The sequence below is a fragment of the Hyla sarda genome, chromosome 3 (genome assembly GCF_029499605.1).
Source record: "Hyla sarda isolate aHylSar1 chromosome 3, aHylSar1.hap1, whole genome shotgun sequence".
Classification (NCBI taxonomy): domain Eukaryota; kingdom Metazoa; phylum Chordata; class Amphibia; order Anura; family Hylidae; genus Hyla; species Hyla sarda.
In genome coordinates, this window is record NC_079191.1 from 44,072,393 (window position 1) to 44,144,481 (window position 72,089).

At 42.2% G+C, this 72,089-nt stretch overlaps 1 long non-coding RNA gene and 1 pseudogene across 1 annotated transcript; both read left to right on the forward strand.

Annotated features, from left to right (window-relative positions):
• Positions 1 to 17,607: 17,607 nt before the first annotated feature.
• Positions 17,608 to 17,716, forward strand: LOC130363481 (U2 spliceosomal RNA; annotated as a pseudogene).
• Positions 17,717 to 26,631: 8,915 nt separating this feature from the next.
• Positions 26,632 to 30,643, forward strand: LOC130360546 (uncharacterized). The gene is made up of 3 exons (XR_008890700.1): positions 26,632 to 26,673; positions 27,133 to 27,203; positions 30,041 to 30,643. It is a non-coding gene; the product is annotated as an uncharacterized LOC130360546 (long non-coding RNA).
• The last annotated feature ends 41,446 nt before the right edge of the window (positions 30,644 to 72,089 follow it).

Genomic DNA, 72,089 nt, shown 5'->3' on the forward strand with positions numbered 1-72,089 from the left:
GAGATTTATCTAAACCTGTCCAGAAGAAAAGTTGCTGAGTTGCCCATAGCAACCAATCAGATCACTTCTTTCATTTTCAAGAGGCCTTTTCAAAAATGAAAGAAGCGATCTGATTGGTTGCTATGGGCAACTTTTCCTCTGGACAGGTTTTGATTAATCTCCCCCATTGTCCCGTCAAGAGAAAAACCCCACAAACTAAAGAGACCATGATTCAGCTGCTGAAATCAAATCATACCGTCAGGGAAGGTGTAGACGGCCACCACTATATACGGATGTGGTGGCCCAGTACAGGAGTTGCACCCCTGTACCCTTGCTGTCCTGTCAGGCAGCCTCCATAAAGTCTCCCCTGGGCCCCCTTGTACCTGTTCCCCTTGTTTCTGTATTTCTATGCCTATATTATGCTGTGTATTGTATATAAAATGTGTTATAGCTTTGAGAACAGTTGTCATGTGATTAACCTGTTGTCATGTGATTGTAACCCAGTGAGGTATCAGTGACCATGTGCCCTAAGGGTGACCTATGGAACCCCTCCTAGTCTCCCCCATATAAGCCCTGGGAGGAGCTAGCTCTTTCTCTTACTCTCTTAGGGGGGTATTTATCAAAGGATTTATGTTTTTTATTTTTCATGTAACTTTGCCGCAGTGTCTTTTTGCGCCAAAGTTTGGCGCATCTTCTCCACTGTAATTTTTACAACTTTCTCAAAATCACACGGTCCTGTGTGTGATTTTAACTTTAGTTAGTAATCCATCATTTGCGCCAATCGATCTTTGGCGCAATTTTGGCACAAATCCATTTTTTTGGGGCGCAAATCCCCGCCAAGAAATTTTGCACATGAAAAACACACTATCCTGCGAAATAGTTGTCTCTGAGGGACCTTCACCCTCCGTTGAGCCAGCATTGGACATGGCCACACAGGTTCAGGAAAGGTAAGCACTAAAGCAGTGGTCTCCAACCTGCGGACCTCCAGATGTTGCAAAACTACAACTCCCAGCATGCCCGGACAGCCAACAGCTGTCCGGGCATGCTGGAAATTGTAGTTTTGCAACATCTGGAGGTCCGCAGGTTGAAGACCACTGCACTAAAGTAACCAATAAATAAAAAAGAAACAGCTGATTTCAACATTTGAGCCAAAATTACTAACGACTTGCACCAAATGATAAATTTGGTGCATATCCACGAAAACTAAAGTGAAAAAAAAGAAAAGGGTAAAAAGAAACTGTCAACAGGCAAAATTGATGACTATCCCCCTTAGTCTTTGCTGAGGAACAGTGAGGTCTAGTCCTAGGTTTGTGTCTGGAGTCCAGAGGAGGCCTAAAGTCAGTCAAGCAGCCACGGATTCTCAAGTCCATTGCCCCACAGGTCAAGTCAAAGCCTGGTAAGCTACAGAAGGGGTGAAGTCAGTCATAGTCTGTCATAGTCAAGTCAGTCCAAGTCATCTTGTCTCAAGTCAGCATGACCTGCAGCCAAATTGTCCAAGTCCACTATAAGTCCCAGCAAGTCTTAAGGTCTCTGAAGTCACTGGTCACCTCTGGAGGCCTAGCCAAGCTGTGTAGACTGTTACACCTGTCTGACTAAGTAAATCTGCCGTTGTTCCGTAACTTGGCGTTGAAGTCATTATTTGCCCTTGTGCCTAGCCCAGGATCTATCGGTATTCCTTCGGGTGGTGTAGAGGATAAATCACGCCCTGGAATCACCAGTACACGGGGTTAATGCTATCTGCCCCTAGGGTAATTCCAACTGCCCTCATCACACCCTCCCAACACTGAATTTCATGGTGCCAGGGTCAAAGCCTAGGAAAAAGTGTAAGAACAAGATTTCCACTCAAAGGCTGGTCCTGCACGACTCCTGCTATTGGGAACAGCTGGGGGCATTTGTCATTGTCTTTAGAGCTGTTTTGTGTGTAGTTTTGTCTCTATCTGCACCGCAGCCTTTTTTTTCGACATTTTGGTTTACACCTTTTTTATTTTTATTTTTTTAAATAAGAGCGTACAGACAAGCTGTTATGGGTTAGTTTTGTGCAGTGGTAATGAGTTTAACAACTGCAACATTCGCAAAAAAGTTGCAAAAACCATCAAAAAGTCGCAATTGTACACCAGCCCAGACTTAGCGTAGCTTTTTGATGTATGTGAAGAGTGAAATTTCAGAAAATGTGACCTGCACAAAATTTAGACGCAAAAAAAAAAAAAAAATATCTAAAAAAATTAACTAAATCACACACATCTTAGTATGCCCCCCAATGTTCCTGCTGTGGAAAAAGAGCCGGAGCTCCGTTCTCATGCATTCCTGCAAGATTTGCGGCCTGTTGGCGCCCAAGCAAATTAATTGGGGATCATGTATGACTTAGTGTTGCCAAGTCCTCCAGAGTCTGAACCACTTTTTGAAGTCCTCCGCTACAGCCTTTCTAGCATGGTGGTCCCAAGCTGGCACAAATACAGTGACCCCCCCGACCTACGATGGCTCCGACATACGATAATTTCAACATGCGATGGCCATCAGAGGCCATCAGAGGCCATCGCATGTTGAAGGTAGAATCAACATACGATGCTTTTGTATGTCGGGCCATCGCATAAACGGCTATCCGGCAGCGCAGACTGCTTCAGCTGCCACCGGATAGCTCTTTACGGTGCCCCGTGTGGTCCGCTGACGATCACTTACCTGTCCTCTGGGCTCCGGCGCGTCCTCTTCGGGATCCTCTGCATCGTCGGCGCTCTCCATCGTCGTCATCACGTCGCTGCGCACGCCGTCCCATCATCCAATAGGAGCGGCGTGCGTAGCGACGTGATGGCGGCGACGGAGAGCGTGGATGCTGGGGAAGCAGAGGCCTTGCCGGAGCGTCGGGGACACCCCGTGGACGCGGCAACAGCGATGGACGGCGACATCCCGGGCAGCGGTGACGGTCCGGAGCGGCGGGGACAGGTGAGTACAACTTCCTCTAACAGTGGTCTACAACCTGCGGACCTCCAGATGTTGCAAAACTAGAACACCCAGCATGCCCGGACAGCCAACGGCTGTCCGGGCATGCTGGGTGTTGTAGTTTTGCAACATCTGGAGGTCCGCAGGTTGTAGACCACTGTCCTATACTTTACATTGCACGGATCCCTCAACATGAAATGGTTTCAACAAACGATGGTCCGTTTGGAACGGATTGCCATCGTATGTTGAGGGACCACTGTATATAAATATATATATATATATATATATATATATATATATTTATTAATGGATGAACTAAAGCTAAAGGCGGCATAGGGGAAGATAACGTCATAAAACATGGCATGTTGTATGTGAAATAAACGTCACAAAATAGTTTGGCACGGAACTTAGACATAAAAGGCCCAACTGCAGGTGGTATATTGTTGTATCCACATGACAACACTGCCTGTTCTTTAGTTTTTTTCAGCTTTCCAATAAGCACATTGGGGGGGGGGGGGGGGGGGGGTATGCATGAAAAGTGGAGGAGGTGAACATCTTTTTACTCCATTAATTCTCGCGTTGGAAACTGTGTACCTGCACCAAATGTATTACATGGCGCTGGGCCTGTGATAAATCTGGTGCTGATCACATTTCTCTGCAACTTTTTGTGCGACTTTTTCTAAGCCAACTGAGGACTGATGTAGAATTGCGCCTAAATAAGCGAGAAACTGAAAAGTCGCAAATCATAAATTCCACCACTGAATTCACGACTTCCAATGTCACTTTGTAAAAAAAATGTTCTATATGGTTTGGCGCAAAATATTGTTGCAAAAAGCAACTGCACCAACAAATTGAGACAAACTACAGCCAAAATAATGGAGTAAAAGGTTTTATACATACCCCCCATTATGTGGATCCACGAATCATTGAGCAGCTGTTTGGTGTCCACATTGCACAGTGAATAGGGCCAGAAGCAATTATGGGGGCACCAAATTACTGCAACTCAACTCCCATTCAATTGAACAGGAGCTGAGCTGCAGTAACCAGGCCTGGCCACTATGCAGTGAATGGAGCCAACTGCTAATGACCCCATTCACTGTGTAGCCCATTGTCTTTAGAGCTACACAGTTGCTTGTGTCAGATGGAGTTTGCTAATAGGCCCTCAATCATATTGGCCTAAAAAAGAACAAAAAAAAAGCAATAGAGGTGTAACTTGATGCTTGAAGCCCAAATGGAAGGTTTTAAAACTGTTCTTAGGAAACCTACCTGCATTTCCGGTAGTTCTCTTTTAACTCCAGAAAACCTGGAGTTGTCCTTTCAGGATATACGTTTTGTCTTAGTCTACATTCTGTCGACTGCAAAAAATAAACCAGGAACATCCAGAAGGTCAAAACCCCATGCAATATCCCAGAATGTGGTTTTAATTTGGATGCAAACTGTACACTTTTATGACTCTCTACGTTTTATCCCATTTTATTAAATCCTGTCGCTTGGGGACTTTCATTTACAACCAGTATGTAGCCTATAGATAGAAAATACCACTATCTAGTGGTAAAAGTTAGAACTGTTTAGTCTACAGAAAGTATATTGGCCATAGGCTATAATGTAGAACCTACTGGAAAGTTCTAGAAAAGGGGTGGAGCTATATGTTACAGCTCCCAATACATGTACCCCTCTCTAGATAAAGATTACCTGTCATTTTAATATATTGTTCCTTCTGTAATTATAAGACACTTTGCTATTTACTTGCTGTTAAAATTCTCAACCTCTATATGTTTTTAATGTGATAGAAAAAACGGCCACTAGGTGGCTCTGTTCTGTTCCCTGCTCAAGTCAAACAGTTAGTTTGGTCTCCATCCAGACTTGCGGAAGTCCAATCTCAGGAAGTGCGTGTGGGGTATGGCCAACAGCTCTCACAGGCTTCAGTGTTGTCGACTCTGCTGGGGAACGCCCATTTTCTCCTGCCGGGAGCTCACACAAAGGGAGCAAAGGGAACGGTATGGTACACAGCTTTTTAGAGCTTGTAATTTTTTTTTAGGGCAGGAGAGGTGTTAGGAGTCATTAGTGAATATAATCTGAGTTAGTTTAGAAAATATGGTTTGATGACGGGTACTCTTTAAACTATCTGAGTTTCAGAGGAGCTTATCCTGATTGTCAGTAGTTGAGGCCTAATAAATCAGTGGAGACAACAACCATCTGGCTGGACATAAATATAAAACATAACCCAAGGATTGGAGAACCTCTCTGATGCCAGCTGGTCCCCCACAGTGAGGAATTTAGACAGGGTAGTGCAGCTTGGCAGTGATAATTCTAAAACTTGGGTAATCCATTACTTTCCCTCTGAATAGAGACTTTCTGTTAAAGGAGTACTCCGGTGCACACTTTTTTCATGTTATCCCGTCCGGGCTGCAAAATAAAAGAAAACACACTTTATCTTACCTGCCAACGAGCCCCCGGAGCTCCGGTGCAGGTGTTCAGTACCCGGGCTGTATTCTTCTTACTTCTGGTTAGCCCGGCATATCACACGGAGCTTCAGCCTATCACTGGCCGAGGCGGGACATCGCTGTGGCCAATGATAGGCTGAAGCTCCGTGTGACGTGCTGGGCTAACCGGAAGTAAGAAGAATACAGCCCGGGGACCGAACACCTGTACCGGAGCTCCGGGGGCTCGTTGGCAGGTAAGATAAAGTGTGTTTTCTTTTATTTTGCAGCCCGGACGGGATAACATGAAAAAAGTGTGCACCGGAGTACTCCTTTAAAGACTCTTCACCTTCATCTTGTTTGGAAGGTCTATTTGTTAAGTAGACTGTTCAATGTTGCAGCAGCTCCTTGGCTCCCAGTGTTTATCTCTCCCCACCCACATACTATCACGCCATCCCAAATATCACCAGACAGGCACTGTAAGTGTGCCCCATGGGCTATAGTAGTATCTATTTGGGGACCTAACTACTATATTGGGCTGTATGGGGCCATAATAATATATGGAGCCCATCTACTGTAAAGAGCAGCATGATGGCCTAATAATATATCGAGGCTTAATCACTATATAGGGCAGTAGGGGGGGGGGGGCTAAATATGGGAGCAGTATGGGGACCTAATACTATATGGAAGCAGTGTGAGGGCCCGATAGTATATGAGAGTTGTATGGGGACCTAATACTATATGGAAGCAGTATGAGGGCCCGATAGTATATGAGAGTAGTATGGGGGCATAATACTATATAGAGGCCTACTACTAAATGGGGGCAGTGTGAACCCTAATAGTATATGGTGGCAGTGTGAGCGACTTACTAATATATGGGGGCACAAAGTGGGCACCTTCACTGTGTGAGACAATACATATGGAGTGTTTGTAAAGAGGTGGGGTTTGGGCTGGAGAAAGTCTAAAACTTTTGTCCGGAAGATTCTACAAAGACAAATCTTGACCAGGAGAAGTATTCATGGCTGTGTGGGCCAGATGAAGAAGAAAGGGAAGAGTGAATAACTCTGATCAGAGAAGATGTCACCTGTTGTAATGGATGTTACTGCATGGTATCTTTACTACTGGTGTTCCACTCGGTCCTTCACTTGACAACAGACCCAGGTAAGTAGACCTTTTCTGAAAGTAGTTGAGAACTCCTGCCCTACACTGAAGGTACCAGACTTGGTGCCACAGGACTTGAGTAGAGATGCTTTGCTGCTGATGCTGTTTCGTTGGCCAGCCGAGTCTATTACGCAGTGTGCACCACACATGACTGATAGCTCCGGTGTTGCCTCCTCCACAGTCGGCACAGATGGGGGGCCCAATTAAATTTTTTTCTATGTGACCCTACAATTCGACAGTATGTATGCCCCTGTCCACTATGACTACTGTGACATATGACTCCTTTGAGAAATTACAAGTGGTCAGCTAGGCCTGTTCCTCAACATCAGGGCTTCTCTGCTGGGGGAAATTTTGTGTGCAAACTGTTCCTATACATTTTACTCCTAATGCTACAGGCTACATGAGCAGACATGATAGAGTTAACTACCAACCACATGCACTTTTTATTTTTTCAGGTTGGGGTTGGTTAAGTACAACTGTCAGGACTTACACCATAAAACTCCCAGCAGATGCAAAAAAATAAACCATATTGCTGAATTCTTTCTATCAACAGCAGATCAGATTTGTTCATTGTTATTTTCCTGGCCCGCGGCCCGAATGCCTTATACTTAAGGTTACAAATGTGAAATATCTTGTCTTTCTTAACCTAAGCTCAAGGAGTGCACGGGCGAATGAAAATTGATGTCAGATGTTCGAGAACACGGTTAAATCTTGCACAGTCATTGAAGGCTCTCTGAATCAGTTGAGTGCTATTGAAAAGACGCCTTTTATTGCAACAGGAGATTGGCAGAATAGGCAATGAGTGGCTGCACATTGGGAATTGTTTTCCAGCAGCTGCCTACTAGGTAAGGACTTGTTTGGATTCAAATGGTCGCTGTTTGCAGAAGTGGTTACTGACCCATGACCCCCAACGTGCTCTGCGAGGATAGGATTAAGTAGACAATTAAACTTTCCAATCCCCATTCACAAAGCCCCCAACAGATTCGGCAAAGACAAGTAATTTAGGGGGACGTCAATTATGTCAATTATGTGATACAATAAACAGAATGACCAGACTCGGGTGTAATTACTATAAAATGTATACAAAATCCAACCGTAAATGAAGCTTAAATGCTGGATATTATACAAAGATGTTGTGTTAAAAATAAGGAACGAGGACTGGCATGACGAAGACACGAAAGAGGCTGTGCGGCATCTGGACTTTATGCTATTAAAAATACTACTGTATATCAGAGCATTTCGTCTCTAATTTGTCTGGAGTATTAATTGTCCATTTTCCTCCACCTTAGGCTACGTTCAAACGTCCGGTACGTCCGCACGGAAAATCTCAGTGCTGACATTCCGGAGAGTGCTGGCGCTAGGACCGCGCAGGAATGCACCGTCTCATCGACGGCAATGCATTCCGTGCGGAGTCCGCAGAAAGAATGGACAGGTTCATTCTCTCTGCAGACACGGAAGTCGGAAACATCCGGCGCGGAAATTCCACCATGTGCACAGCGCAGAAGAATCCCGTTGAATTCAGCGGGACTCTACTACTGCGGAATCCGGGGCGGAAATTGTGACGTGTGGTCTTACCACTTCTAGAAGAAGGCCAGTGAAGTGCATTAGAGCAGTGGTCTTAAATTTTGGCACTTCTGATGTTGCAAAACTTCAACTCCCAGCATGCCCGGACAGCCGTTGGCTGTCCAGGCATGCTGGGAGTTGAAGTTTTGCAACATCTGGAGGGCCACAGTTTGAGACCACTGTGTTAGAGGGTGCGGTTGTCCTATCTTTATACCCTGGGCTAGTAGCAATACATCTACAGGGGTCAACTATATAGGGGTCTGCATAGGTGTATGTATCATATTATTTGACCCTTATCATTTCATCGCAACCCTATTTTCCCTTGGCCGCAGCATTTACCATATATATATATATATATATATATATATATATATATATATATGTATACATATACACGTTCAAGGCTCTCCCATTATCTTCGGCTGCAGCATCTTTATTTAAAGTTTTAAAGTATATAATTGAATTTGAGTTGCACATGAAATATATCTGCTATTATGATATATATATATATATATATATATATATATATATATATATATTCTGTATGTATTTATGCACATGAATTATACATTTATTCGGTGCATTATGAATTTATGTTTTTTTTGTTGTTGTTTTGAATTTATGGAGTATACACTCATGAAGTGCTGTCAGTTGTCCTCCTTGAGAAAGCCACATAGTGGCGAAACATGTCGGGGTGTGAAAATATCACTTTTTAATGTGCAACCCCTAAGTGTCCTATATAATGCACAATTGATGGGCTGAAAGAACACTGGTATTTGACCTGCGATGCACAGCAGGCGAATGGCATAAAATCTATAGCCCATATGAGAGCACTATATAGGGAAGGCATAAAATGTCTCCAAAACCTGATCCATTGGTGTATATATATAAACACCTAACAAGTGCTCTCAGACTACATTGAGGCTACCAGTGACTACTCTAAATCCTGTAATTCTTACAGACACATAGGGGGTTGTGTTTTTAAATGTGTGTTTCTCACCGTTTACTAAATTTGATTTAAATAAAGATAAGTTTTAGTTTGGACACATAGTATATAGAGGTCTTGTTAACCCCGGTGGGGTTAAAATTGTTGTTATACGCTCATGAAGTGACATCTGGAAATTGGTATTCAGCTCAATATGCTGGTATTGTAATCATATTTATTCACAGTGTGTTCTGTGTTTATGTATTTGTATGGGGTAATTCAGGACATAAATACATTTTTATATTTCATAAATGATTTTGACTTTGTGTTAACCCCTTAAGGACGCAGCCCTTTTTCACCTTAAGGACTGAGCCCTTTTTCGCAATTCTGACCACCGTCACTTTACGAATTAATAACGCGAAAACGCTTTTACCGAATATTCTGATTCTGAGATTGTTTTTTCGTGACATATTCTACTTTATTTTGGTGGTAAATTTTCGGCGTTAATTGCATCCTTTTTTGGTGAAAAATCCCAAAATTTCATGAAAATTTTGAAAATTTTGCATTTTTCTAACTTTGAAGCTCTCTTATTGTAAGGAAAATGGATATTCCCAATATATTTTATTTTTCTTCACAAACACAATATGTCCACTTTATGTTGGCATCATAAAATGGACATACTTTTGCTTTTTGAAAAAATTAGAGGGCTTCAAAGTAGAGCAGCAATGTTCAAAAATGTCATGAAAATTGCTAAATCTGAAGGGACAGATGTTACAGAACTACAACTCCCAGCATGTCTGGGCAGTCGAGGCATGTTGAGAGTTGTAGTTTGGCAACATCTGGAGGGCTACTATTTGGGCACCACTGTAACAGTGGTCTCCAAACTGTGACCCTCCAGATGTTGCAAAACTACAACTCCCAGCATGCCCAGACAGCCTTTGGCTCTCTGGGCATGCTGGGAGTTGCAGTTTGGCCCCCCTAGTGGTTGCCACAGTAAAGATCGATTTACTTTCACTTTCAATCCCCCCCCCCCCCCCCCCCACTGTCGATTCCCTACCTGATCAGGATCCTGCAGGCTCCAGTGAAGATCCCAGGTCCCCAGGCATCTTCTCCTGCAGGTACAGCCTCCATCTTCTTCCCAGAGCCCCTCGACATCCAGGGGCGGGCAGAACGGGGGGTTGCCATGGCAACCCCCTGTCCTGCGCTGCCATTGGTCAGAACTCCGTTCTGAGTAATGGCAGGGGATAGGAGTAGATCGCAGCTTTGCGACCTCACTCCTATCCTTTAGGCTGATCGGGGCTGTTGCTGACAACTCCGATCAGCCCTATTTTCCGGGTGATCGGGTCACCAGAGACCCGATCAGCCCGGAATTGGAGAAAATTGCATGTCTGAATTGACATGTGATTTTCTCCGATCGCCGACATGGGGGGGTCTCAGGACCCCCCTGGGCGATGTGCCAGGGTGCCTGCTGAATGATTTCAGCAGGCATCCGGCTCCGGTCCCCAACCGGCTAGCGGTGGGGACCGGATTTCCCACGGGCGTATGGATACGCCCTCGGTCCTTAAGGACTCGGAATGCAGGGCGTATCCATACGCCATGTGTCGTGAAGAGGTTAAAGGGGTACTCCACTTGAAAACTTTTTTTTTTTTATCAACTGGTGCCGGAAAGTTAAACAGATTTGTAAATCTTAATCCTTCTAGTACTTATCAGCTGCTGTATGATTTATAGGAAGTTCTTTTCTTTTTGAATTTCCTTTCTGTCTGACCACAGTGCTCTCTGGTGACACCTCTGTCCATGTCAGGAACTGTCCAGAGTAGGAGAAAATTCCCATAGCAAACCTCTGCTGCTCTGGACAGTTCCTGACATGGACAGAGGTGTCAGCAGAGAGCACTGTGGTCAGACAGAAAGGAAATTCAAAAAGAAAAGAACTTCCTGTGGATCATACAGAAGGTGATAAGTACTAGAAGGGTTAAACATTTTAAACAGAAGTCATTTACAAATCTGTTTAACTTTCTGGCACCAGTTGATTAAAAAAAAAATGTGTTCCAGTGGAGTACCCCTTTAACCCCTTAAGGACCTAGGGCGTATGGATACGCCCTGGCTTTCGAGTACTTAAGGACCCAGGACGTATCCATACGCCCGTGGGAATTTCTGTCCCCGCCGCGCGCCGGGCAGAACCGGACCGGGGTGCCTGCTGATATCAATCAGCAGGCACCCCGCGCAAATGCCCAGGGGGGGTCATCAGACCCCCCCATGTCGGCGATCGGCGCAAATCGCAAGTGAATTCACACTTGCGATTTGCGCCGATTCGATCCCGCTGAAGTGATAGGAGTGAGGTTGCAGGGGTGCCGCCCCTCCTATCCCTGCTATTGGTCATCAAGACGCGATGACCAATAGCAGATCGGGGGCGGGGGCTTTACTTTCGGTTTCCCCATCCTGCCCACCCACAATAGACGGGGCAGAACGGGGAAACGACACAGGACTGGCGCCGAAGATCCACTCACCCATCGGCGACGGCAGCGGGCGACGATCGGCGGCGGCAGCGGGCGACGATCGACGGAAAAAGAGGACGGCGACGCAGCTCCGTGGATCCTACGGAAGCCGGTGAGTTGCTTAGCAACATCTGGAGGGCTACAGTCTGAGACAACTATAGAGTGGTCTCTAAACTGTAGCTCTCCAGATGTTGAAAAACTACAACTCCCAACATGCCCAGAGAGCTGGTTAGGCATTCTGGGATTTATAGTTTTGCAACAGCTGGAGAGCTACAGTTTGAGACCACTGCACAATGATCTCTATACTGTTGCTCTCCAGATCTCCAACTCCCAGCATGGCAACATTGCAGTTTGCTGTCTGAGCATGCTGGGATTTGTAGTTTTGCAACATCTGGAGGTCCACAGTTTGGAGATCACTGTGCAGTGGTCTCTAAACTATAGCTCTCCAAATGTTGCAAAACTGCAAATCCCAGCATGCTCAGACAGCAAACTGCTATGTGGGCATGCTGGGAGTTGTAGTTGTGTTCCTCCATCTATTGCATAACTACATCTCCCAGCATGCCCTTCGGCGATCCGTACATGCTGGGAGTTGTAGTTTTGCAAAAGCTGGAGGCACACTGGTTGGAAAATACTGAGTTAGGCAACTGAAGGTTTTCCAACCAGTGTGCCTCCAGCTGTTGCAAAAGTACAGCTCCCAGCATGCACGGTCTGTCAGTACATGCTGGGAATTGTAGTTTTGAAACAGCTGGAGGTTTGTCCCCCCATGTGAATGTACAGGGTACATTCACAGGCAGGTTTACAGTTAGTTTTCTGCTTCAAGTTTGGGCTGCGGCTAATTTTTTGCCGCAGCACAAACTCCTAGCGGTAAACTCACTGTAAACGTCCGCCAGTGTGAATGTACCCTAAAAACACTACACTACACTAACACATAATAAAGGGTAAAACACTACATATACACCGCCTTACACTGTCCCCCCCAATAAAAATGAAAAACGTATTGTATAACAGTGTTTCCAAAACGGAGCCTCCAGCTGTTGCAAATCACCAACTCCCAGCATTTCTGCACAGCCACTGACTGTCCAGGCATGCTGGGAGTTTAGCAACAGCTGGAGGCACCCCGTTTGGGAATCACTGGCGTAGAATACCCCTATGTCCACCCCTATGCAATCCCTAATTTAGTCCTCAAATGCGAATGGTGCTCTCTCACTTCAGAGCCCTGTCGAATTTCAAGGAAACAGTTTAGGGTCACATATGGGGTATCGCCGTACTCGGGAGAAATTGCACTACAAATTTGGGGGGCTTTTTTTCCTTTTACCCCTTATGAAAAGGAAAAGTTGGGGTCTACACCAGCCTGTTAGTGTAACATTTTTTTTTTTTTTTTTAAACTAACATGCTGGTGTTACCCCATACTTTTTATTTTCACAAGCGGTAAAAGCAAAAAAAGACCCCCAAAATTTGTAACGCAATTTCTCCTGAGTACGGAAATACCCCAGATGTGGACGTAAAATGTTCTGCGGACGCACAACAAGGCTCAGGACTGAGAGCGCACTGTGTACATTTGAGGCCTAAACACAAAAAAATAAATACCCACATGTGACAAGGGGTATAGTGCACCTTAACACCCCACAGGTGTTTGACAAAATAGTTGGATGGGAAAATGAGAAAAACATTTTTTTTCGCTAAAATGCTGGTGTTACCCTACATTTTTCATTTTCACAAGGGAAAATAGGAAAAAAGCCCCCCAAAATTTGTAACCCCATTTCTTCTGAGTAAGAACATATCCCATGTGTGCATGTAAAGTGCTCTACGGGCAAACTACAATGCTCAGAAGAGAGGGAGCGCCACTGGGATTTTGAAGAGAAAATTTGTCCGGAATTGAAGACCACGTGTGTTTACAAAGCCCCCATAGTGCCAGAACAATGGACCCCCCCACATGTGACCCCATTTTGGAAACTACATCCCTCACGTAATGTTATAAGGGGTACAGTGAGCATTTACACCCCACAGGTGTCTGACAGATTTGTGGAACAGTGATCCGTGAAAATGAAAAATTAAATTTTTCATTTGCGCAGCCCACTGTTCCAAAGATCTGTCAAACGACAGCGGGGTGTAAATACTCATTGCACCACTTATTAAATTCTGTGAGGGGTGTAGTTTCCAAAACGGGGTCACATGTGCGGGGGTCGACTGTTCTGGCACCACGGGGGGCTTTGTAAACGCACATGCCCCCCGACTTCCATTCCAAACAAATTCTCTTTCAAAAAGCTCAATGGCGCTCCTCCTCTTCTGAGCATTGTATTGTGCCAGCAGAGCACTTGACGTCCAAACATGGGGTATTTCCATACTCAGAAGAAATGGGTTTAGAAATTTTGGTGGTCGTTTTCTCCTATTACCCCTTGAAAAAATGTAAAATTTGGGGAAAACACAGCATTTTAGTGAAAAAATTATATTTTTTCATTCACACATCCAACTTTCACAAAAAGTCGTGAAATACCTGTGAGGTGTTAAGGCTCACTGTACCCCTTGTTACGTTCCTTGAGGGGTGTAGTTTCCAAAAGGGTATGCCATGTTTTTTTCTTTTTTTTTTTTTGCTGTTCTGGCACCCTAGGTGCTTCCTAAATGCGACATGCCCCCCAAACACAATTTCAGCAAAATTTGCTTTCCAAAAGCTAAATGTGACTCCTCTCTTCTGAGTATTGTAGTTCGCTCGCAGAGCATTTTACGTCCTAACATGGGGTATTTATATACTCAGAAGAGATGGCGTTACAAATTTTGGGGGGCATTTCCTCCCATTACCCTTTGTAAAAATGATACATTTGGGGAAAAAAATGCACTTTAGTGAATTTTTTTTTTCATTTACACATCCGACTTTAACGAAAAGTCGTCAAACACCTGTGGGGTGTTAAGGCTTACTGGACCCCTTGTTACGTGCCTTGAGGGGTGTAGTTTCCAAAATGGTATGCCATGTGGGGGTTTTCTGCTGTTCTGGCACCATAGGGGCTTCCTAAATGTGACATGCCCCTCAAAAACCATTTCAGCAAAATTCACTCTCCAAAATCCTATTGTCGCTCCTTCCCTTCTGAGCCCTCTACTGCGCCTGCCGAACACTTGACATCCACATATGAGGTATTTCCTTACTCGAGAGAAATTGGGTTACAAATTTTGGGGGGATTTTTCATCTATTACCCCTTGTAAAAATTCAAAAACTGGGTCTACAAGAACATGCGAGTGTAAAAAATGAAGATTTTGAATTTTCTCCTTCACTTAGCTGCTATTCCTGTGAAACACCTATAGGGTTAAAAAACTTTCTGAATGTCATTTTGAATACATTGAGGGGTGCAGTTGTTATAATGGGGTCATTTATGGGTTATTTTTAATAAGAAAGCCCTTGAAATCCACTTCAAAACTGAAGTGGTCCCTGAAAAATTCCGATTTTGAAAATTTTGTGAAAAATTGGAAAATTGCTGCTGAACTTTGAAGCCCTCTGATGTCTTCCAAAAGTAAAAGCATGTCAACTTTATGATGGAAACATAAAGTAGACATATTGTATATGTGAATCAATATATCATTTATTTGGAATATCCATTTTCCTTATAAGCAGAGAGCTTCAAAGTTAAAAAAATGCAAAATTTTCTATTTTTTCATCAATTTTTTGAATTTTTCACCCAAGAAATGATGCAAGTATCGACAATTTTTTTCCACTAACATAAACTAGAATATGTCACGAAAAAACAATCTTGGAATCAGAATGAAAGGTAAAAGCATCCCAGAGTTATTAATGCTTAAAGTGACAGTGGTCAGATGTTCAAAAAATGGCCGGGTCCTTAAGGTATATTTAGGCTGGGTCCTTAAGGGGTTAAGTGTACCATACCAGGGATGTTGTAGCTTGTATAGGCTTAGTTTGCCCTGCTTTCTTTGAGAATCGCATTAGGTTGGTTTCTAATGTAGGTCATATGATATGATGACTCATTCCAGCCATGGCTCATCTCCAAAGAATCTAGAGCACCCTCCTCAGCTCTACAGAACTCCCTATCAGTATAGCCCCATTCAGTAATAGTCCCTACTTTGTGCCACACATAGTATTTAGGCCCCCTCTGGGCACCATATAGCAGTTAGGCCTCCTCGGTGTCCACAAATAGTTGTTAGAGCCTCTATGTGCCCCCATGTAGAAGTTAGAGGTCTTTTAAGCCCTAATTTAGTTTTAGGCCCCCTCTGTTCCCTCCCATAGTAGATAGTCCTCTCTGTGCCCCATATAGTCATTATGCCTCCTCTGTGTCCTATACAATAGTTATGCCCCCACACTGTTGTGGTAGTTTGGGGGTGTAGGGTGTAGGGGGTGTAGCTGTGCAGTGATGAAAGGGTGTTGGATTTACCCTTAACTGTCGTGATGCCAGGGTGCGGGTTCTTCCTCAGTATATATATATATATATATATATATATATATATATATATGTATATATATATATCCTACCGCCACCCGTCCCAGGAACGATAGGGAGGAATAAAGGATTGTCCACAACCGGAGGTTTAGTAAACTGTAGATAACTTTACTGCAGCTTTTATACAAGTTGATAACGGCAAACAGTCTATATAGAAGAGTAGTCTGTAAGTTCCTCATAGTTGATTGGGAACTTGTAGTATATAAGCTCTGAGTCTGGAATTACGCTGTTCTGCTGTATTTAGGGGAATTGTTTAGGTCCAGCAGTCATGCAGGATTAACAGGATTAAGATTTGGTAGACTCACATTTAGTAAGTTGCTGAATTGATAGGCTTCAGGCCTAGTTCTGTCTTTAGATTTGTGCTGAGCTCCGCTCGCTGTCATGTCCCGGGGGAAAGAGAGCGGGAGATTGGTTACAGCGCCCCTATATGGAGAGGGGCAGGCTTAGAACTTATTGGTTCCCACCAGCTGTCAGTCCGTTCAGAAAGCATTATGGTACAACATGTGACCACATCACGTGCCCTGGAAGGTCCTTAAGCTTAACGTTGTACTTAGTAGTCATGTGACCTAAGGTCCTGGAAGTACTATATACATAATAAAATACATACAATTTATATACATCAAACATAATAAAATTAAAGAAGGAAGAGGTGACAAGGGGTTATCCCACCAGGATGATCCTACAGGTACATTGGAACTCTGACTTTGGGGACTTGGCACACAAGGTATGGTTCAAGGTACGGTACCAGGACACCAAACTGTGCCTCCATAAATAGATAAGGCCCCATGCTTTGCCCCCCACACTGTTTCCTTATATAGCCATTAGGCCCTCCATGTGCTCCTATATAGTATTAGGCCCCTTTGTCTCCATATAGAAGTTAGGCCCCTCAGTGTTACCATATAGAATAGGCCCCTCTTTGCCCCTATATAGTAGTTATGCCTCTGTTGTGACCCTATATAGTAGTTGAGCCTTTTCTCTGCCCCCATACAGTAGTTACATCCCTCTGCCCCCATAATGTCTTGGTCACCTACACTGCTCCTGCCACATGTGTGGAGAGTTCTCATATACTGTGGTCAGTACCTACAAAAGGACATGTGAAGGATCTTTAATGTTTGTGGGGAGTGAAGGCTAGCCCATTGGAATCTCACATAAGAGAAAATGTAACACAAAATGCTGAATAAGTTTTGGCTATCTATGATAGGAAGATATCAGAATACACAGGGCACCACATCTTTCTTCATATGGGGCTGCATAGCCATAGACTGGTCAAGGTGCCCATACTGACTGACAAAAGTGCCTACAATAGGTATGTGTGCCACAAAACTGAACCATGAGGCAATAGAATAAGAAGGCCTGATGAACATTTTTACATTTGCATTTATGTTAAGTGGACAGTTGTGTGTGTGTGTGTGTGTGTGTGTGTGCATCACTTACCTGGGAAGAGGTTGCACAAGGATGCACTATGGGAAGAAGAGAAGGCAGTATGATGGATAATGTTCTGCTAAAACCTTGGCATTTACAAAGATATTAGTGTGAAATATGTATCACCTACATTGCACAAACTGAGTCACCCCAGCCCCCCCCCCATCCTTCACTGCAGTGGTGTTCCCTAATGGCAGTGCCCTATTTTTGAAAGATGTTGCCCTGGCCACACTGCAAAGGAATAAGCAATGGCTTTGTGACTGACCCTGTATATCGCTTCTAGGCCTTTTGGCTAAGATCAAGTGTAGTATCTGTTCTTATCAGTTTCATACTGGTGGAGAAGTCCCATCAGTGTGGGGTTGGTGGGGATTGGTGCTTCATGGAGGGGGCAGGTGTACCGGGGCATTCCGGGGCTTGTTCTGAGGAATCAGCTCGATGGCTGCCCTGATGTGACCTGTTTCCTCCGGGTCTCGCCATGAGGTAGAGGGGTGTAGAGCCGAGGTACTTCTGTGACTCGGGGAGTGGTGACCCTGAGGTGCCGAAACTCACTGGGTGTTATAACTCACTGAGTGAAAGCACTGCACCATTACTCTTCACCTTTGGCACTCACCCTTGGTATAGATCCGGCTGGATGACCGGGCAGTATATCTGCACTTATCCACTTATTTATTTTTTTGTGTTTTGTCACTGTGTCACTTTTACATGTTGTTTTGTACACAGGATTGGCAGGATGCGGTAGCCCTTCTGGGTGTCCCCCCTGGCGGTCTTGGGGAGGTGTGTATGGCCATTAGGTTCCTCACCTCCCTGAAACCCCTGGGCATCTTGGCTTTGGTCAAGATGCCACCAGTATACGGCTCCTTGGCTGATACCTTGGTTAACACCTAGGTTGAAGCCAGGAGCATTTTCGGCCCCTTAGTAGCTTCGGCAAAAAGGGGCATCAAACCTAGATCCTTGCAGGTGCCTTTTGGCCCGAATTTGAAGGGTAGGTTTGTTGGGGCGCCTCTCTCCTGTTGGAGAAGGGCTTAGCGATAGACCGCATCCTTTGTGCACGTTTTTTTAGTGTGACACGTTTGCACTTTTTCTTGCACTTTGGGTGAAAGAGAGCACTTGCCTCGGCCCATTTTGGCCTTAAGGACCAAACTAATTTTATTTTTGCATTTTCGTTTTTTCCTCCTCGCCTTCTAAAAATCATAACTCTCTTATACTTCCATCCACAGACCCATATGAGGGCTTGTTTTTTGCATCACCAATTGTACTTTGTAATGGCATCCCTTATTTTACCATAAAATGTACGGCGCAACCAAACAAATATTATTTATGTGGGAAAATTGAAAAGAAAACCGCAATTTAGCTAATTTTGGAAGGTTTTGTTTTCACGCTGTACACTTTCTGGTAAAAATGACATGTTTTCTTTATTCTGTGGGTCAATATGATTAAAATGATACCCATTATTATTATGTGCTTTTCTATAATTGTATCACTTAAAAAAAATGTCAAACCATTTTAACAAAATTAGTATGTTTGAAATTGCCCTATTTTGACCACCTATAACTTTCTCATTTTTCTGTATATGGGGCAATATGAGGGCTCATTGTTTGCGCCCTAATCTGTAGTTTTTATTAGTACCCCTTTTGCTTAGGTTTTACTTTTTTATTCATTTTTTATGAATTTTTTAAAAATAAAATGTAACAAAAAAGCATCAATTTTGGACTTTTTCTTATTTTTTTACGTTTACGCCGTTCACCGTACGGGATAATTAACAATATATTTTAATAGTTCATACTCTTGCACATGCGTCAATACCAAATATGTGTATTAATTATTTTTTTTACACTTTTTTGGGGGTAAAATGGGGAAAAACGGACGTTTCACTTTTTATTGGGGAGGGGATTTTTCAAATTTTTTTACTTTTTAATTTTACATTTTTTTACTTTTTTTTTACACTTTTTATGTCCCCATAGGGGACTATTCATTGCAATCAGTTGATTGCTAATACTGTGCAGTGCTATGTATAGGACACAGCACTGCTCAGTATTATCGGTGATCTTCTGCTCTGGTCTGCTCGATCTCAGACCAGAGCAGAAGACCCCGGGAGACAGCCGGAGCAAGGTAAGGGGACCTCCGGCCGCCATGCTGGATGATCGGATCCCCGCGGCAGCGCTGCGGGCGATCCGATCGTCCATTCAAACTACCGCAATGCTACAGATGCTGTGATCTATATTGATCACGGCATCGGAGGGGTTAATGGCGGACATCCGCGCAATCGCGGATGTCCGCCATTACCGGCGGGTCCCTGGCTGCTGATATCAGCCGGGACCTGCCGGGCATGACGCGAGCACCGCTCCGGTGCTCGCGATCATGTCGGCGCGTAAATGTACGTCATGGTGCGCTAAGTACCACATCAACATGACGTACATTTACGTCCATTGTCGTTAAGGGGTTAAAGGGATTATCCAGGAAAAAAACTTTTTTTTATACATATATCAACTGGCTCCAGAAAGTTAAACAGATTTGTAAATTTCTTCAATTAAAAATGTTTCATCCTTTTAGTACTTATGAGCTTCTGAAGTTGAGTTGTTCCTTTCAGTCTAAGTTATCTCTGATGACATGTGCCACGGGAATTGAGAAACAAATCCCCATAACAAACCTCTTCTACTCTGTGCAGTTGCCCATAGCAACCAATCAGATTGCTTCTTTCCTTTTTAACAAGGCCTCTGCAAAATGAAAGAAGCGATCTGATTGGTTGCTATTGGCAACTGGGCAATTTTTCCTTTGCACAGATTTTGATAAATCTCCCCAATACTCCCTACAGCACAGGGAAATGTATAGGCAACTATACAGTCTTTGGGATGGATGGGTTTGGTGGAAAAGAAACCCTGGATTAGGCCTAGACCTCCTCTCCAAAGGATAGGGATAAGATGTCTGATCGCAGGGGTCCCGCAGCTGGGGACCCCCACGATCTCCCTGTTGCACCTGGCATTCGTTTAGAGAGTCGGGTGCAGTGCCAGAGGCTCAAGACGTTCCGGCCGCGCCCTGCTCGTGAGATCACAGCCACGCCCCCTAATGAAAGTCTATGGGAGGGGGCGTGGCAGCCATAGACTTGCATTGAGGGGACATGGCCGTGACGTCATGAGTCTCCGCCCCACATCGCCAGTCATCTGGCACGAAGCGAAGTTCGCTCCGTGCACCAGATGCCTGGGGTTCCGCAGCCGAGATTGCGGGGGTCCACAGTGGCGGTACCCCCGCAATCAGACATCTTATCTCCTATCCTTTGGATAGGGGATAAGATGTCTAGGGGTAGAGTACCCCTTTAACAGTCTTCACACTCACTTTATCTAAGACATCAGCGATAAATATTTATTATTCTGTCAATAGACCAACATTGCTGAAATTTTCAGACTGCAGCTTCCCCATAGTGGCTGTAGTCTAAGAGTCTCCCTACATTGTGTGTGGACATCTGTAATTTCACATTGGGTAAATGGAGCGGGGGCGCAGAAGGTGATGACTCCCGTTGTATGTCCACCTACTCAAATTCTGAAGCAAGAAGAGAAGCTACGGGAAAATGGGGGGAGTGGTGAGGATTAAATGTATTTTTATAAAATAAATCAAGAAAAAATACAATACAATGGGGCAAAATAGTATTTAGTCAGCCACCTTGTATTGTGCAAGTTCTCCCACTTAAAAAGATTAGAGAGGCCTGTAATTTTCATCATAGATATACCTCAACTATGAGAGACATAATAAGAAAAAAAAAATCCATAAAAGCCACATTGTCTAATTTTTAAAGAATGTATTTGCAAATTATGGTGGAAAATAAGTTTTTGGTCAATAACAAAAGTTTATCTCAACACTTTGTTATAGACACTTTGTTGGCAATGACAGAGGTCAAATGTTTTCTACGAGTCTTCACAAGGTTTTCACACACTGTTGCTGGTATTTTGGTCTTTGGTATTTTACTCTCCATGCTAAGGGGAGCTTTGTTGATACATTTTCTGCTCTTGCACAGTCTGACTTTGACCTTCTGGCCAAAGACACATCCAAGAAAAGATACTCCAACAATCTATCACCCTTAGAAAGGAAGGCCATCAAGTCACTCCCTGACAATCATGCCATTACCATCTGCCCGGCCGATAAGGGCGGTGGAATTGTGATACTCAATAGGGAAGACTATATCACAGAAGCTCACAGACATATCTGATGCCACCTACTATAAACCCATTTCACATAATCCCACCAAATTATTCCAGGACAAACTCATCCAACTGGTACAGTTTGGCATCTCCCGTGGCATGCTCTCTAAGTCAGAAGGGGACTTTGCCATTACCTTCCTGAAATTCATGAAAACCTCTCCAACCCCTCGGGCCGACCCATCATTTCTGGCGTAAACTCCATCTCCTCAAACTTATCACACTATATTGATCTATTGCTACAGAACCATGTCACTGACCTTTCATATCTGAAAGATACTACTACTGGTTTCATTAAATCCATCCTGGATGCGACATGGTCCCCCGAATACCTTCTAGTAACCAGGGACATAACATCACTTTATACTGTTATAGAACACAAACTGAGCAAAGATCCAACCAACGTTTGAATGCTCAATGAATTTTATTACAACATATAGCAGAGAACATAAACAGATAAGCAAGATTTTAAGCACAGGTCTATCTTGCTGAAGGATCCCCATCTCTGTAAGATCCTACCTCCGAAGCCACCCCTCACATTTCTGAGAGGTCACACTTTGAGTAACCTGGTGTCCCCGAGCAAGCTTAGATCTAAACCCCACAAACCCAATCCTTCACACTTCCTTAACGTGTCTGGGTGTTTCTGCTGTGGACTCCCTCGCTGTAAATGCTGCTTGCACATGACACATAAATGCAAGACTTTTTTTTCAAATCTACTCTTAACTGTGGGTCCCAATATGTCATAGATGAACAGGGGCGAGCGCTCCGATCGCGGCTCCGACAGGTCCCGCTGCCGATCTCCTGCGCTGCCCGCGGCAGTGTCGGAGATCACTAGGACGTATGCATACGTCCAACTGCGCGAACGTGTCGGATGCTTGGACGTATGCATACGTCCTTTAGCAGGAAGGGGTTAATAAACCATCCAGTGATTCAAATCCTGCTTCTCTGATTTTGGTTTTTATCCACTTCATTTGGAAACGGCAGCGCCTCTTAACGGGTCTTTTTCTTCTATTTGCATTACCTTGCTGATGGAAGGAGATTTTCACTCAAAATCTCATGATACATGGCCCCATTCATCCTTTACACAGATCAGTCGTCCTGGTCCCTTAGCAGAAAAACAGCCCCAAAACATGATGTTTCCACCCACATGTTTCACAGTCGGTATGGTGTTCTTTGGATGCAACTCAGCATTATTTCTCCTCATAACATAACGAGTTGAGTTTTTACCAATAAGTTCTTCTTTGGTTTCATCTGACCATATGACATTCTCCCAATCCTCTTCTGAATCATCCAAATGCTCTCTAGTGAACTTTAGACGGGCCTGGACATATACTGGTTTAAGCTGGGGGACACGTCTGGCACTGCATGATTTGAGTCCCTGGTGGCGTAGTGTGTTACTGATGATAGCCTTTATAACTTTGGTACCAGCTCTCTGGCGGTAATTCACTAGGTGCCCCCCTTGTGGTTCTGGGATTTTTGCTCACCGTCCTAGTGACCATTTCTTGCATGGAGCCCCAGATCAAAGAAGAACATCAGTGGTCTTGTATGTCTTCCATTTTCTAATAGTTGCTCCCACAGTTGATTTCTTCACACCAAGCTGCTTGCCTATTGCAGATCTTCCCAGCCTGGTGCAGGTCTACAATTTTGTTTCTGGTGTCCTTTGACAGCACTTTAGACTTGGCCATAGTGGAGTTTGGAGTGTGACTGTTTGAGGTTGTGGACAGGTGTCTTTTATACTGATAATAAGTTCAAACTGCTGCCATTAATACAGGTAACGAGTGAAGGACAGAGGAGACTCTTAAAGAAGAAGTTACAGGTCTGTGAGAGCCAGAAATCTTGCTTGTTTGTAGGTGACCAAATACTTATTTTCCACCATAATTTGCAAATAAATTCTTTAAAAATCAGACAATGTGATTTTATGGATGTTTTTTTTCTCATTGTGTCTCTCATAGTTGAGGTATACCTATGATGAAAATTACAGGCCTCTCACATCTTTTTAAGTGGGAAACCTTGCACAATTGGTGGCTGACTAAATACTTTTTTGCCCCACTATACCACACATTTAGAAGAAAGACATGGTCGCAAATCCACATTGTATGTTTATCTATTGTTTCTCTGCAAAATTTCCAACAACTAACAACAGGAAGTTGGTATCAATTTTGATCAAACTGTCTAAGCCCACTGGTCACTTCACGACCACCCAATTAGCTAGCGGGAGTCTGCATATGGCAGGGAGCACATGTAGAGGTAAGCTTAGTGGTCTGTTCACACTGGTGTGGTAGCCATTGTTGTCATGGTGACCCTGAGCCAAAGGGCTAGGTTTGGCAGAAGTGGGGATAGTGGTTGCTGCCCCTGGCACCACACAATTTAAATAAGGAACCCAAATGAATAAGGGGGTCATAAAGTAGCAAGTGGCTTATACTGTTTTTATCAAAATGTATACTAACTACCTGAGGTTCGGTTTTTAAAATCTTGTTGGTCAACTTTTAACATGTGGATGTGCAAACCTGTCTTTCTTTCAATTTTTTGGGGTTTGCTAGAAAAAAAGAATTGCCCACTGGAACACTGGGGTACTACAAGTACCAACATCACATAGAAAACAGGAAATGCATACATTTTATTGCATATATATATATATATATATATATATATATATATATATATTCAGAAATGTCCTTCCATACACACTGGACATTTTTCTTGTATCTTACAGGTTTCCCTTTTTATAGATTGTCCATTTATTATCAAGTATATTTTTATGTTATTTTATGTTATATCACATGGGCCCTGTGAGAAATTTTATGTGTAAAAGTTATTTTTAATAAAATGTATGCATCATTCCAAACATCCACTGGACAACCTTTTTGGCTGGTACAGGTGCACCCAGTTAACCTTGTACAATTTTTGTTGTGACCTGTCCATCTATTTTGATAAGATGTGCAAACAACCTAGTTTTTCAAGCACCTAGCTCTAATCTGCGGCACAGGGGAGGGGTATAAAAGTAAGATCAAAAGCAAATATTTTCAGTGATGTGAATCCTCAGTGCTCAGCTGAAGTCAATACAGCATGATGCCTCCTGCTGGTCAATGTGCCAGTTATTGACCCTTGTCGCGACCCAAGAGGGACAGAATCCAGGAACTGAGAGATCTTGGTTTATCACTCTGGCAGATTGCCATGCATGTAGGCCTAGATGTCAGCATTGCTCTATGTAGCATGTCCCAGTGGTTGGGAGACCAATGATAAACTCGAATGACAGCAAGAGGTGCACAAAGGTAAGAGGGGTTGTCAGATTAGAAGATTAGTGATTAATCATTATTATGAGTGAACTTGGATGTCACATTCCAAGACTAGGGCATCAAAAAGTGTTATAAAGCCAGGGGATCCATTGCCTTCACACTGCGGCTCTCTAAGGCTATCATGGGACGGATCAAGATGGTAATGGAGGCTGGAATGGAGGTCTATCTTCTTCAGTGATGAGTTCCGCTTTTTGTCTCTAATGCAACAATAGCCAAAGAATGGTCTGGAGACCATCCATTGGGCAACATCATGAAGAGTCCTTTATGAAGGAATGTCACCAGTGATATGACTATCTCTCCAAAGTGTCTCAGGAGCTGTTTTAAAAGTGCTCCTTTCCAAGTTGAGGATGAAATAAAAAGCTGTGGGTCCAGAATTAGGTAAGGCAAGGAATTCTTTAATCATGCAAGGTGATACAGGGATAACGCATTTTGAGGGGCGGAGACACCCTCTTCGTCAGATCCAATGGTAAGCTGGGATTGGCTCCCTCGCTATTTATACATAAAAAGCTTGCAAAACTAGTTCAGCGGGTGGCGTAAACAGTATATTACATATGTACAAAAAAGATCGTTTTGCATTCATATATATACAAAAAAGGGTCGGTTTATGCAAATAAAGAAAAAACATAGTGAATAAAAGAAAAAAAGGATTGTTTATACTTTTTGGAAAGGGCCATATATTGATTTCCATGTATCTTAATAGGTAACTCATAGTAGTATGTCGCTATAACCACAAATGGAACTTGGTAGTAGAGTGCTATAATCTCCGAGATAGAAGAGGAAGTGCAACAAACACCGGCAGGCAGCGCGGAGAATGGGAGACAAGCCGGACCTGAATATCCGATGTTTTAACTGAAATTCCATTCTTGGTGGTACTGAATATGCTGGAATTAGTATAGATAGAGGACAGGTCTAATTGTTAGACTCAGGTGCTGCCGCTGGTTGAAGTGCGGATAGTATGGCAGTACTAATACTTCAGCGGCAACAACAAAAGATATAGGGGACTCGCCAGCCCCAGTTACTTGATTTTAATCACAGTATTTTATTCTCCGGGGGTTCCAATCACACTGGAGTGGATTTAGATGGAGGGTAGATCTACATTGTCAGATTAAAGTACTGTCCTTAGCTGGTTAGAATGCGGGACGTTCTCGGGATATAGATCCATGCATAGCGTTTGGATAGTGTACTTGTGCTTCTCAGCTTCGGTGGCAACGAAAGGGTTACAGTGCTGAAGTCGTGCTTGGCTCAATGTGTGTCAGTTCCATTATAGTATATCGATTTGTTCTTCATTGTTTGGATCAAGTAACTATGAAATCTTTTGATGAATTTATATTGAGATAGCTATAAGAAGCGCATTAATGTCTTCTTGGATCTATGGGTAGCGCATTTGTAGTATCTAAAATATATTAGCCGAGTCTAAATGGGCGGTGTTCCTTCATCATATTATAGGTATTATATCCAATAAGATGGTATTTACTCATAGGTAGAAGGGTCTGAAGATCTTAATATATCCCACCGACTTGATGCATTAGTTCTACAGGCTTAGTGTATTAATTCCACTGCCTCATTCAATCCTTGGGGCTGTAGAGATTCGAGTCTGTTTATCCAGAACATCTCCCTCTTCGCTAGGGCTTCCAGTCTGTTGGTAATATGGCTGGGAATAAAATCAATTGGGGTGATGGAGAAAGAATTCTCTACATCTTTGTGTTTCAAAGTAATGTGTCGTGATAGGCCTATCTTCATATAGCCTTTTTTGATGTTACATCTGTGTTGATTTGTCCTTAGGTGTAGCTTCTGTGAGGTGCGGCCGACATATTGCATTCCGCAACAACAACTGATTATAAACTGGGATTGACAGGTAAGATGAAATTGAATGTTAAATTTCTCTCCTGCATGGTGGCTTAGGAAGGGAGGGGTGTGGTCTGTTATTGTTTTACAACACAGACATCTTTTGCTGTTACATTTGAAAGCACCCTTTTTCTGTGTAGTTTCCAAAGTTTTCATTGCTTGTTTCTTCTGTTTTTTTAAGCGACTAGGGGCTAGCATATTTCTCAAAGAGGGAGCCCTTCTGAAGGTCATTAGTGGTTGCACGGGTAGGATATCTTTTAGGTAGGGGTCACGTCTCAAAAGATTCCAGTGTTTTTTGAGGATATTCCTAATTTTAGAGTGACTGGTGGAATAGGTAGTGATGAAATTATTGGTAAATTTGGTCACATCTGTTTTGTTGGATTTTATAGTTGCAGATTCCTTTCTCTTATCTTCTTCTTCATTTTTCTTCCTTTTCCCTTGTATGATCTTTGTTAGTTTTTTTCCGTAGGTTCTGCAGTGAAGACCGTATCGATAGGGGATGTGGCAATCACAGAGATGGAAAACAACCAATCATCCTGGGTAAGTGATAAGGCCTTTTGACATGCATTTTCAATCAACGTTTTCGGATAACCTTTAGCTCTAAAACGTTTCTTAAGGGTTTTGGATTGTGTGACAAAAGTTCTGGTGTTTGTACAATTTTTTCTAACTGGCCATATGGAATACTCTATTTCCATCTATTATAGTGGCCGCTTAGAAATGGAACATAGCTGTTCGAGTCTACCGACTTAAAAAAAAAAGTAGAGGTGACAAAATTCCTTCTTGTATGAGAAATTTGTAGGTCCAAAAATTCGATACTGGTGTCTGAAAAATTTGGGGTCAGGGTAATGCCAAAATTGTTCTTGTTTATTTCTTGGATAAATGTCTCAAGTTTTTCAGAGGAGCCTTTCCGCAGAAGGAACAAGTCATCGATGTACCTTTTATAAATGACTGTATTTTCCGAAAAGAGGGGGTTCTGTCTAAGGAATTTATCCTCAAATTGCCCCATAAATAGGTTAGCATACGACGGGGCGACCCTGGTCCCCATCGCTGTTCCTTTCGTTTGATGGAAGGTCGCCCCGTCATATGTAAAGAAATTATTTTTTAGAATAATTTCCAAACATTTCGATAGAAATGAGGCTTGTTCAGATGGTATGCCGGGATCTTTATCCAAAAAGAAAGCAGTACTTTTCAGTCCCAAATCGTGTCTTATATTGGAATATAATGCTGATACATCCATTGTTACTAATAGCATACCCTCTTCCCATGTGATGTCTTTCAGGGTAGATATCAGTTCATCTGAGTTTTTTAGATAACTCGGCAGGTTTTGGACATATGGCTGAAGTATTAGATCTAGATACTGTGAAATGTTGCTGGTGATGCTATTAATCCCAAATATAATGGGTCTCTCGGGTGGGTGTGTCAGGTCCTTGTGGATTTTCGGTAGATGATAGTAAAATGCTATTTTAGGAAATTCTTTTCCTTTTTTGTGAGGATCTTCTGTTGATAGCCTTCCTCTAAGAGAGTAGAGATTTTAGTTTTTAACTCTGGTAGTGGATCCATTTTAATCTGCTGGTAGTACTCATTGTCTCCTAAGATTTTCCAGGCTTCAGTGTTGTAGTCAGTAGTCAGTGTAATTTTGAATAAAATTTTGAAATGCCGCTGAAGTATTAGTACTGCCATACTATCCGCACTTCAACCAGCGGCAGCACCTGAGTCTAACAATTAGACCTGTCCTCTATCTATATTAATTCCAGCATATTCAGTACCACCAAGAATGGAATTTCAGTTAAAACATCCGATATTCAGGTCCGGCTGGTCTCCCATTCTCCGCGCTGCCTGCCAGTGTTTGCTGCGCTTCCTCTCCTATCCCGGAGATTATAGCACTCTACTACCAAGTTCCATATGTGGTTATAGCGGCATACTACTATGAGTTACCTATTAAGATACATGGAAATCAATATATGGCCCTTTCCAAAAAATATAAAACGATCCTTTTTTTCTTTTATTCACTATGTTTTTCCTTTATTTGTATAAACCGACCCTTTTTTGTATTTATGAATGCAAAACGATCTTTTTTGTACATATGTAATATACTGTTTACACTACCCGCTGAATTAGTTTCACAGGCTTTTTATGTATAAATAAAATCACTTACCATTGGATCTGACGAAGAGGGGGTCTCCGCCCCTCAAAACGCGTTATCCCTGTAACACCTTGCATGATGAACCCCTTAAGGACCAAGGACGTATGGGTACGTCCTTGGTCCCACTCCCGTGATATAACGCGGGTTACATGGTAACCCTGCATCATATCACGGCGGACCCGGCGTCATAGTGAAGCTGGGACCCGCCGCTAATAGCGCGCGGCACTGATCGCGGCTAAAAACGAAAGTAAAAGTGCCTGGCTAGCTCAGGGAGCTGTTCGGGATTGCCGCGGTATAATCGCGGCATCCCGAACAGCTGTAGCACAGGAGGAGGTTTTCTTACCTTCTCCTGCGCTGTCCGATCGCCGAATGAATTCTTCAAGCCTGAGATCCAGGCTTGAGCAATCAATCGCCGAAAACACTGATTGATCCATTCCTATGGAGATGCATCAATCAGTGTTAAAGATCAGTTAATGCAATGTTATAGCCCCCTATATATAGGAGCTATAATATTGCATAAGAAAAGTGTAAAAAAAATCATTAACTCTTTGAATTATCCCTCCCCCTAATAAAAGTTAGAATCACCCGGCATTTCCAAGAATAAAAAAAAAAAACAGTGTAAATAAAAATAAACATATGTGGTATCGCTGCGTGCAGAAATGTCCGAATTATAAAAATATACCGCTTTTTAAACCGCACGTTCAATGGCGTACGCACAAAAAAATTCCAAAGTCCAAAATAGCGTATTTTTGGTCACTTTTTATATCATGAAAAGATCAATAAAAAGCGATCAAAATGTCCGATCAATGCAAAAATGGCGCAAAAAATGAGCCCTCATAGCCCCCTGAAGATGGAAAAATAGAAAAGTCATAGGGCTCTGAAAATGACAATTTTAAGCGTATAAATTTTCCTGCATGTATTTATGATTTTTTTTCAGTAGTAATACAAAATCAAACCTATACAAGTAGGGAATCATTTTAACCATATGGACCTAGAGAATAGAGTTAAAGTGTAATTTTTAAAGAAAAATATACTACGTAGAAAGGGAAGCCCCCAAAAGTTACAAAATGGCATTTTTTTTCAATTTTGTCGCACAATGATTTTTTTTTCTGTCTCGCCGTAGATTTTTGGGTAAAATGACTGATGTCATTATAAAGTAAAATTGGCGGCGCAAAAAATACGCCATAATACAGATTTTTAGGTGCAAAATTGAAAGAGTTATGATTTTTTAAAGGTAAGGAGGAAAAACAGAAATGCAAAAACCGAAAAACACCTGGTCCTTAAGGGGTTAAAGAATTCCTTGCCTTACCTAATTCTGGACCCATGGCTTTTAATAACATCATCCACTTGGAAAGGAGCGCTTTTGGAGCACCGTGCTTTTTGTGGATCATTGATTCCCACACCTACCCCTATCGACTAGACATCCAGGAACGGTTCCCGTGATGGCGAGGTTCCAGCAGCCCTTCCTCAACCACACATCCCTCAGAGATCGGGGATTAAAGCAGCTAACGGTGTTGTGCCTGGGACACAACACGCTCAGGTGAGCGCAACACCTCTCATACATCTCTGTACACCTGATCAACAGAATCATGGCACATTAGTGCACTTCTCTTTTTTGTTTCTCTTTTCTACATATTCGAGTCTCAGGAGCTGTTTTGTAACACATCCACACTAGGCAGCATCTTCCTCGTGCTACTGTGAGCAGCCTGTGGGGCCGAAATGCATTACTTTGGCCTGGACTTGTCTTTGGACATATCTCCCATCAAGTACATCTGGGACATCATTGGTCCGCAATTGTATATAGAGCTGCCAGCAGCGAATCTTGATGATTTGTGTGGTCAAGTGCATTCAGCGTGGCAAAACATTTCTACTACAACATTAATAACCTCATTGATAGCATGGCATGGCGCTAATACTCGATGATGAATAAACTGAGGTGCTTTAAATAGTTTGTTTTCATTTTTTAGCATTTGCATATCATTAACATATCAATGGAACCTGTGATTTCCATAACTCAACCTTTCCTTATTGTTGTTCCAACTTCAATGTTGCGGTGCGTATTATGCATGGATTTGTGCTGGTTGGGTCCTCCAGAGAGAAGGACGCTCTTTGTAGCTCTCTCTCTCTCTCTCTATTACATTGTAATTCTATTACACAGTATTTTAAAATGGGGTTTGAAAACTAGAAACCTCTTTACTTATATATTCTAATTGTATAAACTTCTGATCATCAAATTGAATTGTACGGTCAAAATGGACTGAAAAATCAGCATTATTATTTTGGGCCACGAAAAAAAGCTTTTAAAGGGAATTGTTTCGTTCAGAGATAAATCTGTGATCTCACGTTACACACTTGATGCTGTAAATACCATGTCACCATGAATCACTGACACTGGAGAAGAGAAGCAAAAGGATTGCATTCAATTTCCTGAAAACATTTTCATCTGGTCTTTATTCTCTAGACAAAGAATATTTCATCTCACCATTAGACCTCCAAGTGGAGAAAAACATAGATAATTCCATACTGTAATAAATGCTTCATACCTTCTGTAAATGTTATGGCTATTAGTAATAACAATGACCATAGAAGAGCATATAAAGCTATGGAATTATGGACTTCATTTGGCCCCCATTCTTATAGTACAATGGTCTTCAAACCGTAGCCTTTAAAGGGGTATTTCGGCCATAGACATCTTATCCACAATCCAAAGGATAGGGGATAAGATGTCTGATCGCAGGGGGCCCGCCGTCTGGAGCCCCCACAATCTCTGTAAAGACACCCTACATTCTGAACATTATGTTCAGAACACTGGGTTCAGGAGGGCTGGTTGTGACGTTGTGCTACGCCCCTTGTGACGTCACAACATTCCCCCTCCATTCATGTCTATGGGAAGGGGCGTGATGGGCCATCATGCCCCCTCCCACAGACATGAATGGAGGTGGCATGGTGTGACATCACGAAGGGGCTTGGCATGACGTCACATCTCCAGTCCGGGAAACACAGAGGTTTCCGAAACTGGAGCAGCAGCCCGGCATAGAATGCGGGTGCTGCACAAAGATCACGGAGGGTCCCAGTGGCAGGCCCCCCGGGATCAGACATCTTATTTCCTATGCTTTTGATAGGGGATAAGATGTCTATGGCGGAATACCCCTTTAATATGGTAATCTATGTTGAAGGGCCATAGTACATTTAGATATGAGATCTAGAATCAAAGTAAAATTTTAGCTATCCTGAGAACACCATTTTGCATTTAGTGGTAATAGGGAACCCATAGAGACTTCAGGAATAAAGTAATCACTGCATACCCAGATGTTATATTTATTAAGCTATCTTTCCCTAGCACCCTATAGAACATGGTAGGGTGCTACTAGGAGACCCCAGTGAAAGTAATGACGTTTTCTTGTATTGGTCAATCATACTTACAGACATTTTTAGGCTATGCTCACACGATGGAATTTCCTAGCAGAATACCACAGAAAAATTTTGCATTGAAACTTCATTGCAGCAAAGTCCCATTGTTTTCAATGGGATTCTGCTGCAGTGTGTCCACAGCAGAATTTGCCACGGAAGTCACAATTCTGGCCATTGCTGAGAGAATTGACATGTCAATTAATTTTGCTCGAAAATGCATTGCCAACTATCAAGACATTGCATTTTTGAGTGGTCCTAATGCTGGCATTTTCTGCCAGCTCCCACTATTTGCGGAATGTCCGCCCTTGTTAATATAGCCTTAGAAGCTCAGGAATTATAGTTTTGTCAGAGAGTAACTTATTCTGTATAGAAGTAAATGAAACATGTTCCTCCTCCTCCCTCTTCCATTCTCTCACTTAAAGTGGTATTCCAGTCAAAGACATCTTATCCCCTATCCAGAGGAAAGGGCCAGCTGCTGGGAACATGGGTATATGATCAGCTTTTCCCTTTGTGTTATGTTTTGCAGACAATACAGTGCCTAATGAATCAATGTTTACATTGAATTTAGGGCATAAAACTGAAATAAAACTGTTATTTTCTTGCAACCAGGCACATGTACTGGGTATTATGAATATACTTAGATAAAAGTTATGGGGTTGAAATGCTATTTAAAGGAGAAATCTCATACTAAAAAACCTATCCCCTATCCGCAGGGAATGCAGCATATCCACCCATGCCTGAAGTGGGGACCACCCATAAATGGAGGGGGCATGGCAGCCCCCACTTCAGGAAGGGGTCGTGATGCTGCCTTTCCGGGGAAGGCCGGAACGTACAAAAGATATGGGATAGGTTTTTTGGCATGACATACTGTATCTCTTTTGAAATGCTTAGTTCTTGGGCCCAGTATCTCCAACCCTTCTGTCTGAAATGGTGGATGTACAGTAACAGATAGAAGAAAACTGATCTTTTCTCTAGACTACTCCTAGTTGCATATCCTACTTTTAGCAAATTAGTTAATTTAATTTACTTTATTTGAAATACTTACCATTGCATTATACCCAACTTTGAAATCACATAGTACACATATAGTATGCATGCACATACTTTGGTGTAAGTAAAATAACTTGGTTTGTTACTAAGACTGGGTTTGTGCATGTTGCCCAACTTTTTCATTCTCCACATTGGTGGGGACATCAATGTTGGATCAGAAATGATCAGAAAGTGATAAGTCATTACTGTCTGTGATGGGGATACTACTTTACAGGCAATATATATACATATATATATATATATATATATATATATATATATATAATATTTTTTTTTCTTTTTTTCCTGTGCATAATGGGACCATTTGACCCCAAATAATTCTGAAGGCCCTAAAGGAAATATGACACCTATATTTATTTATACAGCCACTGACAGAAAAGTTAGTTTTTTTTCTAGCTTATTACTATTTTTTTATTGTAATATCTTTTAATCAATTTTTATATAACTGCATTATAATGGGGGCAACCATCTTGCTTTTAACAGCATTTACATATGCTTTACAGCAAGCCCCTTAAACATAGGAACAATAGACTGGGGAGAACCTAATTGACTTTTATGTGAGAGTGTTGTGGGCATGTTCTTTGACCTGTGCAGAAAAATTTGGGCCTGTAGGGGGAGGAAGGCTGTGACCAATGCCTATTGTGAATGACCTGATCTTATTTGTATACTGGTGTCACATTTCATTATAGAAAAAGAAGATCCAGTTAATGAGAATATAGTTAAAAAATTCAAAAGTCTTTATTCAAAGCATACAGTTATAAAACAAAGGTGATATAGATCCTATGAGAGCAACTGATGCATTTCAGACAATATGTCTTAGTCATAGTCTTCCTTTCACCTTTCATTTCATAGTACACTTTTCACCTTTCATTATAATCCTGTTTTCTCGATCACAGACCAGAGCAGAAGACCCATGGAAGGCAGCGGAGGCAGGTGAGGGGACCTCCGTCTGCCGTTCTGGATGATCGGATCGCTGCGGCAGCGCTGCGGGCGATCCGATCATCCATTTTAGTGACCGCAATGCTGCAGATGCCGTGATCTTTATTGATATTTACCAGCTCACCAGGACATACATTTATGTTCGGCATCATTAAGGGGTTAAAGGCCTATTTGCAGAAGGCCTATAAGTAAGAAACTAACACCAGGATTTTAGCAGACATAGACTGTCTATCTATATGAATTTCTATCTTATATAAACTTAAAACAACATGACAGAGAAGGAAATGTATGTAATTATTCTAAATACCTGATTGTTATAGTCTGCTAAGAAGAGCAATTAATCTAATCAATGTTGAAGACTCTATATGCGACACTGTTTGCAGCAGTTTTATGTTCACAGGATCTCAAACAGTTGTGACACATTGTATACATCTCATACGTAACTGGAGGTTATTTGTGTCAGGACTGGGCAGAGAAGGAGTGCACACTATTCTCGCCCACTCCCCCTATCCCTGTCTACTTGCGTACCTGTCCTAAATAACAGGTCCACAACCACGGAGACAGTCCCTTCCTAAATAAGTGAGGGGCAGTCAAAAAGTCAAAACAATAAACTACAATAATACAGACTCAGGTAAAGGAACAGTAGGAAACAGACAGACTAGCAAAGCAAAACCAACACACTCACACAACAAGTCAAAGTCCACTATCCAGGTCAAGCCAGGAGTTGCCAGAGTACAAAATCGCTAATACCAGAGAAAATAGTCAGAGAGCAGAGCCAATGGGTAAAAAAGCCAGATATAACAGATTCAGTAGAAGGCTAGCTAGAGTAAAAACTGAGCTCTTTAGCATACACTGACTTGGAGTAGACTGCCAGCTTATATGGAGCCAGAACAGGTGCTACAATCAAGGTCAGCTGACCAGTCCAGACAGGCGCAACCAAAGCAACAAAACCAAATAAAAGCACTCAGTGCAAGTTAACCCTTCCGTTCCTTTCAATTTGCATCCATTAATCTTTTTGGCTAGACAAAAGGTTAAAAAAAAGGGCTTTACATTTTGAAAGAAAGTAGAAATGTGTCACACTGAATTTATCACTTAAACTAACAGACCTATGTTGGTTTTTCATTACAAAACATGAATAGAAATGCAAAATTAAAGCCTGTATTTGATTTATTGTTAATTTATTTAGTGTGCTACTAGCAGTGAACGTGCCTTAAGAAAATAAAACACAAAACTATAGATCCTAAAGTCAATTTCAGAAAGTCTAAATTCAATTTCAGAAAGTGGGACTTTATTTATTCCAGAAACAGTGCCATATTTGTCCATGGGTTGTGTCTGGTATTGCAGCTTATTTAGGTCAATAGAGTTAAGTTGTAATACCAAACACAGCTCATAGACAAGAGTAGATAAGACATAGACAAGAGTGGTCACATATTCTTTGAATCGGCCATCAATATTTGATAAGGATAATCACTGATTCCTAGCACCCCCACTGATCAGTTGAATGAAGAGGCGGTGGTGTTCATGGCTGTGGCTGCAACTGGTATAGCAGATCAGTCCAACATCAGTACCAGGCACATCCGCAACCATACACGTGGGACTGAGAGACTGCCCCATAAAAGGAAATCTTTCAGTACTATATCATGCTTAGAGCTGTAAACATGGACAGATAGCTGAAAGGGAGATATAACAAAAGATGCCTGTCTCTTAATCGACATCTGTTTGTAACGTTAGAAAATCATGTTTTACTTCTTAGTGCAAAAGAGGCTAAGCTAAGCTGCAGTATGTATGCCTTCTCCCTCTCTCACCTGATGTACAAGGCTCAGTGCTGGAAGTCAGGCAGGGAGGGGGAGGGAGGAGGCATATATGCTACAGCTCAGCACAGCCTCTTAGCACTTGGACTTAGAAGTAATTAAGATTTTGTATCTTTGCAAACAGTCATTAGCTACCAGTCAGCACTGAGCATGGTATAAATCTCACAGATTTCCTGGAGGCAGACTATGCAATAAAAAATATTAATAATAACAACAACAATAATAATAATAATAATATTATTACAATGTATTATTATCATTATTATCATCATTATTATTTTTATCATCATTATTATTATCATCAATATTATGAAATACCACTTTTACCATCACCTGGTTTTACTAGACCAATAAAACCATCCAATAATACCAAGAACTTGTAAGGACTTATACATGGCAGACATCTTTGCTGACCCTCTTTTTTTTCTCTTTTTGGCTCCTTGGTTTCTCATCTGGTCAGTTTCATTTACTCATTTGTATTTCACAATGCATTTATGTATTTTCACATTTGCTGTACCAGCATTTTTTATGAGCCTTTGTTCTAAATCATAGTGTTTAGACACAATCGCTATATGACTTTTTCAGTATTTCCTTCCCATGGGTTTCATGTTTGGGTAAGTTGCCATTTTTTATTTACGTCTGTTAGATATATATATATATATATATATATATATATATATATATATATATATATCTGTGTTTCAATAAATTTATATTTTCTGTGCTTTTGTTGGGGTTATGTATAACTATTCACCGCATTGATTACGCTCTTATATAGTTTGGTCATTGCTGGCTTGGATTTGTTTAGTTTTGAGTTATTTTTTTTTTTTTACCCAAAAGAAGTGGTCGGCCAACCAACGAGCATCTTCTTGTTTATCTCTGGCCCCATTACACAGGGTGATATTCAGCCCATAATGACCTCATGTATTAGGGCACTTCGAAACATGTTTGAAAATTTTGAAAAATCCCCTTAAATAAGATATTTCTTTCTACTTTCTACTTTTTCATGTTTAACTTTGCTAACAAATGTTATTTTGTCTTTAGATCTTTCGTCATGAAATCTCCCATTTTGCTCATACCTTAGAGACATATTTAGTTGAAATAGTTTGGAATACTTTTAAGAGAAATGTTTTGATTTTGACTTTAGATTTTAGTTGTCTTTCAAGAAATGAACGTTGTTTTGACTAAACACTGGACAGGTTTTCATCACATTGAACTGGAATTGCTAAACTCCCAGAAGAGTGTCCCGTACACTAAGCAAACTTCATTTCTGCTAAAGAGGGGTTCAAATGTCCTTATAAATCTCATTCTTGTCATGTCCTAATTGAGCAATTACAAAAAGTCACTTAAATGTGGATGTTTCATCTTAGGTATTTGGGTCTAAAAGTTCCTGTAGCAGAAGTCTCATGTTACTTTACTGATACTTACAACATTATACTAACCAACGTTTGAATCCCAAATCACAGGCCATAAGTAAGACCTGAATGCTTACAGGGGTACTCCGCCCTTAGACATTTTATTCCCTATCTAAAGGATGTCTGATAGCAGGGGTCCAGCTGCTGGGACTCCCGCAATCTCATGGCAGACACCCGGACATTATGTTCAGAAGGCTGGGTTCGGGCGGCTGTGGTTATGTTGTCACGCCATGCCCCTTCCATTCATGTCTATGGGAGGGGGCGTGACGGCACGTCACGCCCCCTCCCATAGACATGAATGAACGGGGCATGGTGTGATGTCATGAGGGGGACGTGGCACGATGTCACAACCACAGCCTCCTGAACCCAGAGTTCTGAACATAATGTTCAGAACGTGGGGTGTCTGCAAAGAGATTGGGACCACTTGGACCCCTGCGATCAGACATCTCATCCCCCATTCTTTGCATAGGGAATTAAATGTCTAGGGGCATAGTACCCCTTTAAGGGTATCAGGGTATCATTGAGGGGTCCCCTTCTTAAGACCTCTCTATGATCCAGGATGGAGAGTTACTCTGTGAATCCAACAACTGTGGACACAAGCATCCAATGGCCATTCATTTGATCTGCTGCTACTACTACAGCTCCCCATACAGAGGACATTGTATAGGAAAAGTCTGTCTACCTATAGATAATCCCATATGAAAGGCAATGTTTAAAGTAACACACCCTCTTTATAAAAGGAACATTGGCTGTATCCAGGTCTTGAAAAGTCTATTGCAATGCCAATTTTTTAGTACTATCCCTGACTTTCAGACTATAGCAAGACTGATACCTAAGTTAATATACTGTACCCTAGCATTGTATACTAACATTAAACAGACACCCTGTCTAGTCTAATGACCAAGGTTAGTATTTACTATAAAAGCACAGAAGAAGTGCTGGATCGACCAACAGGCAATTCTTGCAAGTGCCAAAATGGCTGATGCCAGCAGTGAGGAGGTCTGAAATTAGAGTTAAAGGGGTTTTCCAGGAAAAAAAAAATTTTTTATATATCAACTGGCTCCAGAAAGTTAAACAGATTTGTAAATTAATTCTATTAAAAAAATCTTAATCCTTCCAATAACTATCAGCTGCTGAAGTTAGGTGTTATTTTCTGTCTGGCAACAGTGCTCTCTGCTGACTTCTCTGTTTGTCTTGGGAACTGCACAGAGTAGAAGAGGTTTGCTATGGGGATTTGCTTCTAAACTGGGCGGTTCCCGAGGCACGTGTCATCAGAGAACACTTAGACAGAAAAGAACAACTCAACTTCAGCAGCTCATAAGTACTGAAAGGATTAAGATTTTTTAATAGAAATAATTTACAAATCTGTTTAACTTTTTGGAGCCAGTTGATATATATAAAACAAGTTTTTTCCTGGATAACCCCTTTAAACAGATTTGTAAATTACTTCTATTAAAAAATCTTAATCCTTCCAATAATTATCAGCTGCTTAAGTTGAGTTCTTCTTTTCTCTCTGACAACAGTGCTCTCTGCTGACATCTCTGCTTGTCTCGGGAACTGCACAGTAGTTTGCAGAAGAGGTTTGCTATGGGGATTTTCTTCTAAACTGGGCTGTTACCGAGGCACGTGCCATAAGAGAGCACTTAGACACAAAAGAACAACTCAACTTCAGCAGCTCATAAGTACTGAAAGGATGAAGATTTTTTAATAGAAGTAATTTACAAATCTGTTTAACTTTCTGGAGCCAGTTGATATATATAAAAAAAAGTTTTTTTCCTGGATAACCCCTTTAAACAGATTTGTAAATTATTTCTATTAAAAAATCTTAATCCTTCCAATAATTATCAGCTGCTTAAAATTAGTTGTTCTTTTCTGTCTGACAACAGTGCTCTCTGCTGACATCTCTGCTTGTCTCGGGAACTGCACAGTAGTTTGCAGATGAGGTTTGCTATGGGGATTTGCTCCTACTCTGGACAGTTCCCGAGACAGGTGTCATCAGAGAGCACTTAGACAGAAAAGAACAACTCGACTTCAGCAGCTCATAAGTAATGAAAGGATTAAGATTTTTTTTAACAGAAGTAATTTACAATTCTGTTTAACTTTCTCCAGTGGATGTATTTAAAAAAAAAAATAAGTTTTTTTTCCTGGATAACCCCTTCAAGATAGGAAGAAGCATAAAAAAAGGAAGAAGACAGTGCCTCACATAATTCTGTGGGTTAGTAGTGTCCCAGAGAAATCACTACTAATGTAAACACTTACCTGGAATGAACATTTCATTTATTATTGGGAAAGATAAAACTACCTCCCAAAACAGTTCTTGCCAGCCATATATGTTATTTTTTATTATTCTTTCCCCTAGATGTCATTAATAGTGTTGAGCGGCATAGGCCATATTCGAATTTGCGATATTTCGCGAATATGTGGACGAATATTCGTCATATATTCCAAAAATGTGCATATTCGCAATATTTGCACCCTTTTTTTTTTACTATGCGCCATAAAATTTGCATGCACAATATCGCGTGATAATAAGAGCTAAAAGAAGGGAGGGATCAATATGCAAATTTTCGGCCGTTCGCCAGTCTGACACAGTTACTTTGTTTACTAGTTACCTTGTGTACACCACAAGCTAGAAGCAGGAAGGGATGATCACTGTGATGTGTACTGTGAAAATAAAAAATGGGAATATTCGTAATTGCGAATATTTAACACTATATTCGCAATATTCACGAATACGCGAATATGCGATATTCGCGATCAATTTTTGCATTGTTAATATTCACGCCCAACACTACTCATTAACCCCTTAAGGACCAAGGACGTACCGGTACGTCCTTGGTCCTGCTCTTCTGATATAACGCGGGGTTACACAGTAACCCCGCGTCATATCACGGCGGGCCCGGCGTCATAGTGAAGCCGGGACCCGCCTCTAATAGCGCGCAGCGCCGATCGCGGCGCCGCGCGCTATTAACCCTTTAGCCGCGCGCTCAGAGCTGAGCCGCGCGGCTAAAAGTGAAAGTGAAAGTTCCCGGCTAGCTCAGTCGGGCTGTTCGGGATAGCCGCGGCTAATCACGGCATCCCGAACAGCTGACAGGACAGCGGGAGGGCCCCTTCCTGCCTCCTCGCTGTCCGATCGCCGAATGAATGCTCAGTGCCTGAGATCCAGGCCTGAGCAGTCATGCGGCAGAATCGTTGATCACTGGTTTCTTATGAGAAACCAGTGATCAACATAAAAGATCAGTGTGTGCAGTGTTATAGGTCCCTATGGGAGCTATAACACTGCAAAAAAAAAGTGAAAAAAAAAGTGAATAAAGATCATTTAACTCCTCCCCTATTAAAAGTTTGAATCACCCCCCTTTTCCCATAAAAAAAAAACACAGTGTAAATAAAAAAATAAAATAAACATATATGGTATCACCGCGTGCGGAAATGTCCGAATTATAAAAATATATCATTAATTAAACCGCTCGGTCAATGGCGTGCGCGCCAAAAAAATTCCAAAGTCCAAAATAGTGCATTTTTGGTCACTTTTTATATAATTTAAAAAATAATAAAAAGCGATCAATAAGTCCTATCAATGCAAAAATGGTACAGTTAAAAACTTCAGATCACGGCGCAAAAAATGAGCCCTCATACCGCCCCAGAAAAATAAAAAAGTTATAGGGGTCAGAAGATGACAATTTTAAACGTATTAATTTTCCTGCATGTAGTTATGATTTTTTCCAGAAGTCCGACAAAATCAAACCTATATAAGTAGGGTATCATTTTAATTGTATGGACCTACAGAATACATATCAGGTGTCATTTTTACCGAAAAATGTACTACGTAGAAACGGAAGCCCCCAAAAGTTACAAAACAGCGTTTTTTTTTCAATTTTGTCGCACAATGATTTTTTTCCCGCTTCACCGTAGATTTTTGGGCAAAATGACTGATGTCATTACAAAGTAGAATTGGTGGCGCAAAAAAGAAGCCATCATATGGATTTTTAGGTGCAAATTTGAAAGAGTTATGATTTTTTAAAGGCAAGGAGCAAAAAACGAAAATGCAAAAACGGAAAAAACCCCGGTCCTTAAGGGGTTAAAGGATGGAAAACGTGTCTGAGACTTCAGGATAGATCAGTGGTCTCCAACCTGTGGACCTCCAGATGTTACAAAACTACAACTCCCAGCATGCCCGGACAGCCGTTGGCTGTCCGGGCATGCTGGGGGTTGTAGTTTTGCAACATCTGGAGGTCCTCAGGTTGAAGACCACTGGGATAGACCATTCTAGGTAGACTATTGTGAAATAACAATTCGATTAGTGGAACTGTTACTGCTTCAAGTGAGTTCTACAATAGCCAAAACAACTCTGTAGTCATTTGTGCCTATTGCACTCCATTATCTGCACACAACCATTAGGCCAGGTTCACATCACGTTTTTGCCATACTGTTTTCAATCCGTTTTTTGGCTGGGTTCCCATTACGTTTTCCCCCAATACGGGAGCGCATACGGCAGGGGAGAGCTAAAAACTTGACCGGAGTGAAACGTTTGGTCCGTTCGGCTTATTTTTGCCCCGTATGCGCTTTTTCCCTGCACCTAAAACCGTGGTTGACAATGTTTTTCGGTCCGGTTGTAAAAGCGCATACGGGGCAAAAATGAGCCGACCGGACCGAATGTTTCACTCCGGTCGGCTCATTGAAATGAATTACATACGGGAGCGCATAGAAAGGCATACAGGAGCGCAAGTTTTTAGCTCTCCCCTGCCGTATGCGCTCCCGTATGGGAGAAAACGTAATGGGAACCCAGCCTTTCTAAAGAAAACCATATGGCAAAAAAAAACGATGGAACAGTATGGGAAAAAGTAAACCGTATGCGTTTTTAAACTGCTTATTGTTTTTAAAAGTGCATACAAAAACGTATGCGCTTGCAGTATTGTTTTTAAACTGGAGTCAAAACTGTGGTTGACCATGTTTTTGTCCCCGGTTTAAAAACCGTACTGCAGCCGCATACGTTTTTTTTTTAACATGGACGTCAATGAGAAACGCACATGTATACGGTTCCATATGGGAAAACGTATACGTTTTTTACTTTGCACATGCGCATTTGCATCCTAAAGTCCCCACCCAAGACCCCTCCCATTAAAAAATGGCCAAAAGTTTCAAAAATGTATGTTTTAAAAAAATAAATAAAAAAAAAAACGGACGGAACTGTATGCACGTGTAAAACACATACGGTTTACTTTTTCCCATACTGTTCCATCCGTTTTTTTGCCATACGGTTTTCTTTAGAAAAACGGATTGCAAACAGTATGGCAAAAAATTGTCAGGTAGGGGTTATTGGGGGTTATGTCATGCATCATTTTGTCCTTGTACTAATTACCCCCCTCTCCCAAATTTACTATATATATATATATATATATATATATATATATACCGTATTTTTCGCCGTATAAGACGCACTTTTTCTTCCCCAAAACTGGGGGAAAAAAGTTGTTGCGTCATATACGGCGAATACACCTCTATCGCTGCGGTCCCTGCGGCCATCAACGGCCGGGACCCGCGGCTAATACAGGACATCACCGATCGCGGTGATGCCCTGTATTAACCCTTCAGATGCGGCGATCAAAGCTAACCACCGCGTCTGTAGGGAAAGTGACACTAACCCGGCTGTTCAATCGGGCTGTTCGGGACCGCCGCCATTTCACCGGTCCCGAACAGCCCGACTGAATAGCCGGGTTAGTGCTTACAGGACACCGGGGGGACCTTACCTGCCTCCTCGGTGTCTTCTCCGTTCAGGGATCCCCTGTATGGCCGGCGCTCTCCTTCCTCGTCATCACGTCGTCGCGTACGTGCGTCGGCGTGCGTAACGACGTGATGGCGGCGACGGAGAGCGAGGATACCCGGCCGGCAGCAGAGACGTTCCAGAGCGACGGGGACACGGCGACAGCGATGGAGCGACATCCAGGTTAGCGGTGACGGGTCCGGAGCGGCGGGGACACGTGAGTATTACCTCCTATGCAGTGGTCTTCAATCTGCGGACCTCCAGATGTTGCAAAACTACAACTCCCAGCATGCCCGGACAGCCAACGGCTGTCCGGGCATGCTGGGAGTTGTAGTTTTGCAACATCTGGAGGTCCGCAGGCTGAAGACCACTATTGGGTTAAAAGTCTTTATTTTTTTAGATTTTGCCCCTAAAAATTGGGTGCGTCTTATACGCCGGTGCGTCCTATAGGACGAAAAATACGATATATATATATATATATATATATATATATATATATATATATATATATATATGTAGCAAAAACACATTAAAAAACACTGTGTGCGTACATACCCTAAACGCTCAGTAAACACTTGTTGTAAGTGCTTGTCCTCATTTGAACTTAATAGATTCTAATCAGTCACATTATGTTTTCTATGTTTAAGTTGGTTGTGACTCAAAGCCTTAAAGACAAATGGTATAATAATTTCTACCTGACCTTCCACATGAGACGGCCTGCCACTGAGAACCATAAATCAATGTTAGAAATGATTGCAGTCGTGGAAGGAACAATTGATGTCATCGATTTCTTTCAGTGTTTACATAAATAAACTACCCATTTTTTGTTTTGTTTTTTTCTATTTTATATATGCTGCTTTTAAAAAGTAATTGGGAGACCTGAACTTTTAGAAACATACACCTAAATTCATAGCAGAATTGTGTAAAAGAATATGTAAAGCAGCTCTCTGGTGCCAACTTTTATAGGTGACTTTTTTTTCCTTACGTGAAAAGAAGTCTTCGGACATGACTGGGAATGTATGCCAAAACAGAGATCTCTCCAGAAGGTAAGAATACCCATCTATGGAAAACTGTTTTAGGGGTTAAAGGGGTATTCCAGACAAAAACTTTTTATATATACAAACTGGTTCCAGAAAGTTAAACAGACTTGTAAATTACTTCTATTAAAAAATCTTAATCCTTTCAGTACTTATGAGGTTCTGAAGTTAAGGTTGTTCTTTTCTGTCTAAGTCCTCTCTGATGACACGTGTCTCGGGAAACACCCAGTTTAGAAGAAAATCCCCATAGCAAACCTCTTCTAAACTGGGTGTTTCCCAAGACAGGTGTCATCAGAGAGCACTTAGACAGAAAAGAACAACCTTAACTTCAGAAGCTCATAAGTTCTGAAAGGATTAAGATTTTTCAATAAAAGTAATTTACAAATCTGTTTAACTTTCCGGAGCCAGTCGATATATATATATTTATAAAAAAGTTTTTGCCTGGAATACCCCTTTAATGTCCCTAGACAGTAAAGAACAGGGTGCTGTCCGGCTGCAAAGAAGCCTTTAGTTGTGGGACCAAAGGGACAATGTTTCTGAAGTAGAGATCATTGTCCTATAAATCTCCACACATCTTTATGATGCTCTTCTTAAAGGGGTAGTCCAGTGGTGAAAAACGTATCCCCTATCCTAAGGACAGGGGATAAGTGTGAGATAGGGGGGGGGGGTCCGACCGCTGGGGCCCCCTGCGTACTCTCTGTACGGGGGCCAGGCTCTCCGGACAGATAGCGGGTGTGGACCACCGCACGAAGCGGGGGCCGACACTCCCCCTCAATACATCGCTATAGCAGAGCCGGAGATTGCCGAAGGCAGCGCTCCAGCTCTGCCATAGAGTTGTATTGAGGGGGCTTGTCGGCCGCCGCTTCGTGCGGTTGTCAACATGCCCCCTTCCCGCGGGCCCCGTACAGGAGATCGCGGGCCCCCCCCAGTGGTCGGACCCCCCCGCAATCTGCAACTTATCTCATATCCTTAGGATAGGGGATAAGTTGTTCACCACTGGACTACTCCTTTAAGGCAAAACCTTATCCCTCTGGGCCACAAATTGCCTAAAATACACCTATCATTTTTTTTTAATGTTTGTGTTTGCTGGTAGTCTGGGCACTGAGACACCCACTGTTCAATAAAGCAAAGGGGCAGAAATGCTAAGCTGTGCCCCATCGCCTCTGATTGGCTATGGAGAGCGTGTACGAATTGATTAAATGTTTCTGAGAAAGTATTCATAATAGACATTCTATAAGTCTATACATCATATGCTCAAGGATAAAGGGGCAAAGTGCTTACATGAAAGTTTCTGCCCTTGCTTTAGTTATTGGTGGGGGGGTCTCAGAACTCAAACCACCACCAATGATGATGGTGAGAATTTATTTTTATGCATGATATGTATCCTGGTATATTAATAATAATAATAATAATAATAATAATAATATTACTACAGCAAAATGCTAAAGAATACTATAACATTAGTGGTAGAGGTGATTTTCTTTCCCCCTGGAAATTCACCTTAAAGGGGTATTCCAGGAAAAAAAAAGTTTTTATATATCAACTGGCTGCAGAAAGTTAAACAGATTTGTAAATTACTTCTATTAAAAAATCTTAATCCTTTCAGTACTTATGAGCTTCTGAAGTCAAGGTTGTTCTTTTCTGTCTAAGTGCTCTCTGATGACACGTGTCTCGGGAAACGCCCAGTTTAGAAGTAAATTCCCATAGCAAACCTCTTCTAAACTGGGCGGTTCCCGAGACACGTGTCATCAGAGATTACTTAGACAGAAAAGAACAACCTAAACTTCAGAAGCTCATAAGTACTGAAAGGATTAAGATTTTTTAATAGAAGTAATTTACAAATCTGTTTAACTTTCTGCAGCCAGTTGATATATATATAAGTTTTTTTTTTCCTGGATAACCCCTTTAATTTGATGCTTAGACCTGGAAATTATTCATTTTTGTGAAATGGCTATATTCAGCCCTGCCATCCTATGGTAATTATCTATCCCAATGGTACATATGGCAATAAATATGGCTATACCTCTCATACTACTGTTGACTCTCAGTAGATATCTTGGCACCCTACTTAGATGGACCAGAATTTTGTTGCTAAAATTCAGAACAAATTTGGTTTTAAATCAATTCCCTAATTTTTAGTCATTAAATTGTGCTGAACCTGTTCCATGAGAAGTTGCAATCCCCAACTAAAATAAAGATAAGGGTGGACACATCTGTAGTAAAAATAAATAAATAAACCCGAGCAAAACCTATTAATAAACAAATATAGGTATTCCAAGTAAATGCAGCTGTCCTGCAGTTAACTGCACAGCTGGTGTCTGGTTGCGCTATTCAATGTAAAACCTTGAAATGGCTGCAGCTTTAAACCAGAATTGTAGTCTCCTTGACTTTTAGCAGCAGCAGGAAGTTTATGGTAATTGCCAGAAATATGGGATCACATTTATCATATTTATGATATGAAAACTTATTTTACCCCTTGAAGGGGTTATCCACCATAAGGTGAGTTTAGTACGTACCTGGCAGACAGTAATGGACATGCTTAGGAAGGATCTGCGCTTGTCTTGGGGATAAATGGCTATGTTGTGAGATTATCATAACACTGTGGCTAGCTTTTTGTGAACTGGTATTTCCTATTTGAGTTTTCATCTTTTGCCTATAAATCCCACAATTCCATTTTACTCCCTCCCACACATCAGCCACCCCACCCATTGAAACATAAATGAGCTGCATCCATTCAAAAGACCTGTGATTTTCAATCAGGGTGCCTACAGTTGTTGCATTAGTTGCAGATTGATCTCTCTCCCACCAAGCGATTGCTCCACCCATTGAAGCAGACAAGCTTCCTGTCATCAGCTGACTAGTGAGTCAGGTCTCGGATGCATTGCAGCCTGGGAAAAAGACAGAAAGAGACAACAGTCATTTTGCATACTGTTAAAAATAAATATTGGGGTGAAAATCACAGAAGAATTGTGAGAAAACCGTCACACACAGGTACAGACACTATATTTTCATTGAAAAAACACTGCCGCCAGATGTTAGCTGTAAATCAAGGAGAAATTGCGAAATAATTTTTCCACTTTGCGTTTTTCGGTTTGGCTTTTTTTTTATTCTTTTGGCGTTTTTTTCACTCTTTTTTGGCTTTTTTTTTTTTTGTTCCTTCGAGGTTTTGCAAAGTCACAGCATGTTGATCCTATGTTTTTTTCCCCCTGAAATGGTGGCATTTTTCTCCCATAGAAGTCTATGGGAATAAAAAAAAATGCCAAGAAAACCGACTTTTGGGTTTTGACTATGGCGTTTTTGCTGGCGGTTTTTATTCTTTTTTGGACTTTAGCAAGTCTTTTTAATAAAGTTTCTTGGATACCATTAGAAAAAAAAAAAAGATACAGTAGTAATGGAAAAAATTGTATTTAACAAAATGGATCTTTTTTTATAACAACATTTTTATTAATTTTTAAACAAGGATCAATTTATGTGGGTGGGCAGGGCACTAAAAATGTAGCCAACAATAATAAAAATGTAGTGTGTGTGTGTGTGTGTTTTTTTACTTTTTTTTTTTTTTACATTTTTAGGTAGTACTACTACTCCCAGAATGGAACACACTGTTCCATGATGGGAGTAGTAGTACCTGTACTAATTGACAGATCACCCCTGGTCTGTTGTGATCCTCCTGTATAATTTAGAGATGCGACCGCTCTTCTATGGTCCCCTGTAGAGATGAGCGAACTTACAGTAAATTCGATTTGTCACGAACTTCTCGGCTCGGCGGTTGCTGACTTTTCCTGCATAAATTAGTTCAGCTTTCAGGTGCTCCCGTGGGCTGGAAAAGGTGGATACAGTCCTAGGAGACTCTTTCCTAGGACTGTATCCACCTTTTCCAGCCCACTGGAGCACCGGAAAGCTGAACTAATTTATGCAGGAAAAGTCAGCAACCGCCGAGCTGAGAAGTTTGTGACGAATCGAATTTACTGTAAGCTCGCTCATCTCTAGTCCCCTGCACTACCGTATATATAAACCTATTCATATTTCCCGCAGAGAGCTGTGATTGGCCAGATGGTTCCAGCCAATCACAACTCTCTGTGAGAAATATGAATAGGTGTATATATACGTCAGTGCAGGGACCATAGAAGAGCGGCCGCCCGCATCTATACATTATACAGGAGGATCACAGTGGGTGTCAGGAGTGACTGCAGGTACTACTGCTCCCAACATGGAGCACACTCTGCTCCATTCTGGGAGCTCTAGTACCTGCATTAATAGACAGATCACAGTGAGTGTCACTTCTGACACCTGTTGTAAATGGTCTATTAATGCTGGAACTACAGCTCCCAGCATGGAGCAGAGTGTGCAGAAGTGACACTCGCTGTGATCTGTCTATTAATGCAGGTACTACAACTCCCAGCATGGAGCATAGTGTGCTCCATGTTGGGAGCAGTAGTACGTGCAGTTAAGGAAAGATCACAGCGGGTGTCACTTCTGACACCTGTTGCGATCTGTCTATTAATGCAGGTACTACAGCTCCCAACATTGAGCTCACTCTGTTTCACCCTGGGAGCTGTAGTTCCTGCATTAATAGACAGATTGCAACAGGTGTCAGAAGTGACACTCACTGCGATCTGTCTATTAATGCAGGAACTACAGCTCCCAGAATGGAGCAGAGTGTGCTCCATGTTGGGAGCAGTAGTACCTGCAGTTAAGGAAAGATCCCAATGGGTGTCACTCCTGACACCCTCTGCGATCGTCCTTCATCCTTTAGCCCTGAGATGCAGAGCTTCTTTCTCCTGCACTTACATCTCTGTTCTCACCATTCACCATTCTCAGCCACTCACCATTCATATTTCCCGCCGAGAGTGGTGATTGGCTGCCACCATCCAGTCAATCACCCCTATGGGCGGAAAATGTGAATGAGTGAGGTGAATTTCTATTCACATCCCTGGCCGGCCTGAGTACAGAGCAGAGATGCAAGGGTTGTATAGAGCCGCTCCATCTATGCAATAGAAAGGACAATCGCATCGGGTATCAGGAGTGACACCGGGGCAATCTGTCTATTAGTACAGGAACTACTTCTCCCATCATGGAACAGTGTGTTCCATGCTGGGAGTAGTAGCACTACCTAAAAAATATTTTTTTTTTAAGTGAAAAACACACACACACTACATTTTTTATTATTGTCGGCTACATTTTTAGTGTCCTGCCCGCATACATAAATTGATTTCTGTTTAAAAATTAATGAAAATTACATTATAAAAAAAAAAAAAAAAAAAAAAATTTAAATACATTATTTTCCATCACTACTGCATCTTTTTTTTATTTTTTGGGGTACCCAACAAAATTTGAAAAAACGTCAAAGGGGCCAAAAATGCAATTTCCACTCAAAGGCAAATAAAGCCAGAAAAAATGTCCGGCAGAAGTGCATTAGGAAAGTATAGAGAGGGCTAAAGAGCTGAGTCTGCTCCATTGCATGCGGCTGTACACTAGCTTGAATGGCGTTTTTTTCAACCCTCTAGATGCAGCTATCAATTGCAACAGCAGCATCTAGATAGTAAGGCAGCATGCACACAGCATCTTTGGGTTCTGATATCACCAGCATCTCGTCCCACCTAGGCATCATCACCACTGGGTGCCAGTCAAGTTATAATACAATTGATCCCACACGGAAAAAAAAAAAAAATGAAAAAAATACAATAAAGCTTCAGAAACAACATTTTGTTTAATTCCTCCTCTCCTTAATGACTTTTCTGCACAAAAAGTTTTTGTATGACTTTTTGAAAATTTTCTCCAAAGGCATTTTTTTAAGCCACATCTGACCTGGCTTTGACATGCAACATTTTGGAGGGGTTTGCAACTTTTTTTTTTTATGCCTATGTGTGACATTGGCACTTCATAAATGCGTGACCACTGCAAAGTGAAAACTTAAAGGTGCTTATGTAAGGCGGTTTGCTACTTTATGCGTTTCGACAAAAATGTGTAAGTGCAACATTTTTTGGTCTGCCCAATGTATGCAAAAAAAAAAAAAGCTGTAAAGGCAATGATAAATCTCCCCCATTATGTTTTTATTTTTTGTATATTTGCTGAATTTTTGTTTGGGCGATGCACATAGAGCCCCATGTCTGGAGATCTCCATTGATACCACTGGTTCAACCTCTGCTCGGCTTTTTGTTTTTTCAATGTTTGAAATTTATTTGTACGTCAATTCAAAATTGCAATCTCTTAACAAAAACACCTTCTTTATTACAAGATAGCATAAACATCCAATCCCTCCCTGTGGTCCGGGCATTAGAGCAGTTTTATTAGAAGTGAGTCTCTTGGTAAATATGGATTTTCTCTCCAAAGCCATATGACCACATGGCTGTATTGGCTCGAAGCCTGTGGTTTTGCTGTGTGCAAGAAGCCTAAATGTGAAAAAATGGTAATCAATAAGTATTGCTAAATAGCACTTAATATCTACTGCAGAAAACATCTAGAAGTCATGCAGTGAACATGGCACCTAGTGGAGGCACCATACTGTTGCACATAGAGTGCCTATGACCTCCGAAGTTTTGCTCTACTGTCCTTCACATGACTTTCACAGGCCCAACTCTAATTTGTTTTTATTTTTTTATATAATTTTTTAAAAATATATTTTATGGAATTTTCAGTCAGCAACAACTTGCATGGCCAATATACTAGAGTTAGGAAAAGGGAAAAAAAAACTGTGAGAAAAGCCACCATCTTCTCTTACATACCTATACCGCCATCCATTACCATTCAGGCCTCCACCCTTTTCTTCCGTCAAAGCCTTACTGATCTTATGGCTCCCCCATCCTCTTTTCAAATTCCCCTAGAAAATTAAAGGGGTACTTCACTGGAAAACATTTTTCTTAAAAAAATCCTTAATCCTTCCAGTACTTATCAGCTGCAGTATGTGCCACAGGAAGTTATTTTCTTTTTGAATTTCCTTTCTTTCTTACCACAGTGCTCTCTGCTGACACCTCTGTCCATTTTAGGAACTCCTTAGGTGTCAGCAGAGGTGTCAGCAGAGAGCACTGTGGACAGACAGAAAGAAAGGAAATTCAAAAAGAATTTCCTCTGTAGTATACAGCAGCTAAGTACTGGATTAATTGAGATTTTTAAATATAAGTGATTTACAAATCTGTTAAACTTTTTGGCACCAGTTGATTTAAAGAAAAATGTTTTCCAGTGGAGAACCCCTTTAAAAGGTGGAAAGTTTTTCCAGCTTAACTTAATTTTATTTATTTTTTTAAATATTCCCAAATCTCCTGATTTCTATCTTTTGCTTTACTGTTTGCTAGCCGGCCCAGCCGTAATTTCTCCATAATACATATTTGTTTAAGAGAACCTATTACTTGGGAGATATAGCGTTTCTTGTGACTGCTAATGTATGAAAAATTATAATTGTTTTTAGAGGATAAGATTGCCTTCAGGCCTAATGATAAGAGAACCATTTCTGGTCCCCACTTAAAATTTGTATCTCCCCCTAATATTATTAACAACAGTTGGTAGATCGTTTCCCAATACTCCTGCACCTCTCTACAGTCCCACTAGAAATGTTTTAATGGCCCATAATCTGTCCTGCAGCGCCAGCACAGAGATCTTTCTGTTAAATTTAGCCATCTTTACAGGAGTGAGATACCATCGATAAAGTATTTTGTGGGAAGACTGCAAATGAGATGGGACACGCAACGAGATACCTTAAAATGCTTTGTCCCATAGATCATCGGAGATTGGGATACCCAGATCTTTCTCCCATTTCTCTTGAAAGGACATTTTTGTCAATCGGTCTATTGATTGTAGGGCTTTATATTCCCTAGATATTCCGCCACTCCTCTCTCTATATACCAGTAAGTAGTCCTCATATGCCATTCTCTCTGTAGCCTCTCCCCACACGAAGGAGGCCACAGAGTAACACACCTCAAGATACTTACTAAAATCCTTTGATGGTATCTCAAATATGTCAGTGATCGCTTCAAATGGCTGAAGGGAGCCTTCCGTACTGATATCTCCAAGTCTCCTAATACCTCTACTAACCCTTTGAGATAAGTCCGTAGCTGGCAAAAGGTGTTGAATCAATAGGGACATCATTATATTTGTTGCAATAGGGACATCATTATATTTCATATTGTTAAGTATTTGGTGTTTAAGGGCGTATACTTCCAAGCCTGACAGCAGAGTTGGACTTTTAATGTTTTGAATTTTATGTATTAGGGACACTTCCCATAGAATCAGACCAGAAAGTGTAGCCCCGCCCATTTGTGTTTCCAATGCAACCCAGTGCATCCCCAAGTCATTGTGCCACAGCCTCTGCATCTGGTTAAGTATGGTTGGCCAGTAATAAGTAAGAAAAACAGGGCACCCAGCCCCCCCCCCCCCTCCTTAAAGCGCAACTGTCATGAAGTTTGGGGCAAATAAACTAACCATAGTCTGTGTATTGTGTGTAGACTATTAATCCAACATTACTTTTACCTTCTTTATTCCAGCTGCGAATGTTAGCCCAAATGTTAGTCCAAAACCCCAACTTGTCATTCCCCGCTTTCAAGAGACTGACTATCCAAGTGATTGAGTCCGGGATTGAGTAAGAGGAAGCTTGCCCACCTGTCCAAGAGCCATTAGGGGCGGTAGCCAGACCTATACCACCCCCATCACCAGCCCCCACCCCATTGTCACCTGCTTTGCCAGTCACCACAGCCTCAGATTTACAGCGTGTTAGGCAGGACATTGAACAACTGACTAAGGCTATGAAGGAGCTTGCCACCCGGTCTGCCCCACCTGACCGTCAACCGCCCCTACCCAGAAAACCTGCTTCTGCTCCCCGCAATTTAAACACCTGCAACTCTCCGCCTAATAGACCCTCAGGGACTCAAAGACCAATTTGTACATAATGTAATAAACCACGACATAGGTAAATGCAGTGTTGGGATTTAAACGGATTTTCCCTGAGGTCACGGACCGACCCCCAGGAAAACAGTCATCAGGTCCAATCCCCGAATGACCTCAGTCAGGACTCTCACTTTATGTTGCCTCCTGCTCCTATGTAAAAATTGAAGGCGTTAGATATAGGGTCACAAGTGTCTGCTATGCCTAAAAATTTTTTCTATCAGCATTGGGATGTTAGTTTATTGTGTGAACTGGAGGATATTAACTTCAGAGTAGTTGCGGGTAATGGGAAACCAGTCCCCAGACATGGATACTGGGAGCCAACCATTCAGTTGGGAAAGCATAGGGATGAACATTATGAAAAACTGTTGTGTTGAAATAGTAGATGCCTTGCATGCCTCTTTTCCCCATATGTCCCCAGCAGGCCAGTGGGCTGCACAGCACCACTTGAAATTTCTACAAGCAGAACGGAAGTTTGCCAACAAGCAAGGTGAAATCTGCAGAGTTCGAGTAAAAGACATCCAGTCAGTGACCTTGCAACCTAACACAGAGACTGTCACCTGCATATCCCAGAGTCAAGAATAGAGACAATCAAGCCCTGCCAGAGCCTCTGAAACTAGAAGACCACCCTCTTGTCCAAGCTTCGAGAAGCCTTGTCACCATTACCAATGGGAGAGTTCCAGTCCGGTTAGTCAACCTGTCTGATGCTGCTACTGTGTTACCCAAATAGACCCCAATAGCCCAGTTGTATCTCATAGAGTCAAAGGACATCTTAACAGAACGTATGGTGGCCCGACAGCGTGCAGCCCAAGTTGCTGAAGGATCAAGTACGAGTCCTCCTGAGCCCAGGTGGGCACAACTCCAAGTTGGAGACGACACTACTACTACGGACTGGGTGTCGAGGACAACTTTTAATTAAGAGGGGGAGTTGGTGGTGGCCCAGTATGGGAGGTGTTACCTCGTACTCCTGCCGTCCTGTCTGGCAGCCTCCTTCAATGTCCTCAAGGCCCCCTGCCCTTGTTTCCCCATTGTAAATATGTTTTACCATGTAAAGTGTTATAAAATGTAATGTTGCTTTAAGAGTTATATCATGTGATATGTCATTTGATTGTTACCCAGGAGGTACCAGTGACCTATGGGCTCCCTGCTAGTCTCCCCCATATAAGCCCTGGTTGGAGCTAGCACCCCCATTATCCAGGAGGATGGTGCTACCAATGGATGATGGGGGTGCTACTGCCAGAGGGGGCCAGTAGCACCTTCATCATCCATCGGCAGGATCATCCTTCTGGCAGTAGCACCCCCATTATCCAGGAGGATGGTGCTGCCGATGGGGGTGCTACTGCCAGGGGGGGCCATTAGCACCCTCATCATCCACCAGCAACAACCCCACCAGCAGTAGTACCCCCATCAACCACCAACAATACCATCAATTCCCCCCCTCCCATGGTAATAGCATCAGCTAACACATGATGATGGGTGCTACTGCTGGGGGGGGGGTTGCTAGTGAATGACGGGGGTGCTACTGCCAGGAAGGTGGTGTTGCTGGTGGATGATAGGGGTGATACTGCTGGGGGGGATTGCTGATGGATGTTAAGTGGGTGCTACTGGCCCCCCTATCATCCATCAGCAGGATCACCCTCCTGGCAGTAGCTTCCTCAATATCCACCAGCAACAACACCCCCCCCCCCTCAAGCAGTAGCACCCCCATTAGCAGATCCTGCTTGTGGGTGATGGGGGTGCTACTGCCAGGAGGATGATCCTGCCGATGGATGATGGGGGTGGTACTGCCAGGGGGGTCAGTAGCACCCTCATCATTCACCAGCAACATCATCCATCAGAGAGCACAGTGTATGGTAGTACTGTATTTAGAGGGTATGGTGTGTGGCAGGTTTATATTCTGAGGGTACAGTGTGTGGTAGTATTATATTCAGAATGTACAGTGTGTGGTAGTATTATATTCAGAGGGTACAGTGTGTGACAGTATTATATTTTGAGGGTACAGTATGTGGCAGAATTATATTCAGAGGGTACAGTATGTGGCAGATTTATATTCAGAGGGTATGGTGTGTGGAAGGTTTATATTCAATGAGTGCAGTGTATAGTAGAATTGTATTTAGAGGATACAGTGTCTGGCAGGTTTATAATTAAAAAAAAATTCATATAAAGGATCAGAATGCGCTGACATAGTGAGGAGCCATCTTGGCGTCACATTCTGCAGAGAGAAGATTTATCTGGAACAAGTCCCGGCGGTCTGTACTATCTGAATTACATAAGGAATGAATATATAGAAGACGTCACCTGTAATCACTGATATTATTGTGTATTCTCCTCACTATGTCCTATCAGAGCTGGTGTCACTTGTAAGTTATGCAGTAATGATGGGTGAAACAGCAACTCCCAGCATAACCTTACCACTGCTTAAAGGGGCACTCCGTTGGAAAACCTTTTATTTTTTTATTTTTTTTAAATCAACTGGTGCCAGAAAGTTAAACAGATTTGTAAATTACTTCTATTTAAAAAATCTTAGTCTTTCCAGTACTTATCAGCTGCTGTATGCTCCACATGAAGTTCTTTTCTTTTTGAATTTCTTTTCTGTCTGAACACAGTGCTCTCTGCTGACACCTCTGTCCATTTTAGGAGCTGTCCATAGTAGGAGAAAATCCATATAGCAAACCTCTCCTGCTATAGAAAGTTCCTGAGACAGACAGAGGTGTCAGCAGAGAGCACTGAGGTCAGACAGAAAGGGAATTCAAAAAGAAAAGAACTTCTTGTGGCGCATACAGCAGCTGATAAATACTGGAAGGTTTAATATTTTTAAATAGAAGTAATTTACAAATCTGTTTAACTTTCTGGCATCAGTTGATTTAAAAGAAAATGTTTTCCAGTGGAGTACCACTTTAACCCCTTAAGGACCAAACGTTGTTCTGTTTTTGCACTTTCGTTCTTTCCTCCTTACCTTTTAAAAATCATAACCCTTTCAATTCTGCACCTAAAAATCCATATTAGGGCTTATTTTTGCGCCACCATTTCTTCTTTGTAATGACATAAGTCATTTTACCCAAAAATCTACAGTGAAACGAAAAAAAAAATTATTGTGCAACAAAATTGAAGAAAAAACACCATTTTGTAAGTTTTGGGGGCTTCTGTTTCTACGCCATACATTTTTTGGTAAAAATGACACCTTATCTTTATTCTGTAGGTCCATACAATTAAAATGATACCGTACTTATATGTAGGCTTGATTTTGTCATACTTTTGGAAAAAATCATAACTACATGCAGGAAAATTTATATATTTAAAATTGTCCTTTTCTGACCCCTATAACTTTTTTATTTTTCTGCTTACAGGGTGGTATGAGGGCTAATGTTTTGCGCAGTGATCTGAAGTTTTTTTTTTTGATCAGACTTTTTGATTGCATTTTATTCTTTTTTTTATGGTATGAAAAGCGACCAAAAATACGCTATTTTGGATTTTGGAATTTTTTTGCGCATATGCCATTGACCATGCGGTTTAATTTACGATATATTTTAATAGTTTGGACATTTATGCAAGTGGCGATATCATATATGTTTATTTTTATTATGTTTATAGATTTTTTATATGGAATTTGGTAAAAGGGGGGTGATTTAAACTTTTAATAAGGAAGGGGTTAATGTCTGTGTTTTTTAACTTTTGTTAAACTTTTTTTTTTTTTTTTTACACTTTCAGTCCCCTTAGGGGACTTTTAGGAGGAATCATTTGATTACTCATACAGATCAATGGGATTACATACAATCCCATTCATCTGTGTGCTCTGCGCTCGAATGATAAAGCCTGGCCCTGCCAGGCTGTATCATTCAGAGAGCCGGAGCCGACATGGAAGGAGAGGTAAGCCCTCAGGCTACCTCAGCAGGGGCACCCCCCTCCCCGCGCACGTGATCGATTCCCCCCACTGGACCACCAGGCACTGCATACAGGCACCTTTTGACAGTGGTGATCTAAAGGGTTGATCGCCGCATGTTGGCTATTAACGCCGGCCCCCAGGTACAGGAATCAATTGGGGGCCGGCCAGTATGATGCGGGCTCGAGTCAGGAGCCCGCATCATACCCGGTTAAGGGCCATTGAACGTGTATACACGTCCATGGTCCTTTAGAGGTTAAGTCAGGGAGCTGTAGTTTTAAATGGTGAAAACTTCTTTAGCACTTTCCCATTCTGTGGCAATTGGTAGATTTCATTATTATACTGGAACGCCACTTGGGCCGGCCCTGCTGCTGCGCTACGGCTCTCTGTTCTAAAGCGGTGCCGCAGCCTTTAAAACAGTGAGCCTGCGGCCGGGACTGACGGGGGACTCTGCACTAGTGCTGTTCCTCCGCAGACCCATGCAGGAGGATGTCAGCGACGTCACATGTCAGTCCGGGCCGCAGAAGGAAAGAAGAAACCACGGACTGCCAGGTAAGTGTGTCTGTAAGTGTATGTCTGTAGTGTGTGTCTTTAAGTATATGTCTGTTAGTTTGGGTTGGTTAGTCTGGTGAGGGGGGTAGTGTGCTGTGTAACCTTATGTGGGGAAACTATGCTGTCTACCTAATGTGGGGGAACACTGCTGCATACCTAATGTGGGGAACTATGCTGTCTACCTAATGTCGGGGTACTATGCTGTCTACCTAATGTGGGGGTACTATGCTGTCTACCTAATGTGGGGGAACTATGCTGTCTACCTAATGTGGGGGAACTGTGATGCATACCTAATGTGAGGGAACTATGCTGTCTACCTAATGTGGGGGAACACTGCTGGGGGGGGGGGGATTACTCGCTTCCAGGTGGTTTCTAGTTTCTCTATTCATGTGTAAGGGAAGTATAACTGACTTGGCTGTATTGAGTTTATAGTAAGTTCCCATACTGAAGCTAGTCAGCAGAGTCCTTGTTGCCTGCAGAGACTCCATTGGAGCTGTGAATGAGATAAGAAGCTTACAAGATGGTCGCCCAAGTCTTGACCTGCTTGCCCAACTCTAATTTGAAAAAATAAATACAAAATTCTAATAATTTAGAAGTCATTCAACACATGGTAAAATAATAAAAATAATAATAATAATAATAATAATAATAATAATAATACAATACAGCGATACAAAGTAAAAAATAAATAAATAAATAAAAAGTCAAATATAACAATAAAGTATGCAGACGAGAACGTGTATTTTAACCAAACTAATAAACAGTAGTAAATTGTCTTGTTGGATATTCAAGTAAGCTGCTGGATCGAGGATATTACCGATCTAACTCAAAAACAATCTACATGCAAATTCCAAAGTGGATTTATTAAAATTTCATAAACCAACAATTCCTTGAACTTTAGGGATGACATACAGCTTAATAATGACTTTTTATTTCACACCATAAATTCTTGAGGCAACACGGAATGGATTGCAAATGAATTCTGCCATGTCTGGCGTCATAATAATAGGTTTATAAAATAATAATAGCATAAAAGTAATGAAAGTAACAGCAACGTTGTACCGTAATTATTTTTGTTATATACAGTAAATGCATAATAAATTAAATGATATTATTATTATTATAACTCTTATTATTATAACTCTTATTATTATTATTATTATTCGTAGTAGTAGGTCACACTCCTGTTCGCCTTTTCTTACCGCCACCATTTACCTCTTTGCTGTAGCTGCCCTGGTGCCTGGTTCTGCTGCCTCCTGCAGTGTTCTACTCATTATATGTGGTAGCATCTTACCTGTCTGGCTATTCCTAGGGCTCAGATGTGCTGGTTCCTTGTCTCTTCAAGCACCAGTGTGCACTGATAATTTGGTCCCCCCACCAATGCCCTGTGGCCATAGTTTACTTAGAGGACTCGTATGCTGGCCTTCCGTGCTTCATCAAAAAGCTTCCTACGTTTGTGATACATTTAAAGAGTACTTTTGTTTTTCTCCTGACCAGGCTAGTTTCCTGACTACTCTCTCCACTGCCTGTCCTGGCTTTTTCCTACCTGTTGCCCATGTTGATCAAGTACTATGTTGTCCTGATGTTCTGCCTGTTATGCATGTTGACAGAAAACTACCTGCCCTTTCCTCTGCCTAATCAAGTATGTATTTCATTTGTACCTACAGTACCATTCTCAGACAAGAATCTTGCAATCAGAAGCTATTTTGGGGGTATTACCCTTTGTAAAGTCCAGATACCTGTATAGAGGATATCCCCCAGGTGACCTTTTTAGGCCAGTTTAGCCCTATGCCAAATCTGAAGCAACTTCTACTAGCAAGTAGGCTGTAAGACAATTAGCATTACTATTATTCTATTATTGTTTTTGTTGTTTTAATTACCTGATGGCACATGCCCACTCAGCAAAATAGTGGCTGAGGGGGACACCAATGCAGCTGCTGATTGGATGAGCAGATGTGTGATGTCATGTATCAAACCCAGAAGCACCGGACAACAGTGAGTGGAGCTCTGTTATTTATACTGGTGGTGGCGTGGGAGCAAGAAAGGTTTGAGAGTGTTTTTTGTTTTGTTTTTTTTACCCCCTCAGTAACCAGATTTTAAAAAGGAATGTTTTAATGTTTTGAGTGAACAACACCTTTAAATGCTGTCAAGTTGTTGTTGCCTTGTATTGACCCACTGAACAACTTCCTTATACAGTGGGGCAAAAAAGTATTTAGTCAGCCACCAGTTGTGCCACTTCTCCCCCTTTATAAGATGAGAGAGGTCTGTAATTTTCATCATAGGTATACCTCAATACCAGGACAGGATAGGGGGAAAGAATAATGGAAATTACATTGTAGGATTTCTTATTAATTAACTGGTAAATTATTTGGTAAAATAAGTATTTGGTCACCAACAAACAATCAAAATTTCTGTACATTTTTATTTAAAGGGGTACTCCGGCGCTAAGACATCTTATCCCCTATCCAAAGGATAAGATGCCTGATTGCGGGGGTCCTGCTGCTGGGGACCCCCGTGGTCTTCCACGCCGCACCTCCTTAGAATCAGCCCCCGGGGTGCGGCGTGGAAGATCACGGGGGTCCCCAGCGACGGGACCCCCGCGATCAGGCTTCTTATCCCCTATGCTTTGGATAGGGGATAAGATGTCTTAGTGCCGGAGTACCCCTTTAAGAGTCTCCTCTGTTCTCCACTCATTGCCTGTATTAATGGCACCTGTTTAAACTTGTCATCAGTATAAAAGACATCTATTCACAACCTTAAACAGCCACACTCCCCTCCACATTTCAGTAAAATTTGATTTGGCTGATTTTCCGAATTTTCCGGAAAATTTTGTTTCAGTCCGAATTTATTATAAACGGCTATTTCTGGCCTACAGAGAGGCTCAATAGGGGTGTTGAACACTTTGCCTTGTCCTGACATGCATAGGGAGTGTGCTATGTCAGTGAAATAATACTGTTATTCAGTATGACATGTAGATTACAGGCATCGCTATTGGAATCACTGCCGCAGAGCGTCTGGATGTGGCAGATTTTTAATGTAATTTTTATTTTAATTAATTTGAATTTATTTTAATTTTTTGATTACCCATTCTGGTGAGCATCGAGCTGGCAGTCCTCTGCTATGTGAGATACCACCTGTTCCAGACCCTGCCTCTCAGTGCACCCCTGACTGTGAAAGTGCAAATGTTTCATTTAATCAGTTATGGTTCATTGTTATCGCTCCAAGCTGTTTCATTGGATTCTTGTGATAATTCCACAGGTAATATATGATGGTGACGACCATAGGGCCTCAGTCTTGAAAAGGTTACATCATTTTTATTTTTTTTATTGATATTAGATTCCCTAGTTTAATGTCCTGGCATTTACTTTGAACTAATACTGTATTACCACAAAACCCACTCTAACAAGAAGTCACATGGCTGTACAATGAGAGAGCCTAGAGGTTGCAGCAGCATGAGGAGACCATAATCTGGCAGAATGACAAAGCCTAGAATTGGTGGCAGCAAGAGGAGACAATAGGGCTTCACAATCCCTAAGATTAAAAGCTGAATTTTCTATTTTAAATTGAAGATTAATGGTAGCTAGGGCTACTTTAAAACATTTTAGGCAATGTCCCAGGCCCAGCAGCATGAGCAAACCGTATAGTTGCTGAATGACACAGCCTGGAGCTGGCAGCAGCATGAGGAGAAAATAGGACTTCACAATCCCTAAGATTAAAAGATGAATTTTCAAATTTAAATTGAAAATTTAATGGGTCATGGCAGGTGGTGGATCCTCTGGGCCTGTATGGTTGATGACGTGAGTTGTGCCAGGGAGCGGAGTCACTGGTTTTCACCAGAGCACACTGCAAAGCGGGACGGTCTTGTTGCAGCAGGTGGCACCCAGATTGCTACCTCTGGCACGACTCATCCACACAGGTAGCTAGGATGTCGCGTGGCACAAAAGGAAACTGGCAAAATGTGATCAAGTTAGTATTAGGTTAAGGCAGGCGGCACAGGTGCAGGGTAAGGTAACGGAACTAGGATCATGAACACAGATATCAGGAACACAGAAACACAGTAGCTTTCTCTAGGGCACAAAGGCCACAAAGATCCAGCAGGGAACAAAGGGAGGAGCTGATACTTAAAGACAGGCTACAGGTGTAACCAATTAATTAAATTAGTATTGGCCCATTAAATGTAAGAGCTCCGGTGCGCGTGTTCTCTAGGAGGCGGGGCCACGCATGCCGGGGCTGCGAGGACTCGGAGAGGTGGAAGATGAGGGAGGTGAGTGACTGCCTGGGATTCGCATGCGGGCGCGTCCCGAGATGCGGATGCCAGCCCCGCCGGCAGCAGGGACATAACCAGAGAGCGCTCACGGCTGGCGTGTCCGGACAGAGCGCAGGTGTTACAAAGATTTATGGTAGCTAGTGGTATCATAACATTTTTTAGGTAATGTCCCAGGCCCAGCAGTATGAGTAAACCATACAATGGCTGAATGACAGCCTGGAGGTGGCGGAGGCATGAGGAGACCATATAGTGGCTGAATGACACAGCATGGAGTTTGCGGCAGCAGAAGGAGACCATATAGTGGCAGAATGACACAGCCTGGAGGTTGTGGAATCACAAGGAGAACATTTAGTGGCTGAATGGCTCAGCCTGGAGTTGGCAGCATCATGATGAAAACATATAGTGGCTGAATATCACAGCCTGGAGTTGGCGGCAGCATGAGGAGAACATCGAGTGGCTAATTGACACAGCCAGGAGCTTGTGGCACCAAGAAGAGATGACATAGTGGCTGAATGTCACAGCCTGGAGGTGGCTGCAGCATGAGGAGACCATATAGTGGCTGAAAAACACAGCCTGGAGGTGGCAGCAGAAGCATCAGTAGTCCTGAAAGTGATCTGGTAACAGAGTGGTGCGGTGGGTGGCAATACCAGTACCTGGTTTGGAAGGTGGGTGAAAAAAAGCTCTGATGCGGAGGGATGTCTGTAACTGGGGAGCAGCGCCTTAAATCTGTTTGGCACTATACATGTTTGTGAAGTGTTGGTGTGGCACCATGGTCAATCTGCTCTGATGCATCAGGCATTGGTGGGTGGAAATCCTGGCTGATCCATGCCTGATTTATCTTCACAAAGGTCAGTCTCTCCCCTGTGTCTGCACACATGGTATGCTGAAGGGGCACTGAGACTTGTCCGTGTAGTGGAGGCTGAGGACACGGTGGAGGATGAGGAGGCAGAGTCACACACTGTCACAGGATCAGCGGCCTGAGAGCATGGAGGAGGAAGCGGTGTGACCTGTCCAAATTGGTGTTGTGGCTGTGCAGGAACCACATTCACCCAGTGGGCCGTAAAGGACATGTATTGTCCCTGACCATAGTTACAGCTCCAGACGTCGGCGCTGCTGTGCATTGTGGTACACACCGACAGGCTCAAGGAATGGCCCACCTTCTGTTCCACAAAATTGTGCAGGGCTGGTACTGCCTTCTTCGCAAAGAAATGACGGCTTGGCACTCTCCACCTCGGCTCGGCACAAGCCATCAGTACTCTGAAAGGTGCAGAGTCCACTACTTGGAAAGGCAGGATTGTAGCATCAGCAACTTGGACAGGAGAGCATTAAGCTTCTGCGCCGTTGGAAGAGTGGGCGTATACTGTTGTCTCTTGGACATGGCTTCACTGATGGATTGTTGGCGGAATGACTGACTAAAAGTAGGAAGAGCAGGAGCATCTGGCGTGACAGAAGGAGGGTATGACACACAGATCCCTTCGGCTGAGCCTTTGGAGGATCCAGAAGAGGACTGGGAGAATGTCATATGGTCAGATGAAACCAAAATAGAACTTTTTGGTAAAAATTCAACTCGTCATGTTTGGAGGAGAAAGAAAGGTGAGTTGCATCCAAAGAACACCATACCTATTGTGAAGCATTGGGGTGGAAACGTCATGCTTTGGGGCTGTTTTTCTGCTAAGGGACCAGGACGACTGATCCGTGTAAAGGAAAGAATGAATGAGGCCATGTATCGTGAGATTTTGAGTGAAAACCTCCTTCCATCAGCAAGGGCATTGAACATGGCTGGGTCTTTCAGAATGACACTGATCCAAACATACCGCCCGAGCAACAAAGGAGTGGTTTTGGAAGAAGCATTTCAAGGTCCTGGAGTGGCCTAGCCAGTCTTCTCATCTCAACCGGAAAAAAAAAAACGTTTGGAGGGAGTTGAAAGTCCATGTTGCCCAGCGACAACCCCAAAACATCACTGCTCTAGAGGAGATTTGCATGGAGGAATGGGCCAAAATACCAGCAACAGTGTGTGAAAACCTTGTGAAGACTTACAGAAAACCTTTGACCTCTGTCATTGCCAACAAAGGGTATATAACAAAGTATTGAGATTAACTTTTGTTATTGACCAAATACTTATTTTCCACCATCATTTGCAAATAAATTCTTTAAAAATCAGACAATGTGATTTTATGTATTTTTTTTCTCATTCTGTCTCTCATAGTTGAGGTATACCTATGATGAAAATTACAGGCCTCTCTCATCTGTTTAAGTGGGAGAACTTGCACAATTGGTGACTGACTAAATACTTTTTTGCCCCACTTTAATGTAATCTGTCTTAGGCCAGATGACTGAGCATTGATAGCTTCATATCTGCAGTCGTTGTTATGGTGTCAAACCAACACATGACAGGTCTTCCTTTCATACTCATACATCCAGCCTATTGTCGGCTCTCCAAGACGCAGTGCAGGAGATCGGCAGTGGGAGACGACTGTCAGTCACAGCCAGGATCCCACTACAACTGCCAAGACTAAGATCACACCGTTCTCATCAGTTTTAACTCAATAGATGCTGTGGTCAGTGCTGACCACGGCATCTATAGGATTGTCAGGGGGACGATTGTGGTTTCCCGATGGTTGCCATGGAAGTCCAGATGATGGCCTCCTGTCTGGCTGGGTTTCACAAGGCAAACTGTTAGTGTATATTGACAGTTACATAATGCTGCAGTACAGATGTAAGTAAAAAACAATCAAAATAAAATAATTTTCAATAAATAAATAATGTGCACAGTTCTGGATGGTATTGGGACCTCTAGTGGTCATGATGTCTATAAAAAGGATATAACATTTTTTATGAAGTATATTAGAAAGGTTAATGTTTTTCCAAGATGTACAACACATAAAAAGTTTTTTTTTTTTTTTTTTAAAGGACAGTGCTCATTTAAATATTATAAATTAGTATTACTTTAACTAAAATATAATAATAATAATTATTATTATTATTATTATTATTATTATTTTATCAATGATAATGTTGATAGCATACAAAGAAATACATAAATGAATTAAAATATTATTATTATTATCATCACAATAACAATAATCGGTATTATTATTATTATTTTATCAGTGATAATGTTGATAACATACAAATAAATAAAATTATTAATAATAATAATAATAATAATAATAAAATATCAATAACAATAATATTACTATTATTATTTATTTTCCTTTTTTTTTATTTTTTTTATGTTATCAACATTATCACTGATAAAATGTATCCTTGCCTGCTGGTATAAGGATATATTAAAGGAGGAGTAGATGTAATCTGAGAATTATCACAGATGAGTCATCCATAACTAATGGCCGGGAAGGAGCGGACATGCTCAATGACATTTAAAGCCTGGCCATTTTGCAAACTTTGAGATATCTATTTAACACATCCTTTTTTGGGGATTTTTGCATGCAGAGCGGAATTAGAGACTGTGGAAGAGATGTTGGTGCGCAAATTCATAACCTCTAAGGATGCTTATACATGTTAATAGATGTCGTAATGAAGGTTATGTATTCAATGTCACCTCTCTGGTTAGGATTAGAATAGAGATATGTAAAAGCATAAGTGACATCTGTAATTGTATTATACAGTATATGTATTATATTATCGCTGACACTTTGCTGCTATTTTAGTGACACATTATTACGGAATAATACCAGTGCTCCGTTATGTTTGCCAGAAATCAAACAAAATATGAAGACAACATAATAATGACGAGAAATTTAATAAGAAGCCGGCTATAAAGTATAATACATAACTGAGACTAATAACATAATAACTACTCGTGAATGTAACATAATAATATCTTGTCATAATAAAATAATAATAATACACCATATTACTGACATGTTTGCTTTAGCGCAGTGTTACCCAACCAGTGTGACTCCAGCTGTTGCAAAACTACAACTCCCAGCATGCCCGGACAGCCGAAGGCTGGGAGCACTCTAGTTGGGAAACACTGCTTTAGTTAATACTTGTAATCTTGACTACCGTATTTTTCGCCCTATAGGACGCACCGGCATATAAGGTGCACCCAATTTTAAAGGTGCAAAACCTAGAATAAAAAGATTTTGAACCCAACAGTGATCTTCAACCTGCGGACCTCCAGATGTTGCAAAACTACAACTTCCAGCATGCCCAGACAGCCAACGGTGTAGGAGGTAATACTCACGTGTCCCCGCTGCTGCGGACCCGTCACCGCTGCCCTTGATGTCGCTCCATCGCTGTCGCCGCGTCCCCGTGGTGTCCCCGACGCTCCGGACATCTTCTTCCCCGGGATCCACGCTCTCCGTCGCCATCATCACGTCGCTATGCACGCCGCTCCTATTGGATGATGGGACGGCGTGCGCGGCTACGTGATGACGAGGAAGGAGAGCACCGGCCATGCAGGGGATCCCGGCACGGAGCAGACACAGAGGAGGCAGGTAAGGTCCCTCCCGGTGTCCTGTAAGCTGTTCGGTATGCCGCGATTTCACCACGGCAGTCCCGAACAGCCCGACTGAGCAGCCGGGTTAGTGTCATTTTCCCTTCAGACGCGGTGGTCAGCTTTGATCGCCGCGTCTGAAGGGTTAATACAGGGCATCAAAAATGTTTCAAAATTTGAATTTTTAAGGGACCAGTTCAGTTTTTAAGTGGATTTGAGGGGCACTTAGATTAGAAATACCCCATAAATTACCCCATTATAAAAACTGCACCCATAAAGTATTCAAAAATGACATTCAATCCACCCCTTTATTTTCACCCAGCTACTGTGAGGAAATTTATAGCCTATAGGATGCAAAGCCTTGTGCAGGTGCCGACATCATACACACACATACCCTTTATCTATGTAGCATTACCCTTCATTTATGCTTAACGCAGCATATTCTTATACATATGCCCCCGATTACCATGTCAAATGCTGGCTTTTCAATTCCTAGGATGCACGTACATCCTACCCCATTCACCATCACTCCTCCCCACCAGTGACTATTTAACACACTCAGGGACCCTAGTCCCTATACATGTACCTCCATACTCCTGAATTCCTATTTTCAACAGTAGCGGGGCAGCGCACAGCCCATAGGAGTTGTCATAGCCCCTGCTGAACGCAACTGAAGCGTAGATGCCAGGCTCCACACCTACAGCATCCCCCTTCCACCCAGCCTCATCCTCGATGCATATTCACCTCGATACACATGACAGCGCATAGCCCATAGGAGTTGTCAGAGCCCCCGCTGCGTATAACCTAAGTGCAGTGATGCCGGCTTCATGCCCACAGCATCCTTCTTCTACCCAGGCATCACTCATATTCACCTCTTTGTCTAATCCCAACTATCAGATGACATCCCGCATTACAGACGTAAGGCATACCTAGGACCATACGGACTCTCCACTGAAAATATTCCCAAAATATTCGTCTTATATCTTTTTCATGCCACTGTTCATTGAAAAAGAGGCAGTTGCCTCGAAACCCGTCTGAATTGGCTAATAAAGAATCTATATCCATAACTGGATGCCTGTCTGTTCCTGCGGCACGCGCCTGAAACCAGGGGCGTACCTAGAGCATTTGGCACCCGGGGCAGACCCTTTGTTTGACGAAACCCAGCTCCACCAGCAGATGGGGACTCTGGGACACTGCGCTCATGGCCAGAGCATGCGGCTGGTGCTCAAAGCTTGACAGTACCCCCTCCCCCCCCCCTTTGGTCTCCCCCTCCTCTTGTGGCTCAGAAACTTTTTGAGAAGATCCTGGTCCAAAATATTGTCCTGTGGTTCCCAAGACCTCTCCTCAAGACCGAATCCTTCCTAATCCACAAGAAAGAAGCATTTTGTTCTGACCAGCTTGGAATCAAGAATTTCCTTAACATCAAAAAACATCAGAGGTACCAGAGATGGAGGAAGGCGAGATTTTCCTTTATAGAAAAGCGGTTGTGGATGACAGGCTTCAAGAGAGAGACATGAAAGGAATTCAAGATCCGGAGAGAGCAGGGCAGATGGAGGGAACAAGCCACGGGATTAAGTAATTTTTTTACTTTATAGGGACCCAAAAACCGTGAACCCAGTTTATAAGAGGGTACTTTAAAATGGATATATTTGGAGGACAACCACTCCTTGTGCCAGGGGAGAACTTGGGAGGAGGGCGTCTTTTCCTGTCCGCTTGCAACTTCATACGGGTCATGGCATGAAGAAGGGAGTGACGAGTCTTCTGCCAGATGGAGGCGAAATTCCACACCAGTTCGTCAGCCATAGGTACTCCGGAAGAAGAAGACAAGGGAAGAGGAGGATGAGGATGAAGCCCTTAGACCATAAAGAAGGGTGAAGTACCAGTGGATTTAGAATCCCTATGGTTGTAAAAAAATTCGGCCCAGGGTAGTAAATCGGCCCAGTCGTCTTGGCAAGCAGAGACAAAATGGCAAAGATAGTCCCCTAGGACCTGATTCACCTTTTCGACCAGACTATTGAATTGAGGGTGGTAAGCTGAGGAGAAGTCCAATTTAACTTGGAGACGAGAACAGAGGGCCCTCCAAAACTTTGAGAAGAACTGGACCCCCCGATCGGAGACAATAAGAGTAGGCAATCCATGGAGATGGAAGATATGACCAAGGAATAGCTTGGCAAGCAGCGGTGCATATTGTAAACCTGGCAAGGGCACAAAATGAGCAATTTTAGAAAATCGGTCCACAACAACCCAGATGACCGTATTTCCGCTGGAAGAAGAAAGGTCAGCAATAAAGTACATTGCTATGTCGGTCCAGGGCAACTCAGGAACTGGCAAAGGATGTAATAGACCAGCAGGCTTGGTACAAGGGGTCTTGTCCCAGGCACAGACTGAACAGGAACGAACGAAATCAACAACATCTTGTCTTAGAGTTGGCTACCAATACTGTTGGGAGATGAGCTGCAAGGACTTACGTATACCGGCATGACCAGCCAAAAGAGAGGAATGACCCCATTTCAAGATTCGGAGTCTTAGGTGGGGAGTAATGTAAGTCTTCCCAGGAAGCAGGTGCTGAAGACTTGCTGGTGCTGCGGAAACGAGACGATCAGGAGGTACAATATGCTGAGGGTGCAATTCTTGGTCTTGAACCTCAGAGGTTCTAGATAGGTTGCGGTGGTTGCTGGAAGACAGGTGCCAGATGAGGAATGTGGTATCGCCCGTGCGTAAATGTCCAAACTATTACAACATAACGTTAATTAACCTGCATGGTCAATGGCGTAATTGTTAAAAAAATACCAAAGTCCACAATTGCTAATTTTAAGTCATTTCATATACCATAAAAAATTAATAAAAAGCAATCAAAAAGTCCCATCAAAAACAAAAATGGTGAGCCCCAACACAGCCCAGTATATGGAAAAATACAAAAGTTATAATGATTTTAAGTATACAAATTTTTGTACAAAAAGTAATTTAAAAAAAGTTGTAAAATAAGACAAAGCCTATAAAAATTGGTTATTGTTGTAATTGTATGGAACTACATAACTACAGAATAAAGATAATGTCATTTTTACTGAAAAGTGTACTGGGTAGAAACGGAAGCCCCCAATATTTGCAAATGGCTTTTTTTTCCCACTGTAAATTTCATGGTAACATGTAAAGTCATTACAGAGTACAATTGGTGGCACAAAAAGCAACAAGCCTCATATGGGTCTGAAGGTTTAAAATTAAAAGTATTATAGCTATAAGAAGGTGAGGAGGAATAAAAGAAAGTCCTGATGTCCTAGTTCACACGCACACACACACACACACACACACACCACAACACACTGCCTTTTACACACACACAACTGTATACTTCACACAAGTGGTATAAATGTCATGGTCGCCGCAGTCACAATCATGACGGAGCCCCCTGTGACCGGCCACCACTGCTGCCACAATAACGGGCTGATCTGCCGGCGACTGTAATTGTAAGGGTAAAACTCCAAAACAAATTACCTACACAAAACATAAAAAGGGTCCACATATCGCTAAAAGGTCATTTTATTAATACCAACAAAATTAAAAACATGAATATGAGGTATCAGGAGAAAAACACAAGCACAGAGGCCACAACACACATGAAATTCATAGATAATGGGGGAGATTAATCAAATCCTGTGCAAAGGGAAAGTGGAGCAGATGCCCATAGCAACCAATCAGATTGCACATTTTATTTTTAAAAAGGCCTCTGAAAAATTAAATACATTTCATGTGTGCTGTGGCCTCTGTGCTTTTGTTTTTCTCCTGATACCTCATACACATGTTTTTAATTTTGTTGGTGTTAGTAAAATGACCTTTTAGTGGTATGTGGACCCTTGTGTTTTTTGGTGTAGATCTATCATGTAGTAAGCCCCTATATTGTCTAATATAGCATTAGCTTCCCTATACTGCTCTCATATATTTTTTATGGGGACAGTATATATTCCTCTTTGAGGGTCATGAAAGAGTGGAGAAGGCCCAGGGCAATTTTTTGCATCAGTGCTCTGTGGTTTTCAGCCACTCCCCTGCCTGCTTCTGTACGTCCGCTGGTCCTGCACACTGATTTAAAGTGAGCAGCAGTGGCTGCCGGCTCTGACTTGTGACACCCCTCCCTAACATCAATCTGCGGTGTGGGAGGACATCACTAGTCAGTGCAGCGCAGAGGAGCTCACTAATACGCTGAGCCCCTGCACCTGAGCCTGCCAGCTTAGTGTCCGTAAGGTGACAGCGTGGGATCATAGGTGGAGAAATAAAGTGGCAGGAAGAAGGGGGGGATTAGAGGGGGGGATCAGAGGGGGGGTAAAGTGGCAGGGGAGGGATCAGAGGGGGGAAATAAAGTGGCAGATGGGAATCAGAGGGTGGAAATAAAGTGACACAGGGGGATCAGAGGGGGGGGGGCAAATGATATATCACAGGGGGTTGATCAAGGGGGGGGAGGGACGTTGTAGGACGTGCAACGTGATATGTGCAATTGGAGGTACTACGAGGGGTGTCCAGGGGGCCAAGGCCTGAGCTGTGTAAGGGGCCCCAAAATTTCTGATGGCAGCCCTGCCTGCAGGAACGCTTGGGAAAGGAGTCACTGCACTTTTTCCACAGTAGGAACACTGTCGCCATTACCAGAGATTCTGCGGCACTAGCCCTTGAGTGGAGATCTTGAGTTCCCTCACTTTTTTCCCAGGACTTGGTTCCTGGTTCAAGGCAATCGGACCGTAAATTAAATTTAAAAAATGTGCTCATCTCTAGTTATAGCTCATGGAAACAGTTAGAGGACCATATAGTTCATGGTTTTTCTACATCCTTCACTGCAGACTCTTCTCTCTATAGAAGCTTTTCCCTTTCCCTACAGAAGAGAACCCTGAGCAGGGGGCATTTCTCTATCAAGTCCCTGATGTTGAAACAAAACTATTTGTTCAGTCTACACCCTCCAATAAAATTTTGGAGCATCCTGCTACTTTAAAACATTCTTATATTACATTCATATTAATAATTTGCTGAAAGAAGAGCCGCGATTAGTTCGTCCAGCAAAGTGTGGGAGAAGTTTATCACATTATTTCCAAACATATCACAGTTTCTTCAGATCATAATGATAATTTTGTAATGACTTTACACCCTCTTAACAAAACAATTATAAAGATAAATTACTGCCTTCATTGCCGCTAAGGCTGAGAAATAGCTACGGAGTATAATAAATATGTAATATCCAAACTCGTACAGAGCTCTTAGTAATCTGGGACATTTTTTTGAACACGGGCAGATCTGACTTCCTGCAATGGTGTCTGGGCATGGCTGTTAAAATTTATTGCAATGGGGACATGAGAAAAGGACTCTCAGACAAAACTGGCCGGGTTATATCTCCCGCTGAAACAAAGTGTGGAGTTGGGGTGTTGCAATGGTGATGCAGGGTCTGGGATGCTTTTACCTTTCATTCTGATTCCGAGATTGTTTTTTCGTGACATATTCTACTTTATTTTAGTGGTAAAATTTTGTTGATACTTCCATCATTTCTTGGTGAAAAATTTCAAAATTTGATGAAAAAATAGAAAATTTAGCATTTTTTTAAAACTTTGAAGCTCTCTGCTTATAAGGAAAATGAATATTTCAAATAAAGTATATATTGATTCACATATACTATATGTCTACTTTATGTTTCCATCACAAAGTTGACATGTTTTTACTTTTGGAAGACATGAGAGGGCTTCAAAGTATAGCAGCAATTTTCCAATTTTTCACAAAATTTTCAAAATCGAAATTTTTCAGGGACCAGTTCTGTTTTGAAGTGGATTTGAAGGGCCTTCATATTAGAAATACCCCA